Source organism: Chiloscyllium plagiosum, unplaced genomic scaffold (assembly GCF_037043375.1).
Source record: "Chiloscyllium plagiosum isolate Xiang-an unplaced genomic scaffold, Cpla_swu_hap1 HiC_scaffold_9, whole genome shotgun sequence".
Taxonomy (NCBI): domain Eukaryota; kingdom Metazoa; phylum Chordata; class Chondrichthyes; order Orectolobiformes; family Hemiscylliidae; genus Chiloscyllium; species Chiloscyllium plagiosum.
In genome coordinates, this window is record NW_028270147.1 from 109322206 (window position 1) to 109394294 (window position 72089).

Genomic DNA, 72089 nt, shown 5'->3' on the forward strand with positions numbered 1-72089 from the left:
CTCAAATCCTACTCTTGTCTCTCTCTCTCTCTCACTCACAACCCAACCCTTCTATCCTGATTCCCTTCACTCTTAGTCTCACACTCTCTTTCTCTTTCTCTGTCTGTTTCTCTCTTTCTCTTTCTCCATCCCTCTCAGTAACATCTTATTTCTCTCTCTCTATCCCTCAACCTCACCATCTCTACCTCCCTCTACCTCTCACTCACTCGCTTCACACATCTCACACTGTCCCAGACACTCCTCATTCTCTATCTCTCACCCTCTCACACACACTCTCTCCCTCTATCTCTCTCACTGACTCTCTTCTCTCTCTTTTCCACAGTCTGCCAGGTGGCAATATTTAAATGCAGGGTGAATCCCCCTCTGCTTTGCCTCATGAGTGGATGTTAACAATTGACCCCCAGATGCATGTCTTCTCCTGGAGTAAGGCTCCATTTCCCACACTGAGCAGGCTTTAGCCTCTCTCAGGAAGATGGACAGATTCTTGTCAAATGAAGGGCAGTTCTGTGCTGTTGGTCTATTCTCACTGGGGACTGGTTTGGACACAAACCTCATTCCATGAAGGCCCAGCAGAGAGAGGAGATCCTCAGGCCATCAGTGTGAGCTGGAGGGACAGGACAGGCTCTGACCAACTGATCCATCCTGTCCATGCACAACATGTTCCAATCCTTTCCCCTGTCCTTCCCCTTCCATGATCAGTCTCCAGGTCACGGTGTTTCACTGGGATGAGAGCTGGACAATTACATAGTTACAACAGAATGGAACTCAGCCCCATACCCACATGGTGTCCATGACCCACTGGACTCTCCAAAAGGGACCAGTAAACATGGAACTCCTTCTACTGGATAGTCTGCTAATAAATATGGACCACCCTGCAATAGACACTATTAAACATGGGCATCCTTCCCACTGGACCCTCCAATAGAAGCCAGCAAACTGGGACTTCCTTCCCAATGGACAGTCCAATGGAGACCAGTAAACATGGACATCCATACCATTGGATCATCCAATTGGTACCAGTAAACATGGGCCTCCTTTCCACTGGACTGTCCAATATAGACCAGTAAACATGAGCCTTCTTCCTACTGGATGTTCGAACAGATAGCAGGAACCATGGGCCTCCTTCCCCCTGTACCTTCCAATAGAGACCACTAGATATGTGTCTCATTCCCGCTGGAAGCTCCAACTGAGATCAATAAACATGGGCCTTCTTTCCATTAGACTTTCCAGTATCTCAGCATTAAAGCCCAAATAGGCCTCTGATTTCCATTCCCACAACATTGTCCACCTCTGCATTACATCAGCCCCTTGACCACAGAAACCTTCATTCCTGTTTGTCCCACTGCATGATTCCTATGTCCTCTCCCAGCTTCCCCCATCCATACTCCATAAATCCCAACTGTCTGAAATGGAGTGATCCCTTTTGTGTCTCACACCAAGGAGGGGATGGACAGATTTTTAGTTAGTAATGGGTTAAAGGATGATGGAGAGTGGGCAGGAAAGTGGAGTTGAGGCTGAGATGGGATCAGCCATGATTGTATTAAATGGTGGAGCGGGCTCGAGGGGCTGAATTGCCTGCTCCTGCTCCTAGTTCTTATGTTCATCCACCCCCTCTCAATTACTGCAACTTTGTGAATCATCTTGGAATGTTTTGGACAGTGAAGGTGCTTTGTGATTTCAAGTTCTGTGTGGATTTTATGTGGGGACAGAATTGTGCGGGGGGGTGGGGGTGTGGAGGGGGTGATAGCTCCAGCAAGTGAATATCCCGCTGAGAGGCTCCAGCTTTCCATATACAGAGTGGGGAAGTGGGGGAGGTCAGAATATACTGTCAGGGTCCAAGGCACTCTCCCCCAGCAATGTGGTTAGCTCTGAACTGCCCTCTGAACTAGCCAAGCAAGGCATTCAGTTGTATCAATCGTGATGACGCCTCGACAAAGAAATAAGATGGGACAGACAGATCTAAACATCAAAAAGATAATGACAGAAATAGCCCTGTCTACCCTGCTCCATCCTCCTTACTGACATCTGGGGGCTAGTGCCAAATTCAGGAGAGCTGTCTCACAGACTAGTCAAGCAACAGCCTGACACAGTCACACTCACAGAATCATACCGTACAGACAATGTCCCAGACACCGCCATCACTGCCCCTGAATGTGTCCTGTCCCACCAGAAGGGCAGACCCAGCAGAGCTGGCAATACAGTGGTGTACAGCCAGGAGGGAGTTACCTTGGGAGTCCTCTCCGCTGACTCCAGACCCCATCGAGTCTCATGACACCAGGTTAAACATGGGTGAGGAAACCTCCTGTTGATCATCACATACCACCCTCCCTCGGCTGATGAATCACTCTCTCTTCCATGTTGAACAGCACCTGGGTGAAAGCACTGAGGGTGGTGACAGCACAGAATGTACTCTGGGTGGGGGATTTCAATGCCCACCACTGAGAGTGGTTCGGCAGCAGTAGCATTACTGATCGAGCTGGTCGGGTCCTAAAGGACAAAGCTGGAGGACTGGGCCTGCAACAAGAACGAAAAATCTACTTGCCCTCATCCTCACCAATCTTGCGGCTGTAGTTGCATCTGTCCTGTATGTGTAAGATTGACCATCATAGAGTCCTTGTGGAAACAAAGTCTGACCACCACATTGAGAATACCCTCCATTGTGCTGTGTGGTACTATCACTGTGCTAAATAGGACAGACTTTGAACAGATAGAGCAACTCAAGGCAATCTCAGAAGTGGTGATGATTGCCAATGATTCCATAATGTTCAGCATCATTCACAACTCCTCAAAAACTGAAGCAGTCCATGATCAGATGCACCAACATCTGGACAATATCCAGGTTTAGTCTGAAAAATGACATTTCACATTGGTTCCATGCAAGTGCCAGGCCAATAAGAGACAATCCAACCATCACCCCTTGACAGTGAATGGTATTATTATCACTGAATCCCCACTGTCAACATCCAGAAACTCAATTGGCTTACCACGGAAACACAGTGGTTACAAGAGCAGGCTCGAGGCTAGCATTACTGCATTTAGTAACTCACCTCCTGATTCCCCCAAAGCCTGTCGATCATCAACAAGGCACAAGTCAGAATTGTGATAGAATACCCCCCATTTTCTGGATGGGTGCAGTTCCAACAACATTCATAGAGTGATGGTGTCACAGAATCACAGACCCTACAGCCAAACTTGTCCATGCCGACCAAGTTTCCAAACCTGAACGAGTCCCATTTGCCAGTGTTTGGCCCATATCTCTCGAACCTTTCCTATCCACGTCAGTCATATCCTATGTCTCCCTTATCCACTCAAAAAGCTTGATACTGTTCAGAACAAAGCAGCCTGCTTGATTGCCATCACACCCACAAAGCAGCCATCTTACCACCATTGACACTTAGTCGCAGCAGTGTGTATTATCTATAAGATACACTGCAGAGATTCACCAAAGATCCTCATACAACACCTTCCAAATCCAAAAATAGAAATTGTACGAAAAGCTCAAGTATGAAGGGTCACGTGACCCAAAGCGTTAACTCTGATTTCTCTTCACAGATGCTGCCAGATCTGCTGAGCTTTCCAGCAATTTCTGTTTTTGTCTCTGATTTACAGCAGCTGCAGTTCTTTTGGTACCTTCCAAACACATGAACAGCTCCAGTTAGAAGGACAAGAGCAGCAGATATATGGGAACAGCATGTCTGCAAATTCATCTCCAAGGCACATAACATCCTGACTTGGAAATATATCACTGTTCCATTACTGTAAGTGGGTCAAAATCCTGGAATTGCCTTCCTAAGGACATTGTGGGTCAACATACCGTATGTGATCTATAGCGGTTCAAGAAGGCAGCACCTTCTCAAGGGCAACTAGGGACGGGTAGCAAATGCTGACCCAGCCAGTGACGCCCACATCCAATGAGTGAATATATAAAAACAAATGAAGTGTCCCTCAGGAGGGGAGAGGGAATGTTCAAGGTCCTGAACTCCATTCCCCAGCCCAGGCAGCTTGTCTACCAATGAATGAATGAGATGACAGATTACGGACAGCCTCATGCTGTGGACCCAGGTCTGTAAGAGGGAATTAGAGATCAAGCTGAAAAGGAAAGATTTGCTGGGTTAGGGGGAGAAAGATGGAGAGTGAGACTAACTGGGTCACTCACAGGCACAATGGGCTGAATGGCCATCCCCCTGTGCTGTCAGATTCCAGGGAGTTCAGACAGTTCACAGTTTTCTCCCGTCTCAGTAACAAACATCCAGCTGCTCCGAACTCCTTCTTTCACATCCTCTCTTGGTGAAGTTTCAACCTTGGGCTCTGACAGTCTTTGCAGTTATTTTTTACACTGGGGCTTTCTGCTGTGGTCAGAATCTCTAATAATAAGTGTCCAATCAGTGACAATCACAGCAGCTAAGAGCAGTCAGGACTGAGGAGCCAGGCTCACAGGGAAACACATTGGGAAGATCAAAGCCATCCTTTTCAGCTCCCGGTACAAACTCCATCCCTCTCCCCGAGCACTGTCTGCTGCTCAACCAGACTCTTTACAACCTTGGCTTCATTTCTGAGAATGATCTGAGCCTTATATCCCCCATATCACAAAGATCAGCCACTGAAAATCTCAGCCATGTCTTTTGGACTCCAAACATGATCATTCCAATGTTGTCCTGAACCGTATCATAGCCAGTGGCCTTCATAAACTTCAGCTCATCCCAAACTGTGCTGCTTGTATCTGAACTCACACCAAGTCCCATTCTCCCATCCCACACCGTGCTCGCTGACCGACATTTGCTCCTGGTCCAGCAACATCTGATTTTAAAATTCTCATCCTTGTTCTCAACCTCCTCCCTGTCCTCCACCCTCCCTGTCCTCCACCCTCCCTCCCCTCAGTCAGTGTGGTCAGCAACCTTAGATATATGGCTTTCTATGCATTCATCTAAGTTATTGAGAAATATTATAAAAAGCTGAGATCCCAGCACAGATCCCTGGGAATACCATTATCACATATTGCTCATTGGAGGAGACATACATCCCCAATTGGTCCCACGTCCCTATTTCTCACTATAACCCAGCAAATGTTTTTTCTCCAGCTCAATCTCCAGTTCCCTATTGAAGACCTGAGTTCACAGCATGAGCCTGCCCCGAACTTGGTCTCCAATTTGGCATCTTATTCAATCATTGGGAGACAAGCTGCCTAGGCTTGGGGCATAGAACAGCGAACATAGAATATAGAACATAGTACATAGAACAGTACAGTACAGTAGAGGCCCTTCAGCCCTCGATGTTGTGCCAACATTTTATCCCACTCTAAGATCAAACTAACCTTCATATCCTACATTTTACTATCATCCATGTGCCTATACAACAGTCACTTAAATGTCCCAAATCTATCTGATTCTACTACCACTCTGGCAGTGCATTCCATGCACCCACCACACTCTGTGTAAAGAACCTACCTCTGACGTCTCCCCTCAACCTTCCTTCAATCACCTTAAAATTATGCCCCCTTGTGATAGCCATTTCTGCCCTGGGAAAAGTCTCTGGTATCCACTCTATCTATGCCTGTCATCATCTTGTTTACCTCTATCAAGTTCCCTCTCATCCTTTTTCACTTCCATGAGAAAAACCCTAACATTTCTTCATAAGACATGCTCTCCAGTCCAGGCAGCATCCTGGTAAATCTCCACTGCACCCTCTCTAAAGTTTCCACATTCTTCCTATAGTGAGGCAACCAGAACTGAACACAATATTCCTAGTGTGGTTTAACCAAGGCTTTGCCGCTCTTGAACGCAATTCCCCCCACCATATACCTTCTTAACAACTCGATCAACTTGTGCGGCAACTTTAAGGGATCTCTGGATGTGGACCCCAAGATCCCTCTGTTCCTCCACACTGCCAAGAATCCTGCCTTTAACCTTGTCATCTGCATTCAAATTCAATCTTCCAAAATGAATCACTTCACACTTTTCCAGTTTGAACTCCATCTGTCACTTCTCAGCCCAACCCTGCATCCTGTCAATGTCCAATCTTCATAAAGTTGTTTTGTCACACCCTCAAAAAATTGAATAAGGCTTGTGAGACATTACCTGCCGCTCACAAAGCCATGCTGAGTATGTCTAATCAAGCTTTGCTTTTACAAACCTCAGAATCTTCTCCAATAATTTGCCCACCACTGATGAAAGACTGACTGGTCTGTAATTCTCAGGGTTATCCCAAATCCCTTTCTTGAACAAGGGAATAACATTTGCCACACTCCAATCATCTGGTACTACTCCAGTGGACAGGATGCAAACATCATCACCAAAGGCACAGCAATCTCTTCCTTTACTTCCCGTAGTAACGTTGGGTATATCCAGTCTGGGCCAGGGGACTTATCTAGTTTCATGCTTTTCAAAATTATCAGCACATCCTCCTTTTTAACATCTGTTTGAGTGTATCAGCCTGCATCACACTGTCCTCACAAATGACAAGGTCCCTCTCACTAGTGACTATTGAAACAAAGTATTCATTAAGGACTTACTGTACAACACGGCACAAGCTCCCTCCACTATCCCTGATCGGCCCTACCCTCACTCTAACCATCAAGTTTTTCCTCACATAAGTATAGAATGCCTGAGGGTTTTCCTTAATCTTACCCACCAAGGCTTTCTCATGCCTGCCCTGCATGACAGTTATGGAGCTGTGGATGGACTCACTTTAGAGCATCCATGATGCGGAGGAGAGTGTGGATAGCACGTTTAGTGAATGGGTCACACCAGAGATTAGGATTGCTTCGGTAAAAAGGGAATGGGTGACCAAAAGGCAGAGAAAGAGCAGAAAGGCAGTGCAGGTGTCCTCTGCGGTCATCTCCCTCCCATAGAGATATACTGTTTTGGACACTGTTGGGGGAGATGGCTCACCAGGGGAAAGCAGCAGGAGCCAGGTTCATGGCACCATGGCTGTCTGTGCTGTACAGAAGGGTGGGAAAAAGAGTGGAAGGGGAATAGTCATTGGGGATTCAATTGTAAGGGGAGTATACAGTTGGTTCTGTGGTGGAGAACGAGACTCCCAAATGGTATGTTGCCTCCCAGATGCATGGGTCAGAGACATTTCAGATCGGTTATAGGACATTCTGAAGGGAGAGGTTGAACACCCAACTGTCGTGATGCACATCGGCACCAATGATATCGGTAATAAACGGGCTGAGATCCAACAAGCAGAATTTAGGGAGTTAGGAGTCAAGTTAAAAAGTACAACCTCAGAGGTAGTAATCTCAGGATTGCTACCAGTGCCACGTGCTAGTCAGAGTAGAAATGAAAAAATAAGCTGGAATACTGAGTGGCTTGAGAGATGGTGCAGTCGGGAGGGTTTCAGATTTTTGGGACATTGGAACCAGTTCTGGGGGAAGTGGGACTATTACAAATAAGACAGTCTCCACCTGAGTAAGGCTGGAACCAATGTCCTTGGGGGTGCTTTTGTTACCGCTGTTGGGGAGGGTTTAAACTAATATGACCGGGGGATGGGAACAAAATAAGGAGGTTAGTGGACAGTTAGGAGGTAGTAACTAAAGCCTGTAAGAAACGAGATAATGAAGTCAGCATGACTACGGGGAAGAGTAGGTAGGGAGCAGATGATGAAAACAAAGGGACAGGTGGTCTTAGGTGCATTTGTTTTAATGCAGTAAGTAAGGCAGAGAAAATTAGGGCTTGGATTAGTACCTGGCAGTATAATGATTAGATACAGTGCAGAAGCAGGCCCTCTGGCCCAGCAAGTCCACACCAACTCTCCAAAGAGTACCTCACCCAGACCCATTCCCCTACTCTGTATTTACTCCTGACTAATACAGTGAGTAATTTAGCATGGTCAATTCACCTAACCTGCACATCTTTGGATTGTGGGCGGTAACCAGAGCACCCGGAGGAAACCCATGCAGACACGGGGAGAATGTGCAAACTCCACATGGACAGTCACCCAAGGTTGGAATCGAACCCGGGTCCCTGGCACTGTGAGGCAGCAGTGCTAACCAGTGAGACACTGGGCCACCCCAGCTATGATGTTATTGCTATTACTGAGACTTGGTTGAGGTAAGGGCAAGACTGGCAACTAAATATCCAGAGGATACAGATACTTCAAGTGGGATAGAAAGGGAGGCAAAAGGGGTGGAGGAGTTGTGTTACTGGTCAGAGAGGATATCACAGTTGTGCTGAAGGAGGGCACTATGGAGGACTCGAGCAGTGAGGCAATATGGGCAGAGCTCAGAAACAGGAAGGGAGTGGGAACAATGTTGAGGCTGAACTATATGCCTCCCAACAGTGAGCGTGAGATAGAGGTACAAATATGTGAACGCATCACGGAAAGATGTAGGATCAAGAAGGTGGTGGTGATGGGAGATTTTAATTTTCCCAACATTGACTGGGATTCACTTAGTGTTCGGGATTTAGATGGAGCAGAATTTGTAGGGAGTATCCAGGAGGATTTTATAGAGCAGTATGTAAATAGTCCAACTCAGGAAGGGGCCATACTGGACTTGGTGTTGGGGAATGAGCCCGGCCAGGTGGTTGAAGTTTCAGTCAGGGATTTCTTTGGAAACAGTGATCACAATTCTATAAGTTTTAGAATACTCACAAGAGTGGTCCTAAAGGAAGAGGGCTAAACTAGGGTAAGGTCAACTATAGCAAAATTCAGCAGGAGCTGGGGAATGTGGATGAGGAGCAGCTGTTTGAGGGTAAATCCACATTTGATATATGGGAGGCTTTTAAAGAAAGGTTGATTCGAGTGCAGGACAGACATGTCCCTGTAAAAATGAGGGATTGAAATCAAGATTAGGGAACCCTGGATGACAGGTGAAATTGTGAGACTAGCTAAGAGGAAAAAGGATGCATACATAAGATCTAGGTGGCTGATAACAGACAAAGCTTTGGAAGAATATCGGGAAAGTAGGACCAATCTGAAATGAGGAATTAAAAGGGCCGAAAGGGGTCATGAAATCTCATTAACAAACAGGGTTAAGGAAAATCCCAAAACCTTTTATTCATATATAAGGAGCAAGAGGGTGACTAGAGAAAGGGTTGGCCCACTCAAGGACAAAGGAGGAAAATTATGTGTGTAGTCAGAGAAAATGGCTGAGATTCTCAATGATTCCTGAAGAAGGGCTAATGCCCGAAACGTCGATTCTACTGTTCCCTAGATGCTGCCTGACCTGCTGCGCTTTTCCAGCAACACATTTCCATCTCTTTATTCTCAATGAGTACTTTGTTTCAGTATTCACCAAGGAGAGGGACATAACAGATGTTGAGGTGAGGGATGCATGTTTGATTACTCCAGGTCAAGTCGCCATAAGGAGGGGAGAAGTGTTGGGTATTCTAAAAGGCATTAAGGTGAACAACATTTGAAGGATATGGATGGGATCTATCCCAGGTTACTGAGGGAAGCAACAGAGGAAATAGCTGGGGCCTTAACAGATATCTTTGTCACAATCTTGAACATGGGTGAGGTCCCAGAGGACTGGAGAATTGCTGATGTTGTCCCCTTGTTTAAGAAGCATAGCAAGAATAATCCAGGTAATTCTAGACTGGAGACCCTGACGTCAGTGGTAGGGAAGTTGCTGGAGAAGATACTGAGGGATAGGATCTATTTATATTTGGAAGGAAATGGGCTTATCAGTGATAGGCAGCAAGGCTTTGTTCAGGGAATGTTATGTCTTACTAAGCTAATAGAATTCTTTGAAGAAATGACAAAGTTGATTGATAAGGGAAGGGCTGTCATTGTCATATACATGGATTTCAGTAAGGTGTTTGATCAGGTTCCCCACGGTAACCGGATGAAGAAAGTGAAGTTGCATGAGGTCCAGGGTGTACTAGCTAGATGGATAGAGAACAGGCTGGGCAACAGGTGACAGAGAGTAGTAGTGGAAATGAGTTTCTCAAAATGGAGAACTGTGACTAGTGGTGTTCCACAGGGATCCGTGCACAAACCACTCTTGTTTGTGATATACATCAATTATCTGGAGGAAGGTATAGGTGGACTGATTAACGAGTCTGCAGATGACACGAAGATTGGTGGAGGAGCAGATAGTGAAGGGGACTGTCAGAGAATACAGCAGAATATAGATAGATTGGAGAGTTGGGCAGAGAAACGGACACATGGAGTTCAATCCAGACAAATGTGAGCTGATGAATCTTGGAAGATCCAATTCTAGAGTGAACTATACAGTGAATAGAAAGCCCTGGGGAAAAGTAATGTGCAGAGAGATCTGGGTGTTTAGGTCCATTGTACCCTGATGGTGGCAACGCAGGTCAATAGAGTGGTCAAGAAGGCATATGGCATGCTTTCCTTCATTGGACGAGGTACTGCGTGCAAGAGTTTGCAGGTCATATTACAATTGTATCGGAGTTTGGCTTGGCCACATTTGGAATACTATGTACAGTTCTGGTTGCCACATTACCAGAAGGTTGTGGATGCTTTGGAGAGGGTGCAGAGGAGGTTCACCAAGATTGCCTGGTAGGGAGGGCGCTAGGTATGAAGAGAGGTTGAGTAGATTAGGATTATTTTCATTAGAATGTTGAAGATTGAGGGGGGCCCTACAAAATCATGAGAGGTGTAAACAGGGTGGATAGCAAGAAGCTCTTTCCCAGAGTGGAGGACTCAATTACTAGGAGTCATGAGTTCAAGGTGAGAGGGGAAAGGTTTAAGGGAGATATGCGTGGAAAGTTCTTTACGCAGAGGGTGGTTGGTGACTGGAATGTGTTGCCAGTGGAGGTGGTAGAGGCCAGCATGATAGCATCATTAAAGATGTATCTAGACAGATGCATGAATGGGCAGGGAGTACAGGGATACAGGTCCTTGGAAAATAGGTGACAGGTTTAGATAGAGGATCTGGATCGGTGCAGGCTTAGAGGGCCGAAGGGCCTGTTCCTGTGCTTTTCTTTGTTCTTTGTTCTTTGAACTGAGGAAGCTTAAAGGAACAGAGTGATCTTGGGGTGCTTGTCCACTGATTCCTGAATGTGACAAGACAGGTTAACAGAGCAGTATAAAGGCACAGGGGACACTTGCCTTGGTCATTTCAGGTATTGGGTTATAAAAGCAGGAGGATATGCTGCAGTTAAGCAGAACTTTGGTTAGGCCACAGCTGGAATACTGTGTGCAGTTCAGGTCATCACCCTGTAGGAAGGATGTGATTGCACTGGATGGAGTACAGAGGAGAATCACCAGGGTGTTGCTTGGGATGGAATTTCTCAGTGATGAAGAGAAATTGGATCAGCTCGGGTTGTTTTCTTCACAGCAGAGAAGGTGGAGGGGGGGACCTGATCGAGGTGTATAAGGTTATGAGGGGAATGGAAAGAGTGGAGAGAAAGCAGCTGTTTTCCTTCTTGGGAGGGTCAATAACAAGTTGGCTCACATTCAATGTGAAAGATAGGAGGCTTCAATATGTTTTGAGGAAAATGTTTTTCACCCAGAAGGTGGTGTGGGTCTGGAAGGCACAGTCTGGGAACAGGGACTAAGTTGGATGATCAGCCATGATCATATTGAATGGCAGAGCCCACTCGAAGGGCTGAATGGCCTCCTCCTGCTCCTAGTTCCTTTGTTTCTATGTTTGAGAGACTGTTCATAAACATGGAAACATATGGAATTATAGAGTCATAGAGTCATCGAGTCCTACAGCACAGAGACAGGCCCTTTGGCCCAAACTGGACCGTGCTGACCAAAATATCCATCCACACTAACCCCATTTCCCTACACTTGGCCCATATCCTTCAATGGTTTTCCTCTCTATGTATTTATCCAAATGCCTTTTAAATGTGTTAATGTACCCACCTCATCACTTCCACTGGCAGCTCATTCCATATGCGCGCCACCCTCTGTGTAAAAATCTTGTCCCTCAGGTTCTCTTTTATTCTTTCCCCTCCAACCTTAAACTGATCCCCTCTCGTCCTCGATTCCCCAACCCTGGAAAAAAGACTGAGTGCATTCACCCTGTCCATGTCTCTCATGACCTTATACACTTCTAAAAGATCCACCATCAGTCTCACACGCTTTAAGAAAAACCTCCTAATTTGTCCAACCTCTCCTGAAAACTCAGATCGTTGAGTCCGGGCAACATTCTTGTAAATATTTTCTGTACTCTTTCTGGTTTAATAAGATCCTTCCTATAACAAGGTGACCAAAACTGAACACAATACTCCAAGTGCGACCTCACCGATGTCCTGTACAACTGAAACATAGCTTCCCAACTTCTGGATGCAGTACCCTGAGTGATGAAGGCCAGGACACCAAAAGCCTTCTTCACTGCCCTGTCTAACTGTGACTCAACTTTCAGAGAAACATGTACCTGAACTACAAGATCCCTTTGTTCCACTACAGTCCTTAAGACCCTACCATTCACCATGAAACTTCTCCCTTGATTTGACTTTCTAAAATGCAAGAGCTCACACTTATCTACATTAACCTCAATTTGTCATTTCTCTTCCCACTTCCCCAGATGATCAAGGTCCTGCTGCAATATTTCATACCCTCCATGATACTGCCTCTTGTAATGTCATCTACAAACTTACTAATCATGCCTTGCAGATTTTCATCTAAATCATTGATATAGATAACAAACAGTAATGGGCCCAGCACTGAACCCTGAGGCACTCCACGAGTCTCAGGCCTCCAGTCTGGCAAGCATCCTTCCACTATTACCCGCTGCTTCATACCATCAAGCCAATTAGAGAAAAGTATTTGTCTTTGTTCAGGCATTAGTTTGGAGGTAGGAGACAGAGAAGAGGATGATGTGTGTGCTCTCCAATGAACAAGATGTGAATAGTGTTGTCCCCAGTGATCTGGGCTGGGACCTCAGCTTTTCATGATATTTCTCAATGACTTGGATGAAGGAATAGAGAGCCAATTATCCAAGATTGTTGATCACACTGACTGAGGCAGCTTGGAGGAGATTACAGACCTATGGAGGGTGGAAGACAGGGACGGATTTTTGAACAAGGATGAGAATTTGAAAATCAAGGTGTTGTTGGTTCAGGAGCCAATGTAGGCTTTGGGATGCAGGGGGTTGGGGGAATGGGCCTTGGTACAAGTTTGGATATGGGCAGCAGAATTTGAGATGAGCTGAAGGTTACAGAGGGCGGTTGCTGTGAAGTGTGCGAATACAGCATTGGAATTGTCATGTTTGGAGTCCCATAGACATGGCTGTGATTTTCAGTGGCTGATCTTTGCGATATGGAGGATATGGGGCTCAGATCATTCTCAAAGATGAGACCCAGTTTGTAAAGGGTCTGGTTGAGCAGCAGACAGTGCTCAGAGAGAGGGATGGAGTTTGGACAAAGATCTGAAGAGGATGGCTTTGATCTTCCCAATATGTTTCACAGTGAACCTGGCTCCTCAGTCCTGACTGCTCTTAGCTGCTGTGATTGTCACTGATTGGACACTTATTATCAGAGATTTTGACCACAGCAGAAAGCCCCAGTGTAAAAAATAACTGCAAAGACTGTCAGATTGCAAGGTTGAAACTTCACTAGGAAAGGAAGTGAAAGAAGGAGTTCGGAGCAGCTGGACATTTGTGACTGAGACGGGAGAAAACTGTGAACTCTCTGCATTCCCTGGAATCTGACAGCACAGGAGGCTGGTTCTGGGACTTAATTTTTGCAGAAACAGCACAGTGATGGAAAAAGTGTCAGTCACTCTCTCACAAACACACACGCCTGCACTCGGAGATCAGAAATAGAATCCAGCAGCAGCTCTGTCTCCAAGCTGTGAAACCTGTACAGAATTGTTCCCTCATTCAGTTTTTAACTGGCAGGATAGACCAAGCAGGGGAGGCAACTCAGTGGTGTGTACAGTCAGAAGGGAGTTGCCCTGGAAGGCCTCACCATTTACTATGGAACCCATGAAGCCTCATGACAGCAGGTCAAACATGGGGAAGGAAATTACCACACAGCACTGGCCTCCCCTCCAACCTCAACTGAGCAGTCAGTCCTCCTCCATGTTGAACAGCACATATAGGGAGCACTGAGGGTGGGAAGGATGCAGGATATACCCAGAGTGAGGGACTTCAAAGCCCACCATTAAAAGCTGCTCAGAAGCATCACTACTGAGCAAGCGGATCAAGTTCCACCTGATTCAGCTGCTAGACTGGACCTGGGTCAGGTGGTGAGGGAACCAACAAGAGGGAAAAACATACTCACTGTCACCCTCACCAATCTGTCTGCTGCTGGTGTATCAGTCCATGACAGTATCAGTAAGGGTGACCACCGCACAGTCCGTGTGGAGACAAAATCCCATCTTCACATTGAGATTACCTTACATTTTGTTCGGTAAGAGATACAGGATGTCAGGAAGAACTTTGTTTTTAGCAGCAATTGGTAATGATTTGGAAATCAGTGCCCATTCAGGTGAGGCAGGTGAAGACACTCAGTGATTGCAATGGCAGATTGGATGGGCACTTGATGGAAATAAACCTGCAAAGCTCTGGGGGTCGAGTAGGGGAGGAGGTGGGACTGACTGGATTGCTCCATGAAATGACAGCATTTCCCTGACAGGCTGAATGTTCTCCCCCTGTGCTGGAAATAGGTCTCACTCAATGAAGGGTTCTTAATTAGAGAGTTTGAATGCTGTAAATACTGGACAAATTGTTTCTCCAGGCAGGAGGGTCAGTAACCAAAGGGCACACATTTCAGAAAGGGTCTGAAGGACAAGAGAGAAGGTAGGAACATTTTTATCCAGCGAGTTCATGGTGACTGTCTGCAAGGTGAGTGGAAGTGGATTCAACAGCAACTTTCAAAAGGGCATTTGGAGAAATATCTGAAAAGGAAACAATTGCAGGGTTATACAGGAAGGGCTGGGTAAATGGGACACATTGGACGATTTTGACTAATAGTCACAATAGGCCCAGTGACCTCTGTGCTGTATAAGAGCTTATACACACTTAGTCTCACCTTTACACAAAGACTGGGAGAAACAGACAACCCAGTTTACAGAAAAGTGTTTTCTCAAGCAAAATGTACACAGAGTCCAAATGTGGCCTTGCCAATGCCTTGTACAGCTGTAACATGATGTCCCAGCTCCTGTACTCCCTGCTTTGACCAGTGAAGGTGAGCGTGCCAAATACCCTCTTCACCACCCTGTCTATCTGTGACACCACTTTCAAGGAACTATGTACCTGTACCCCTCGGTCTCTCTGTTCAACAACACTCCCCATGGCTCTACCATTAATTGTGTAATTCCTGCCCTAGTTTGTCTTACCAAAATGTAACTCCTTCCATTTATCAAAATTAAACTCCATCTGGATTTGTTGACCCACTGGCCCAGTTGATGAAGATGACATTGCACTCTTGGATAACCTTCTTCCCTGTCCACGATGCCAACAATTTTAATGTCAGCCACAAACTTACTGACCATTCCTGCTATTTTCTCATCCACATTGTTCATATAAATGATGAACAACAGTGGATCCAGGATTGATTCTTGTGGCAGATGGCTGGTCACTGGCCTCCAGTCTGAAGAACAACCCTCTCTCACCAGCCTCTGCCTCCTACCATTAGGCCAATTTTCTATCCAATTGGCGAGCTCTCCCCAGAGCCTATGTGATATAATCTTACTAAACAGTCTACCATGGGGAACATTGTCTAAGGCCTTGCTACAGCCCACATAGACAGTGTGTACTGCTCTACCTTACCCATCTTCTTGATTACGTCTTCAAAAACTCAGCCATCTACTCATCTCCATTGAAATGTCCAGTGAAAAGGAGGCCCATGATTACTGGCCTGTCTTGGGAGGATCCAGTCAGAAGGAGGTCCACATTTACTGGCCTGTCTTGGAGGATCCAGTCAGAAGGAGGTCCATGTTTACTGGTCTCTCTTGGAGGATCCAGTCAGAAGGAGGCCCATGTTTACTGGTCTCTCTTGGAGGATCCAGTCAGAAGGAGGCCCATGTTTACTGGTCTCTCTTGGAGGATCCAGTCAGAAGGAGGCCCATGTTTACTGGTCTCTCTTGGAGGATCCATTCAGAATGAGGTCCATGTTTACTGGTCTCTCTTGGAGAATCCATTCAGAAGGAGGTCCATGTTTACTGGTCGTCTTTATAGAGTCCAGTAGGAAGTAGGCCAATGTTTACTGGTCTCTGCTGGAGGTTCCAGCAGGAAGGAGGCCCATGTTTACTGGTCTCTATTGGGGACTTCAGTGAGAAGGACATCCTCATGAACTGAATTCCATGTTTACTGGACTCTGTTGGATGTGCCAGTGCATCATGGACACCATGGTGGGTTCAGTTCCTTTCTGTTGTAATTGATGCTCTGACCCTCATCCCATTGAAACACCCTGACTCAGAGACTGATCATAGAAGGGGAAGGAAAGGCGAAAGGATTGGAACATGTTGTCAATGGACAGGATGGGTCAGTGGGTCAGAGCCTGTCCTGTCCCTCCAGCTCACACTGATAACCTGAGGATCTCCTCTCTCTGCTGGGCCTTCATGGAATGAGGTTTGTGTCCAAACCAGTCCCCAGTGAGAATAGGTCAACAGCACAGAACTGTCCTTCATTTGACAAGAATCTGTCAAGAATCTCCCCCCACCCCCACCCCCCCACTTCCCCGGCCCATTTATAATGACTCTATCATGTTTGCAGGTCTCTGTAAATTCCTTGCATTTGTATTCCTCCACATCCTTCCCACTGGGTGGTGACTTATTGACTGCACTGCGGATTCTATGGTCATAGAGTCATAGAGTCATAGAGATGTATAGCACGGAAACAGACCCTTCAGTCCAACTCGTCCATGCTGACCAGATATCCCAACCTAATCTAGTCCCACCTGCCAGCACCTGGCCCAAATCCCTCCAAACCTTTCCTATTCATATACCCATCCAAATGCCTTTTAAATGTTGCAGTTGTACCAGCCTCCACCACTTCCTCTGGCAGCTCATTCCATACATGTACCACCTTCTGTGTGAAAACGTTGCCCCTTAGGTCTCTTTTATATCTTTCCCCTCTCACTCTAAACCTATGTCCTCTAGTTCTGGACTCCCTGACACCAGGGAAAAGACTTTGTCTATTTATCATATCTATGCCCCTCATAATTTTATAAACCTCGAGAAGGTCACCCCTCAGCCTCCGATTCTCCAGGGAAAATGGCCCCAGCCTGTTTAGCCTCTCCCTGTAGCACAAATCCTCCAACCCTGGCAACATCCTTGTAAATCTTTTCTGAACCCTTTCAAGTTTCACAACATCTTTCCGATAGGAAGGAGACCAAAATTGCACGCAATATTCCAACAGTGGCCTAAACAATTACCTGTACAGCCACAACATGACCTCCCAACTCCTGTACTCAATACTCTGACCGATAAAGGAAAGCATATCTAACACTTTCTTCACTATCCTATCTACCTGCGACTCCACTTTCAAGGACCTATGACCCTGCACTCCAAGGTCTCTTTGTTCAGCAACACTCCCTAAGACCTTCCCATAAAGTGTATAAGTCCTGCTAAGATTTGCTTTCCCAAAATGCGAGGTTATCTGAATTAAACTCCATCTGCTACTTCTCAGCCCCTTGACCCATTTGATCAAGATCCCATTGTACTCTGAGATAACCTTCTTCGCTGTTCACTACACCTCCAATTTTGGTGTCATCTGCAAACTTTCTAACCATACCTCTTATGTTCGTATCCAAATCATTTATGTAAATGACAAAAAGTAGTGGACCCAGCATCGATCCTTGTGGCACTCCACTGGTCACAGGCCTCTAGTCTGAAAAACAACCCTCCACCACCACCCTCTGTCTTCTAGCTTTGAGCCAGTTCTGCATCCAAATGGCTAGTTCTCCCTGTACTCTGTGAGATCTAACCTTGCTCACCAGTCTCCCACGGGGAACCTTGTTGAATGCCTTACTGAAGTCCATATAGATCACATTTACCACTCTGCCCTCATCAATCCTCTTTGTTACTTTGTGAGACATGATGTCTCACACACAAAGACATGTTGACTATCCCTAATCAGTCTTGCCTTTCCAAATACATGTACATCCTGTCCCTCAGGGTTCCCTCCAACAACTTTCCCACCACTGGCGTCAGTCTCACTGGTCTATAGTTCCCTGGCTTGTCCTTATCACCTTACTTAAACAGTGGCACCACGTTAGCCAACCTGCGGTCTTCCGGCACCTCACCTGTGACTATCAATGGTACAAATATCTCAGTAAGAGATCCAGCAATCACTTCTCTAGCTTCCCACAGAGCTCTCAGGTACACCTGATCAGGTCCTGGGGATTTATCCGCCTTTATGCATTTCAAGACATCCAGCACTTCCTCCTCTGTAATATGGACATTTTTCAGGGTGTCGCCATCTATTTCCCTACATCCTATACCTTCCATATCCTTTTCCATAGGAAATATTGATGCAAAATACTTATTTAGTATCTCCTCCCTTTTCTGGTGTTCCTTGGTGTTCCTCTCTGATATTCCCGCCTGGCTCCCACAGTCCTGCCAAGTTAGTTTAAACCCTCTCCAACAGCACTAGTAAACCACCTCACAAGAATCTAAGGCCTTCCTTCCTGGACCCTCTTTCCAGCTCCACAGTCACCTGTGTTAACCTCCTGTTCCTATTTTCACTTGCACTGGGGCACTGGGAGTAATCCAGAGATTCCTACTTTGGAGCTCCTGTTGCTAATTCCCTCCTGAACCCACTAAATTCTGACTGCAGGACCATATCCCTTTTCTCCCTCTGTCTCTGGGACCGATGTGGACCACGACTACTGACTGTTCCTCCTCTCCCCTCAGGGTGCTCTGCAGCTGCTCAGTGACATCCTTGACCCTGGCACCAGGGAGACAACACATCATCCTGGATTCCCATCTGCAGCTACAGAAACACCTATCGATTGCCCTCACTCTCAAATCTCCTCTTACTATCGCTCTTCCAGTCTTCCTTGTGCCCCCCGGTATAGCTGAGCCCCCCGTGGTGCCATGGATTTAGCCCAGATGAACCATCATTCTCATCAAGATTCCAAACTGAATCCTGGTTGGCGAGTGGGATGCACTCTGGGATACCTGTACTAGCTGCCTGGTCCTTTTGGACTGTCTGCTGCTCCCCATTCCCTCCCTCCCTGCATACTCTGAAGCTGCAGAGTGACCACATCTAGAAATATACTCTCCACGGAGCTCTCAGCCTCAAGGACACTCCACACTGACACCAGCTGCTGCTCAAGCTCCGAAACCAGGAACCCCAACTACTGTCACTGACCACACATCCTGTACTTCATGGTATTCCAGGAGCTGGGAAGCATTCTGAAGTTCCCACATGGAAGCACACTCTCTCCACTCTTTGGTCATCTCTTGGCAAAGTTCTGATGACAAACAGCTCCAGCAGGGCTCACAATCCAGTGGGGTTCAGTCTTCCAAGGTTTTGGGGAAACTCTCCAGAAGACTTTAAGAAACAGGAGCAGAAATCAGCCATTCAGCCCATTGAATCTGCTCTGCCATTTGATCTTGGCAGATATGCTTCTCACCCCCATTCTCCTGCCTACTCCACAGGAACGTTCAATCCCCTTAACAATCACAAACCTATCTATCTCTGTCTTAAACACACTCAGTGACTTGGCCTCCACTGCCCTCTGTAACAATGAGTTCCACAGATTCCCCACCTTCTGGCTGAAGAACTTCCTCCTCATCTCAGCTCTAAAGGGCCTTCATTCTGAGGCTGTGCCCTGGTTACCGAGTCTCTCGGTTTTTGGAAACATCTTCTCTGCATCCACTCTATCCAGGCCTGTCAGTATTCTTCAAATTTCAATAAGGTCCATCCTCATCCTTCTAAATTCCATTGAGTACAGACCCAAAGTCCTCAACCGTGCCTCATATGACAAGCTCTTCAACCCCAGGATCATTCTTGTAAACCCCTCCAATGCCAGCACATCATTTCTTAGAATATGCGTCCCAAATCTACTCACAATACTCCAAATGCAGTCTGACCAGAGCCTTATACAGCTTCAGCAGTACATCTCTGCTCTTGTATTCTAGCTCTATTGAAACGAAAGCTATCTTTTTATTTGCCTTCCCAAGCACAAGCTGGACCTGCCTGTTAACCTGAAGAGAAAGCTGAACGAGGTTTGTGCTTTAGATTCCCAAAGGTTTTCCTCATTTAGAAAACAGTCTTTGCATCTCTTCTTCCTACCAAAGTGCATAACCACACACTCGAACACATTGTATTCTATCTACCACTTCTTTGCACCCTCTCTGAGCCTATTCAGGACCTTTTGCAGCCTTCCCACTTCCTCAACACTACCTGTCCCTCCACCTATCTCATGCCATCTGCCAACTTAGCAACAATGTCTTCACTTCCTTCATCCAGGTTGTTAATGTATAATGTGAATAGTTATGGTCCCAACATTGACCCCTACAGGACTCTACCAGTCACCAGCTGCAATTGTTCCTCACTCACTGCTTTATGCCAACGTGCCAGTCCTCAGTCCACACCAGGAACTTTCCCCCAACACTATGGCCCTTACCTTATGTCAAAGGCCTTCTGGAAATCCAAATAGATTACTTCTTCGGACACTCCTTTGTCTGACTGGTTCATTGTCTCCTCAAAGAATACGAACAGATTTGCCAGGCATGACCTCCCCTTGATGAAGCCATGTTGACTCAGCCCTATTTTCCCATTTCACTTCAAGTCCTCTGCAATTTCATCCTTAAATTGAAGTCTAAAACCTTACCAACAACTGAATCCAGGCTAACTGGCCTACAATTTCTCATCTTCTCCCTCTTTCCCTTCTTAAACAGGGGTGTTTATCAGCCATTTTCCAGTTCCTTGCCCCCATCAAATCCCTCCCCATCCCACCTTCATGCCTCTAATCCACAGATTCCTGAAAGATCATCACCAATGCCTCCACAATCTCCTCAGCGGTCTCCTTCAGAACACACGCATGTAGTTCATCCAGTCTGGGTGAGTTATCCACATTCAGACCTTCCAGCTTCCCTAGTACCTCCTCCTTAGTGATGGCAACTACACTCACCCCTGACAGTCTTGAAGTATTGGTATGCTGCTGATGTTTTCCATTGTGTAGACTGATGCATTGATTTAATTCCTCTGTTGTTGCTTCACTTCCTATTATTCTTTCTCCAGCCTCATTTTCCAGTGATCCAATGTCTATTTTTGCCTCCCTCTTCCTTTTTATATATCTAAAGAAACTCTTGCAATCTTCTTTTGTATTAATGGCTAGCTTACCCCCACATTTCACCTTCTCTACCATTAATGCTTTTCTCATTATCCTCTCCAAGCTTTGAAATATTTCCTAATCCTCTGGCTTCCCACGAATTCTTCATCACATTGTGTGATTTTTCTTTTGCTTTTATGCTGTCCTTGACCTCCCTCATCAGCCATGGTTGTCTTGTCCTCCCCTTAGTATGTTTCTTCTTTTTTGGGATCACTTCCTACTCTGCTTCCTGAATTACCCCCAGAAACTCTGCTGTTTGCTGCCTAAACCATCTTACCTACTCGGCTCCCCTTCCAATCAACTCTGGTCAGCTCCTTCCTCATATATTTGGAGTTAACTTTACTCATTCTCCCTCTCAAACTACAGTGGGAAATCTATCGTATTATGGTCACGTATCCATAGGGATACTTTCACCTTAGCTCACTAATCAAGTTTGCCTCATTACACATCACTGGATCCTGAACTGCCTGTTCCATAATGGCTCAACCACAAACTGCTCCAAAAATCATCTCATAGAGATTCCATGAAATCCTTTTCTTGAGACGTGCTACCCAGTCCACCTATCCATTGAAGTCTGCCATAACGTCCTGATTGATTACCTTCCCCACACCCTGATTACTGCTCAGAGACCTGAACATAACTTGCATCAAATTCTTTATTTTTTGTGGTTCCTCGACTCTACCCTCACAAATTCTACCCTTTCTGACTCTATGTCCCTACTTGCTATTGATTTAATTTCATTTCTGACTAACAATGCGACTCTTCTCCCTCTGTCCATCTGTCAGTCCTTTTGATAGGACATGTATTCTTGGATATTTAGTTCCCAGCCCGGATCCCCTTACAGCCATGTCTCTGTGATACCCACAACATTGTACCTGCCAGTTTCAATCTGCACTACAAGCTCATTGTGTATACTGTGTGCATTAAAGTACAACTCCCTCAGTCCTGCATTGACTGCCCTCCTTCACATCATTGTCCCCTTATCTGCTGTGCTTTACGTTCAATATCTGATCCTTTCCACACTCTCTATCCCATTATGTCCCTTCCATCTCTTCCTTTTATTTTCTGGTAACAATCAATCCCATCACAAACCAACAATTCTACCTTCTCCTTTACCTTCCATTTTCTCATTTTCCATCCAGCTGAACCAAATTACTTTGTCTTTGGGTTAAGTTCAGGGCAGTAGTTATCCTTGAACCAACATCAATAAGAGTGATCCTTGATCTCATTGTTTCCAGTGGGATCTTGCTGTGTAGAAACTGGCTGCCACATTCCTGACATTGCAGCAGTGACAGGTTTTCAAACAAAGCTGTCTGTAAATGTCTTTGGGAGAGTCTCAGGTGTTAATGGCTTGATTGAATTTCAGTTGGAGTTATGGAAACATACAGCACAGAAACAGACCCTTCAATCCAACCTGTCCATGCTGACCAGATATCCTAAATTAATCTAGCCCCATTTACCAGCATTTGGTCCATATCCCTCTAAACTCTTCCTATTCATATACCCATTCAGATGCCTTTTAAATGCTGTAATTCTACCAGCCTCCACCACTTCCTCTGGCAGCTCATTCCATACATGTACCACCCTCCGCATGAAACGGTTGCCCCTTAGGTCCCTTTCAAATCTTTCCCCTGTCACCTTCACCTATGCCTTCTAGTTTTCAACTGCCCCACACAGGAGAAAAGATCTTCTCTATTCACCCTATCTATGCCCCTCATGATTTTATGAACCACAATATGGTCACCCCTCAGCCTCCAAAGTTGCAGGAAAAATAGCCTCAGCCTATTCAGCCTCTCCAGATAGCTCAAACCCTCCAGCCCTGGCAACATTGTTGTAAATCTTTTCTGAACCATTTTAAGATTCACAACATTTTTCCTATAGCAGGGAGACCAGAATTGCACACAGTATTCCAAAAGTGCCCTAAACAATGTCCTATACAGCCGCAACAGCTTCCAACTGCAATACGCAATTCACTGACCAACAAAGGAAACATACCAAATGGCTTCTTTACAACATCCCCCCCCAACCAACCTGCAACTCCACTTTCAAGGAACTATTCCTTTTTTTTTGGATGAACTGTGAGTCTTTCAGTTATGAAAGATGCAATTCCATGGCACTATTGGATGAAAAGCAGGAAGTTCCCCCTGGTGTCCCTGGTCAATATTTATCCCCCAGTCAAAATCAATAAAAAATCTATTTTCCTGCTAATTATCAGAATGTGTTTGGGATCTTGCTGTGCACAGCCTGCTGGAAAGAGCCATTGGGGCATCCTGAGTTGGTGACAGGTGCTACACAAATGCAAGTCTTTCTTTATGTTTGGAGTCCCCTGATCCTGACCCTCACCCATTATCTGCACACTCTCACCTTCCAGGGATCATGGAGTTATTTGGAGGAGTGACCTTGGCTGACCCTGGGACACTGAGACTCTTTGTAGCCTCACCCTTGACCTCAGCCCATTGGTGTGCAGCAAGGTTTGAAATGTAATCTGGAACCTTCCACATGGACATACAATGTGACTCTTTCCTGAAGTGTGTGGATCCATGTCTGCTCCAATGTTATCGGATAAAGTTCTTCTGATCTGTGGGTGATCGGAGTTTCGTTAATGATGTATCGAGCTCCATCCCACTTTCCAGCTCTTGCTCCATAGCTCTGGAGGTTTCAATGTTTCAAGTGAATATCCAAGTGTTTTTTCAATGTGATGAGGGTTTCTGCCTCTCCCATCCTTTCAGACAGATAGTCTCAGATCCCAACAGCCTCTGGGTGAAAACAAACATCCACAACTCCCCTCTAATCCTGCCCCCAAATCATTTCAATCTCTCTCCATGGTTATTGCCCTCTCTGCTGATGGAAATCAGTCCTCCCTATCTACTCTATCCAGGCCCCTCATCATTTTACACATCTCAATCAATCTCGCCTCAGCCTCCTCTGTTCCAAAGAAAACAGTCCCAGCCAAACCAATCATTTCTCAAACTCCCCATTCCTGACAAAATCCTCCTCTGTCCCTGTCTCAAGTGGGATCACATCCTTCCTGTAATGTGGTGACCAGAAGCGTACACTGTTCTCTCACTGTGCTCTAACTGGGATTTCATACAGTTCCAGAATAAACAAACTCCTTGATTTCACTCTCAAACAAAAATGAGATGAGGGAGGTGATGGTCTAATGGTGTTATTGCTGAGCTGTTAATCCACAGATCCAGATTAATGTTCTGGGGACCAGGGTTAGAATCCTGCCACAGCAGATGGTGGAATTTGAATTCAATAAAAGAAATCTGCAATTAAGAGTTTAATGATGACCATGAAACAATTGTTGATTGTCAGGAAAAAGCCATCTGATTCCTTAATGTCCTTTAGGGAAGGAAACTGCCATCCTTACCATGTGACTCCAGACCCACGGCAATGTGGTTGACTTTAAACTGCCGTCTGGGTGACTAGGGATGGGCAATAAATGCTGCCGATCCAGCAATGCCCTCATTCCATCAGGGGAAAAAAAAATGTACCCCATGTGTCTTCTTAACCACCTAACTGACCCGCAATCGTTAATCACCATGACCACATCTTCCACTTCCAGCTTCAAACTGATGAGAGACATTCCTTCATTATCTGAGCAATAGGGAGAAACATCAAAAATCGCAGCAGGAATAGGCCATTCAGCCTCTAAAGCCTGCACCACCATTTAATATGATCATGGCTGATCATCCAACACAGTCCCTGTTCCTGCTTTCTCCCCACATTCTTTAATCCTAAGAACCAAATCTAATTCCTTCTTGAACACATACCACATCTAATTCCCTCATGCTGGAAAAATGGATGAGAATTTTTGGGTTGTTGTGTTTAGACACAATGGTCTGATGGGCCTTTTGGGTCTCGCTGACTCTATGACTGTATTATTATATATTATGAATAACTAGGTACCAAGGACTGATCCCTGTGGTACGACAACTGGTAACTACCTGCCATTCAGAAACAGACTTGTTGTTTCTGTCCTGCCTGCCAACCAGTTCCCAATCCATGTCAGTACATGACCCCCAATCCTCTTGTTCGTTGGGATTACCCTGATTCACTTGGACATACTTCATCCTGTCAGCTCTTTGCTTTACTCAGATCCTGTTTAATTTCATCCATGCATCCTCGATCCTCCTCTCAGCTTTCTGCAGGTTTGAACTCCAGATAACCAACATCACCTTCCCTGTGTGGTCTTCCCTACTCTGGCTGCCTTTTGACATCCCAGGCTGAGAGTCTAGATTTGGGTGTCCCACCCTTACTCCTTGTGGGAACAGATTCTGAACGATCTCTATCTAATCCTGCGAGGGCTTCCACTGCCCTGATACTGATTTCCCATCATGTCGCTGGTGCCAGTCCACTTTTGCTAAATCACCACACAGTTTATTAAAATAGTTCATTCGCCAATGTAAACTTTTACACTTGCTCCATGGTTCTCCATTTCCATCCCTCCTCTCAATCTCACTGAGTTCTGATCACTGGTACTGAAATGCTCCCCCATTGATAGCCCTTCCAGCTGCCCACATTCATTCCATAAACGATGGTCCAAAACTGTCCCTTCTCTTTCACCATCACCTTCTCAGGGGCAATTAGGGATAGGCAATAAATGCTGGCCCTGCTAGTGACACTCAAATCCCAAGAAGCAATGTGAACAATGTCTGTTCTTTTGGGGTCTGGTTTATTCTGTATTGACTAAAATGTTCAATAAGATTGATTTGCCAGTGAATATGCTGAGAGTCAAAATCCATTTGTTTGGCAGGGATTAAAATTGCTTCTCTTGTCTTTCAGGCCGTGAGAACTCTCAGCCAAAGCTCACCCTGCTGACCCCCTTCCGGGACCAGGTCAATGCCAAGGGCACTGCCACCCTGGTGTGCCTTGCCAATCACTTCTATCCCGATGAGCTGGAGGTGCAGTGGAAGAAGGACGGTGCAGTCATTTCGGACGGGGTTCAGACCAGCAACTACCTGCGAGCTTCGGACAGCACCTACAGTGTCAGCAGCCTGCTGACCCTCTCTGGGTCTGACTGGGAGTCCAACGCTCGCTTCTCCTGTGCCCTCACCCACGGGAACCTCCCCTCTCCCTTCAGCAAGAGCATCAGGAGATCAGAATGTGTGTAGAGGGTTTGAGACAGTCCACAGAGGAGACACAACTTTAAAATAGAACAGGGCTGAGCTGGCAGGACAAAGGTCATTGTCAGCACTGAATTTCAAGTCTCTTCCATCTCAGGACTGCTCGGGGCAAATTCTGAGGTTCAGTAGTGAAAACAGGTTGTTGCAATAGTATAGAGAGACCTTTATGCTGTGTCAAACAGTATGCTGTCCCTGTTCTGGGAGTATGTGATAGGGATAGGGTTGACTTGTGATACCAAGTCAAACCTCTCAAAGATGCTCACAGCAGAGAGCGGCGCGAGCTGGGCGGAAGTGAGGTTGGAGTGCAGAGCTGGTTGGGAAGGTAAGTGACTGATATATAAAGAACTTACCTCGACGCCAACGGTCTTCTCACAGCAGAGAGCGGCGCGAGCTGGGCAGAAGTGAGGTTGGAGCGCAGAGCTGGTCGGGAAGGTAAGTGATTGATATTTGAGTGGAATGTTCCTCCTGCAGGATATTCGAGGTAGGGGTGACCACCGATACTCCTGCCGAATTCATCTGCAGGAAATGCAGTCAGATCCTGCTCCTCTCAGAACGAGTTAGGGAACTGGAACTGGAGTTGGATGAACTGAGGATTATTCGAGAGGCTGAGAGGGTGATAGATAGAAGCTACAGGGACATAGCTACGCCAGAGAACAGAGGTAGCTGGGTAACAGTTAGAGGTGGGAAGGGGAGGAAGCAGGCAGTGCAGGGATCCCCCGTGGTCGTTCCCCTAAACAATAAGTATACCGCTTTGGATACTGTTGGGGTAGCAGGGGTAAGCTTCAGTGACCGGGTCTGTGGCGCGAGGTCTGGCTCTGAGACTCAGAAGGGAAAGGGGGAGAGGAGGAGAGCACTAGTTATAGGAGACTCTCTAGTTAGAGGGACAGACAGGCGGTTCTGTGGACATGGGCGAGACTCTCGGATGGTTTGTTGCCTCCCGGGTGCCAGGGTCCGAGACATCTCGGACCGTGTCTTCAGAATCCTTAAGGGGGAGGGTGTGCAACCAGAAGTCGTGGTGCACGTTGGCACCAACGACATAGGTAGGAAGAGGGGTGGGAAGGTCATTCAAGAGCTCAGGGAGCTAGGCTGGAAGCTAAAAGCTAGGACAGACAGAGTCGTCATCTCTGGGTTGTTGCCGGTGCCACATGACAGTGAGGCAAGGAATAGGGAGAGAGTGCAGTTGAACACATGGCTGCAAGGATGGTGTAGGAGGGAGGGCTTCAGGTATTTGGACAATTGGACTGCATTCTGGGGAAGGTGGGACCCGTACAAGCAAGACGGGTTGCACCTGAACCAGAAGGGCACCAATATCCTGGGGGGTAGGTTTGCTAGCACTCTTCAGGGGGGTTTAAACTAATTTGGCAGGGGGATGGGATCTGGACTTGTAGTCCAGCAAGTAGGTTAGCTGTTTGTCAGGATGTCCAAGAATGTAGGGAGTCTGTGAAGAAGGTAGCACAGACAGGGAATACTTGCGGACACAGAGATGGGTTCAAGTGCGTATACTTCAACGCAAGGAGTATCAGAAATAAGGTGGGTGAACTTAAGGCGTGGATCGGTACCTGGGACGACGATGTTGTGGCCATCACGGAAACGTGGATAGATGTGGGACAGGAATGGTTGTTGGAGGTTCCTGGTTACAGATGTTTCAGTAAGATTAGGGAGGGTGGTAAAAAAGGAGGGGGGGTGGCGTTGCTAATTAGAAATGGTATAACGGCTGCAGAAAGGCAGTTCGAGGGGGATCTGCCTTTGGAGGTAGTATGGGCTGAAGTCAGAAATAGGAAAGGTGCAGTCACCTTGTTGGGTGTTTACTATAGGCCCCCAATAGCAGCAGAGATGTGGAGAAACAGATTGGGAAACAGATTTTGGAAAGGTGCAGAAGCCACAGGGTAGTAGTCATGGGCGATTTCAACTTCCCAAATATTAGATTAGATTACTTACAGTGTGGAAACAGGCCCTTCGGCCCAACAAGTCCACACCGCCCCGCCGAAGCGCAACCCACCCATACCCCTACATTTACCCCATACAATTTAGCATGGCCAATTCACCTGACCTGCACATCTTTGGACTGTGGGAGGAAACCGGAGCACCCGGAGGAAACCCACGCAGACACGGGGAGAACGTGCAAACTCCACACAGTCAGTCGCCTGAGGCGGGAATTGAACCCGGGTCTCTAGCGCTGTGAGGCAGCAGTGCTAACCACTGTGCCACCGTGCCGCCCACAATTGATTGGAAGCTCTTTAGATCAAGTAGATTGGATGGGGCGGTGTTTGCGCAGTGTGTCCAGGAAGCTTTTCTAACTCAGTATGTAGATTTTCCGACCAGAGGGGAGGCCATATTGGATTTGGTACTCGGTAATGAACCGGGACAAGTGATGGGCTTGTTTGTGGGTGAACATTTTGGTGATGGTGACCACAATTCTGTGACTTTCACCTTGGTTATGGAGAGAGATAGGTGCGTGCAACAGGTTAGGTTTTACAATTGGGGGAAGGGTAATTACGATGCTGTAAGACAGGATCTGAGGAGCATAAGTTGGGAGCATAGGCTGTCAGGGAAGGATGTCGTGGAAATGTGGAACATTTTCAAGGAACAGATACGACGTGTCCTTGATATGTATGTACCTGTCAGGCAGGAAAGAAATGGTCGTGTGAGGGAACCTTGGTTGACGAGGGAGGTTGAATGTCTTGTAAAGAGGAAGAAGGAGGCTTACATCAGGTTGAGGAAACAGGGTTCAGACAGAGCAGTGGAGGGATACAGGATAGCCAGAAGGGACCTGAAGAAAGGGATTAGGAGAGCTAAGAGAGGGCATGAAAAATCTTTGGCGGATAGGATCAAGGATAACCCAAAGGTATTTTATGCGTATGTGAGAAACATGAGAATGACAAGAACGAGGGTAGGTCCGATCAAGGACAGTAGTGGGAGACTGTGTATTGAGTCGGAAGAGATAGGAGAGGTCTTGAATGAGTACTTTTCTTCAGTGTTTATGAACGAGAGGGACCGTATTGTTGAAGAGGAGAGTGTGAAACGGACTGGTAAGCTAGAGGAGATACTTGTTAGGAAGGAAGATGTGTTGGACATTTTGAACAACTTGAGGATAGACAAGTCGCCCGGGCCTGACGGGATATATCCTAGGATTATGTGGGAAGCAAGAGAGGAAATTGCAGTACCGTTGGCAATGATCTTTTCGTCTTCACTGTCAACGGGGGTGGTACCAGGGGACTGGAGAGTGACGAATGTTGTGCCCCTGTTCAAAAAAGGGAATAGGGATAACCCCGGGAATTACAGGCCAGTTACTCTTACTTCGGTGGTAGGCAAAGTAATGGAAAGGGTACTGAGGGATAGGATTTATGAGTATCTGGAAAGACACTGCTTGATTAGGGACAGCCAGCACGGATTTGTGAAGGTTGGGTCTTGCCTTACAAGTCTTATTGAATTCTTTGAGGAGCTGACCAAGCATGTGGATGAGGGCAGAGCAGTGGATGTAGTATTTACTGTGGATTTTAGTAAGGCATTTGATAAGGTTCCCCATGGTAGGCTTATGCGGAAAGTCAGGAGGCATGAGATAGAGGGAAATTTGGCCAATTGGATAGAAAACTGGCTAACTGGTCGAAGTCAGAGAGTGGTGGTGGATGGCAAATATTCAGCCTGGAGCCCAGTTACAAGTGGAGTTCCGCAGGGATCAGTTCTGCTGTTTGTAATTTTTATTAATGACTTGGATGAGGGAGTCGAAGGGTGGGTCAGTAAATTTGCAGATGATACGAAGATTGGTGGATTTGTGGATAGTGAGGAGGGCTGTTGTCGGCTGCAAAGAGACTTAGATATGATGCAGAGCTGGACTGAGGAGTGGCAGATGGAGTTCAACCCTACCAAGTGTGAGGTTGTCCATTTTGGAAAGACAAATAAGAATGCGGAATACAGAGTTAACGGTAGGGTCCTTAGTGAGGTGGAGGAACAGAGGGATCTTGGGGTCTATGTTCATATATCTTTGAAAGTTGCCACTCAGGTGGATAGAGCTTGTAAGAAGGCCTATGGTGTATTTGCGTTCATTAGCAGAGGGATTGAATTCAAGAGTCATGAAGTGATGTTGCAACTCTACAGGATTTTGGTTAGGCCACATTTGGAGTACTGTGTGCAGTTCTGGTCGCCTCACTTTAGGAAAGATGTGGAAGCTTTGGAGAGGGTGCAGAGAAGATTTACCAGGATGTTGCCTGGAATGGAGAATAGGTCGTACGAGGATAGGTTGAGAGTGCTGGGCCTTATCTCGTTGGAACGGCGAAGGATGAGGGGTGACTTGATAGAGGTTTATAAGATGATCAGAGGAATAGATAGAGTAGACAGTCAGAAACTTTTTCCCCGGGTGCAACAGAGTGTTACAAGGGGACATAAATTTAAGGTGAAGGGTGGAAGGTATAGGAGAGATGTCAAGGGTGGGTTCTTTACCCAGAGAGTGGTGGGTGCATGGAATGCGCTGCCTGTGGGAGTAGTAGAGTCAGAATCTTTGGTGACCTTTAAGCGGCAATTGGATAGGTACATGGATGGGTGCTTAAGCTAGGACAAATGTCCGGCACAACATCGTGGGCCGAAGGGCCTGTTCTGTGCTGTATTGTTCTATGTTCTATGCTGAAGACTGTCAGCTGTACAAAAACAATGTGAACCTCAGAAGTCTCTGCTTCAGTAAACCAGATCACCTTCCTGCTCAGTCATCAGTTCCAATTTAAGGTCTTGTCACTGTTTAAAGGGACAGGATTCTAACATTATTGAGAAAATCTCCTCAAGTGTTTTCCTCAAGATCCATTGTGGCTGTGAATTTGTGCAGCTTCCTGTGTCTGAGCTGTTAATTGCAGTCTGTTTTCAGTCAATGTCAATCTGGAAAAGGGAACAAAGATAAAGAATATTGGGTCTCTGTCCCTGTGTGCTTTGGACTTATTTTCTCCCCAGCCCCCATGTTGTGTGTGTACAGGTGTGAGACACAGTGAAAGACACAAAGTGCACGAATATTTATTCAGTTTCCACCACCAGGAAGAAAGGAAACACACGAGTGGCCAGTGACAAGCAGTGCCCTTCACATCAAAGGGCAATGCTGTCTGTGTACTTTGGATATATTATATTATTAAACAAATTACAAAAACAGTTTACAACAAAGTTACATTTACAGCTGCATACAAGAGACAGCAATTTTACAAGGGAGAGGAGCAGCAAAGCCAGGCCCCAAACCCTACCATTAAAACAGTTTACAGGGACATGAGGACAAACCTCAAATCCCAGTTTCACAAAGATATAAAGAGACAACAGCAATGACAGTACTGTTACATACAAAAGTGCAGACAATACAGACCCTGCAAGATCCCATCCCTCCCACCTTCCGACCACTCTAAGGCAGCCCGCCCCTACCCACCTTCCGGTTCTCGGTCCACCCCATACCCCTTCCAGTTCTCGGTCTACCCTGACACGCCTTTCGCTGTGTACTTTGGAAATGGATAACTGCCCTTAGCTGATTGGCTGCATTTCAGCAAGTCATTGTCACAATGAGCTATTGGCCTGTCAATCAATGACACATCAGTTGTAGATGATACTGACAGTCTTTCACCAATCACTTTCAAATGATCCCTTTGATCCGGAATCTGTGGAGGTTAAATGATTCCAAACAGAACAGAAACTGAAAGCTGTTGTGACTCAATAATTACAATCTGAGGCATTCCCTCGTCACTTTGTGGTCCAAACCCAGCTGGTGGGATTGCACTGTGCACTCTCTGCTGCATGCTGGGTAGCACCTGAAAATGATGTTCGGCCTTTCACAGACACTGCAGGCTGTGTGTCTGTCTAAGTGTGAGTGTATTACTTAATGCTGCCTGCTGATGTCTCTCTGAGGTTTGAGTTTGAGTTTGAGTGTGTGTGTTATTCAGAGAGACACCTGCAGGCAGCACTGACAAACACACTCACATTCGGAGAGACATTTGCAGGTAGCACTAAGTAACACTCCCATATTTGGAGAGACACCTTCAGACAACACTGAGTAAAATGCTCACACGCAGAGAGATACCTACAGGCAGTACTGAGTAACACACCCACATTCAGAGAGACAACTACAGGCAACACTGAGTGACATACTCACACTGAGACACCAACAGGCAGCATGGAGTGTGAGCATGATACTCAGTGACTCAGTGCTACCTGTGTATGTTACTTAGTGCAGCCTGTCAGTATCTCTCTGAGGTATTTGTCTCATAACAATGCAGAGAGAATGGGCTTTGTGCTGGGGATTGAAGATTAGGCTTTAAGCTTCTCAAATCATGAACGAACAACAATTCAGCTGATCCAGTCTGAGATGGCACCTCATTGAGATGGACATAGTTAAAAATTACACAACACCAGGTTAGATTCAAACAGGTTTATTTGGAAGTACAAGCTTTCAGAGCCCTCCTCCTTCATCAGGTAGCTACTGGGGCAGGATCATAGGACATAGAATTGATAATAAATTGAGATAACAGCTGAGAAAGGTGAATGCTGAGAGTGTATTCTCAGTAAAGGAGGCATTTCAGAGGCAGTGTGCACTGTGCTCCCTAATGTGCTCCCCAATTACAAGGGGACTTTCTGGAGCCAGGGTCATGGTCGCAGTGATTGCCTGCTCAGCCAATGCTGGTGAACCATAGTCATATTTTAGTGGTCAATTAGCCCTAAACGAGGTGCAGCAATATTACCTTACAGGGAGGGGAGCTGTCTGAGTGAGTGAGGTTGAATTTTTGCAGCCCCAAGAGGGGTTACAGTGGATTAATGAAGATATCAACTTCTCTCCCCCTGCCTCAGCTGTGGTGACCCTCAGGTTAAACCTACTACCATTCGTCTCTGTCTCGAATGGGCAAGTGGGACTATGCTTCTCTGGGATGATGACCACGTTCCTGGGTGATGGAGGGAAGGTCAACCTCTCCCAAAGGCAGCACAAGCTGGATCGAAGGGACATCAAGAGTAAGCATGGGGAGATTGAGGGTGACAGAAGGAGGGGGTTGGTCGGCAGGTTGTTATTCAGAGTCAGGTACCAGAGTATCAGTTCTTCTGACACTCCCCTTTTTATTTCTTTTTTTTCTTCCCTTTTTTTTTCTTTTGCCTTTATCACACTATCTTGTGAACCACTCTATGGAGAGAGCTGCATTCCACAGCAGTGTCAGGCTCAGAGGTGAGGATACTACTGGGATAGGAAAAGGCCGAGTGGTATCATTGCTGGACTGTAAACCTGAAGAACCAAGTAAAGTTCTGGGGACCTGTGTTTGAATCCCACCTGCAGGTGGAGGAATTTTAATTCACTATCAATCTGGAAATCAGATGACCATGAAGCCATTGGTGATTGTCAGAAACAAAAATCATCTGGTTCACTACTGTCCTTGAGGGAAGGAGGACTGCTGTCCTTACCTGGTCTGGCCTACACGTATCACCAGACCCAAGGAGTAACCCACCCAGAACCATTCCCCTCCCCTATACTTCCCCTGACTAATGTGCCTAACTGAACACTATGGGCAATTTTAGTGTGGCCAATCCACATACCCTGAATATGTTTGGATTGTGGGAGGAAACCAGAGCACCCAGAGGTACCCCACACAGACATGAGGAGAATGTGCAAACCCCACAGTCAGTCACGTGAGACTGGAATCAAACCCAGGTCGCTGGTGCTGTCAAGTAGCAGTGCTAACCACCGAGCCACCAACTCACCCACAGCAAAAACCCAAAGAGTTGAGCTTTTGTTAACCTCCTTGAGCCTGACATGATATAAGCAATAAACATGAACCCTCTGTCAAGGAAGGTACTGAAGGGTGGAAAGCTTACAACTTTTAAATATCATAACATTCACAGATTTGGGACAAGTGCAGGAAATTGGGATTACAGTGCCTTTAGTGATAGTTATGCCGGTGCCGACTCAATGGGCCATAGGGCCTTCTCTGTGCTGAATCAATCTATGCACCCTGCTGAGAGGGCAGTGCAGGTTAATGGTGACCAGGTTAGTCAGTTCCAAGATGGCAGACACATGATCAAGGGTCAGAGGAAATGGCTCAAGCTTCAGTGCTTGGAAGGAGGTTCAAGGCTAATGGAGACAAGGTCAATGGAGACTGAGCGAGGGCACAAGGTGCTGGATGGCATCTCCAGGGGTTGTAGTGAGGCATGTGGGGACAAGAGGGGAGCGTGTAGGGAGGGGGTGCAGTTTCAGTTGAAATGCGACCTTTACCAGCAGCAGCAGCATGACCTTCAGCACCAGGGGGTGTCCCTGACTGTGTCAGGCTCACTGGCTGCTCTCTGTGTGATTCCGCACTGCCACTGATCTGGTCAAACACAATAATATACTGGTCAATCTAACATCTCTTTTGAGGGTTTCATTGAAATTTATAATTAACAGCAGATAGAATGAAGATTAGATTACTTATGATGTGGAAACAGGCCCTTTGGCCCAACAAGTCCACACCGACCTTCTGAAGACCAACCCACCCAGCCCATTCCCCTAACACTATGGGCAATTTACCATGGCCAATTCACCTAACCAGCACATTTTTGGACTGTGGGAGGAAACCCACACAGACATGGGGAGAATGTGCAAACTCCACATAGAAAGTTACCTGAGGTGGGAATTGAACCCAGGTCTCTGGCACTTTGAGGCAGCAGCACTAACCACTGTGCCACTGTGCTACCGTGCCGCACCTTCTCAGATAGAGAATTGGAAATTGTCCACATAGATTTGTGATGGGTAAGTTCTAACTAACAAACCAAATGCATTAACTAAAATAGTTGATAGGAAGTCTAATCTTAGCAACTTTCAGAAATACTCAATAATTTTCCACAAAACAATCTGCTGACCAAAGTTAAAATCCATGGGATTGAAGATGAATGCTTGACTTGGTTAGGAGACTGGTGACAGATGACAGGGAAAAAAAAACACATTTTGAATGGTGTTCCACAAGGATTCTGTGATGAGGCCTTAACAGGATACAAATGCTGCAGGAAGGATAGAAAGGGAGGCAAGAGAGGAGGAGGGGGAGTGGCATATTTGATAAGGGATAGCATTACAGCTGTACTGAGGGAGGATATTCTTGGAAATACATCCAGGGAAGTTATTTGGGTGGAACTGAGAAATAAGAAAGGGATTATGACTTTTTTCGGATTGTATTGCAAACAATACCCTCTGATAGTCAAAGGGTAATTGAGAATCAAATTTGTAAGGAGATTTCAGCTATCTGTAAGAATAATAGGATGGTTATGGTAGGGGATTTTAACTTTCCAACATAGACTGGGACTGCCATCATGTTAAGGGTTTAGATGGAGAGGAAGTTGTTAAGTGTGTACAAGAAAACTTTCTGATTCAGTACGTGGATGTACCCAGTAGAGAAGGTGAAAACCTTGACGTACTCTTGGGAAAGAAGGCAGGGCAGGTGACTGAGGTGTCAATGGGGGAGCATTTTGGGCCAGCAACCATAATTCTATTAGTTTTAAAATAGTGATGGAAAAGTATTGACTAGATCTAAAAGATGAAGTTCTAAACTGCAGAAAGGCCAATTTTGATGGTATTAGGCAAGAACTTTCAAAAGCTGATTGGATACAGATGTTCGCAGGTAAAGGAACGACTGGAAAATGGGAAGCCTTCAGAAATGAGATAACGAGAATCCAGAGAAATCATATTCCTATGAGGGTGAAAGGAAAGGCTGGTAGGTATAGGAAATGCTGGATGACTAAAGATATTGAGTATTTGATTAAGGAAAAGAAGGAAGCATATGTCAGGTATAGACAGGATAGATCGAGGGAATCATGAGAAGAGTATAAAGGCAGTAGGAATATACTTAAGAGGGAAATCGGGAGGGTAAAAAAGGGACATGAGATAGCTTTGGCAAATAGAATTAAGGAGAATCCAAAGAAATTTTACAAATACATCAAGGACAAAAAGGTAACTAGGGAGAGAATAGGGCCCTTCAAAGATCAGCAAGGCAGCCTTTGTGTGGAGCTGCAGGAGATGGGGGAGAAACTATTTTGCATCAGTATTTACTGTGGAAAAGGATATGGAAGGTATAGAATGTAGGGAAATAAATGGTGACATCTTGTGAAATGTCCATATTACAGAGGAGGAAGTGCTGGATGTCTTGAAACTCATAAAGGTGAATAGATCCCCGGGACCTGATCAGGTGTACTCTCGAACTTTGTGGGAAGCTAAGGAAGTAATTACTGGGCCTCTTGCTGAGATATTTGTATCATCGATAGTCACAGGTGAGGTGCTGGAAGACTGGAGACTAGCGACTGGCTAACGTGGTGCCACTTTTTAAGAAAGCTGGTAAGGATAAACCAGGGAACTATAGACCAGTGAGCCTGACGTCGATGGTGGACAAGTTGTTGGAGGAAATCCTGAGGGACAGGAGGTATCTGTATTTGGAAAGGCAAGGACTGATTAGCGATAGTCAACATGGCTTTGTGCGTGGGAAATCATGTCTCACAAACACGATTTAGTTTTTTGAAGAAGTAACAAAGAGGATTGATGAGGGCAGAGTGGTAGATGTGACCTATATGGACTTCAGTAAGGCATTCAACAAGGTTCCCCATGGGAGACTGGTTAGCAAAGTTAGATTTCACATGACAACTAGCCATTTGGATACAGAACTGGCTCAAAGCTAGAAGACAGAGGGTGGTGGTGAAGGGATGCTTTTCAGAGTGGAAGTCTGTGACCAGTGGAGTGTCATAAGGATCAGTGCTGGGTCCACTTTCGTAATTTATATAAATGATTTGGATATGAGCATAAGAGGTACAGTTAGTAAGTTTGCAGACGACACCAAAATTGGAGGTGTGGTGGACAACGAAGAAGGTTACCTCAGATTACAACAGGATCTTGATCAGATGGGCCAATGGGCTGAGAAGTGGCAGATGGAGTTTAATTCAGATAAATGCGAGATGCTGCATTTTGGGAAAGCAAATCTTAGCAGGACTTATACACTTAATGGTAAGGCCCTAGGGAATGTTGCTGAACAAAAAGACCTTGGAGGGCAGGTCCATAGCTCCTTGAAAGTAGAGTCGCAGGGAGAAAGGAAAGAGAAGGTGTTTGGTATGCTTTCATTTATCGGTCAGAGTATTGAGTCCTGGAATTGGGAAACTTGAAAGGGTTCAGAAAAGATTTACAAGAATGTTGCCAGGGTTGGAGGATTTGCGCTATAGGGAGAGGCTGAGCAGGCTGGGGCTGTTTTCTCTGGAGCATCGGAGCCTGAGAGGAGGCCTTATAGATGTTTACAAAATTATGAGGGGCATGGATAGGATAAATAGAATTCCTACGGTGTGGAAGAAGGCCAACAAGTCCAAGCAGCATTCCACCCAGAACCACACCCCTCTCCTATTGCTGTAACCCTACACTTCCCATGGCCAGTTCACCTAACCTGCACATCCTTGGACTGAGAATGGAGACTAGCGCACCTGGAGGAAACCCACTCAGACATGGGGAGAACATGCAAACTCCACAAAGAAAATCACCTCAGGGTGGAATCGAAGCCAGCTCCCTGGTGCTGTAAGACAGTGGTGCTAGTCACTGTGCCACCCATTCCTCCTCTTTGATCTAAATGCCTAATCCCTTATTCCCAGACTGCGACTCTGCTTTAGAATCCCCAGGTAGGGGGGACAAAGTTAAAAATCACACAACACCAGGTTATAGTCCAACAGGTTTAATTGGAAGCACGAGCTTTTGGAGCGCTGCTCCTTCACCAACCTTCACCTGAGGAAGGAGCGGCACTCCGAAAGCTAGTGCTTCCAATTAAACCTGTTGGACTATAACCTGGTGTTGTGTGGTTTGTAAATTTGTACACCCCAGTCCAACCCCGGCATCTCCAAACCCAGGTAGGGGCACATCCTTCCAAACTCTACCCTGTCAGGGCCCTGGAGAATTTAAAATGTTTCAGTGAAATCTCCTCCCAACCTTCTAAATTCCAGGGAATCTTGATCCAGTCCCCTCCCTCGATCATTAGACAATCCTCTCAACCCATCACATGAACTGTTGCTGTGTTTGATCATCTCAGTAAACGTTTCAAGGAGGGAAGGAGAGAGAAAGACTCTTTCTGCTTTGAATTGATACTAAACATTGAAAAAGCAGGAAAATATTCTCACCAAGTATTGTTCACATACTCGGAGGTCACTGGTGTGGTGTCCTTATGTTCTTTATTCTTGCCTTTTCTCTTGTTCATGTCATTTAGGAGAACAGAGTCAACCGAGAAGGAAATGAACAGCAGAGTTTGTTTTCTCTGTCAATTAAATTCACCTTGTTTGCTCCTCTGAGCATCTGAAAGAAGGGGCAAGGCTCCGAAAGATTGTATTTTCTAATAAACCTGTTGGACTATAACCTGGTGTCGTATGATTTTTGACCTTGTCCCCTGATCACATTCAGGTTATTCCCACAAGCACTGCATGTTCTTGCTTCTCCAGGTCAGCAGATGGCGATGTTGACTATGGCTTTCACAATGGTCTCCATCAGAGAGGACCCACAAATCAGGGACAGCGACCAGAGATTACAGGCCCTGCTCTTGCTCCTCAGTCCCAGACCCGAGCACAATGGGCCCCCTGGAGTCCCGAGCCCTGTGCATAATGCAAATGGTGTGACTGATCCTGCTGATTGTTCCCAACCTCACCAGGTCTCCACAGTCACTGAGATTATTTAAATACAGCCTTTGCATATTAGGGACCCTGATTGATGGGATACAGACTGAAATGGGATAATAATACAGTATTGGGGGTTTACAGATGCAGATTGTTAAGTGGAAATCTGATCTTGTGGCTCTAACAGAGATCCGGGATTGGGGATACCTGGATACAAGGTGTCCAGTAAAGATAGGAACGAGGGAAAACTGTGGGAAGTGGTTTGATTGATCTGGTGCCAGACAGTACTGACCAACCTTAGGCCCTGAGATATGATGGAGATGAAGGGTGAACTGTGCCAGCGTTTAACTCACTTTTACCAGAGTAAAACAGGGATTACCCATTTCACAAGAGAGTAAATGGAACTGACAAACCAGGCGGATGTGAAACACCCAGCCCGTCCCTGAGAGAGGGAGGGACAAGAACAATGACATTCTCAGACAGAAAGGATGCTAAAAATGGTATCACCCCGAGAGTGAAGGGTGGGGTGAGGATAGTGACAGCAACATCCCCCAGAGAGTGGGGAAAGTAACACTGACACATTTAAAACAAGCGAGAATTCAACCAGACACCCACTCCGTCACATGGTGTTGAAGATGCACTGTCCTCATCAAAACACATTTGCAAACCTCTTCATACCACGTCAGGGGAGAGAAACATTGAAAACTGTATTATCACGAGTGAGAGATGGTGCATTTAAATCTTGGATCATGATGGTAAATGTTCCGAGCCGTAAACAACACTGGTGTATTGACGTCATTATCTTATTAAATAACATTAAAACCTCAGCCAAACATTTTCCTGCAGACAGTGTATTTAAAATATCAAGAGGCTTTCCACATTGTTGGTTTGATCAGTGACGTAGCAAGGAAGCAGCAGCTGCCCCATGAACTCCAACAAAAGAATGGGAACAGGCTCTTCATACGGAGCTGGCTCCCGAGAATCCAATTCAACAGCAGGGACCAAAGAACAAGGAACAATACAGCACAGGAACAGGCCCTTCGGCCCTCCAAGCCTGTGCTGGCACATTTTTGCCCTTCCATACTGAAACTGTCTTCACCTACAGGATTCATATCCCTCTATTCCCTTCCTATTCATACATTAGTGCAAGTATTTCTTGAATACTTCTATTGTGTCTGCTTCCACCCCCTCCTCTGGCAGTGTGTTCCAGGTACTCAACTCCCTTTGTGTGAAATACTTCCCTCACACATCTCTTTTAAATTCCCCTGCCCCTTGAACCTCTGTCCCTGAGTAAGTGACGCATACACCCTGAACAAATCCTCATATTTTCCATGCTACCAATGCCGTTCACAACTCTGTAATCTTCTATCAGGACACACCTCATTTTCCCGTATTCCAATGAAAAAAAAACAGTCTATCCAACTTTTCTTCAGCACTACAATCCCCCATACCAGACAATACCCTGGTAAACATTTTCTGCACCATCTTCAAAATACCCACATCCTTCTGGTAGTGTGCTGACCGGAACTGCATGCAATTTTCCAAGTGTGGCCTAACTAATGTTCGATAAAACTACAGAATAACTTGTCAATCCTTATACTCAGTGTCCCTTCCAATGAAGGCAAGCAGGCCATCAGCCTTTTTTACTGCCTTATCTCCCTGTGCTGCCACCTGTGATCTGTGAACATGCACACCCAGATTTCTCTGCATATCAATACTCCAGAGGATTCTGCCATCCACGGTATAATTCCCACCTGTACATCACCTTTCAAAATGCATCACCTCACATTTGTCTGGATTAAGCTACATCTGCCATTTTTCTGTCCAAGCAGCCAACTGATCGATATACTGTAGTATCCTGTGACAAACCTTCCCATTCTCCACAACTCTACCAATCTTTGTATTAACTGTAAACTTACTAATTAGACCAGCTATGCCCTCCTCCAATTCATCTATGTAGACCACCATTGAACCCTGTGGAACATCATGAGTCTCCACCCTCTATTCTGAAAACTATCCTTCCATCACTGCCCTCTGTCTCCTGTGACTAAGCCAGTTCTGTATCCAGTGCTGGGAACATTTTAGACAAGACACCTTGTTGCCAGCTCATTACTGCAACTTGACCCAGTTCATTCAGAAAGAGAAAAAGGACAATGTGCAGATTGTTGAACATCCCCTGCACCTGGGCCTGAGGCAGGGGCCCAAGTTCCAACACATTGGCCTTACTTCACACCAATCTTCACACAGTGCAGGGTCATGATCTCAGGCCATCAATTCCTCTGGGACCGGGACAGAGTGAGAGTGTAGGGGGAATGTCCAAGAGTCAAAAAGGCTGAAAGCAAGATGGAGAGAGTGTGTTGGAAAGTGTTCAATGGAGGAAACATGCTTTGTGATACCAAACATGCTTTGTGATACCCAATACTGACATAGTCCACGTGTATCATAGAATGAAAAAAGCACAATCTGGAGATAATCAAAAATCACACCAAAATACTCCGTTTGGATATATCATAGCATGCAGGGCATTTTCATTGTGATGCGATAAGTATCCTGGTCCGAAAGCTGTTCTCTCTTTTTCTCTCTCTCTCTCCCCACGATTCTCCAGATGGAGCCAGTTAGATCCTCTCAAAGCCCCAGTTTATTTGTACTGTTCAGTAATGTGGGGATGTCGATGGTGGACTGGGGTACATCTGATGAAGGAGCAGCGTTTCGGAAGCTTGTGATTTAAAATGAACCTGTTGGCTAGAACCTGCTTTTGTGTGACTTCTGACTTTGTATTTTTCAGGCAGAGAGACACAAATGCCTTCTAGTAACTATAGAGTACTTGCACAGCAGCTGAGGATTATGGGTAATGACTCTTTCCATTAGCCATGAATAAACCCACATTCATTCCAGTCGATTCCAGTGGGAATGATCTATCAGTTGCTTCCCAGATATTACATGGCTCACCACTGCCATCTCCAGGACAATTAGGGAAGGGCAACAAATAACCGACACGTCAACGCCCACCCCATCCCAGGAGAAATCAAAATAAATGGCATACAATTCAAATGATCAAACTGGTGAGGCGTGAATTCATCTCTTTGAAAGACTGCAGCCTCGGCCAGAAACAGAGCCATGACATGGGTGACCCTGGTTTGTCAGACTGAAAGGTGGAGTGTCCTTTGGATTATCACTGGGATCAGCAAAAAATGAATTACACTCAAAGATCTAACAAACGGCTATCAAAGCGTGCCCCCAAACTGCAGAGAACAGCACTTGAGGCTTCGCGTCCCCATCTCCATCCTTGCTTGTTGCCATTCCCCTCTGTCCTGCAGAGGGCGGTGGTGATCCATGAGTTTCTCGAAGAGGATCTGACAGAGGGACAAGGTTCATGTCCTCAGCCTGAGCACAACTGCCTGACCTGCTGTGCTTTTCCAGCCCCACACTTCTCGACTCCAAGCACAACTATCCCTCAGGAGAACGAACTGTGACACAAGAGGAAATGTGGGAGTGTTGGGAAGGCACTGGCAGCCTGGTCAGCCTGCAGAGGGGCAGAAACAGATTTGATGAATGAACTGATATCCTCCCGAGCTGAGATGCAGACTCAGGCTTTCAGAGCCACACAGTTTACATTGTTATTGACCATGGCTCCATGGGCAATGCTCCTGCCTCATCATCAAAATGGTCATCGGATTGAAAGCCACCTCAGAAATGAGAGCACAGAATCCAGACTGAGACCGAGGTGCACTGCTGAAAGTTGCACAGTCTCTGGCTCCATCATTTGACGCTCCACCACCACCACACCACGACCACCCCCACCCCCACCTCTGGGGGCTCGACAAGATCCCATTCTGAAGAGATTCCCTCGGATATCCTGCTCACTATTGAACGAGTGCCAACAGAACAGATTTGTCTCGTCATTCATTTCCTGCCTGCAGGACCTCACCATCTTGTCCGGGAACATGTCTGCTCTGTGCTCACAGCTTTGAATATTCTGAGATGATGAAAAAAAACTGCACCAACAAGAGTTCTTTCCTCATTATCATGTAAAAGGGAGGAGTTAATATTTGGGGTTCAGTGATGTTTTATCAAAAAAGCAGCAACATTTTATTTTATTTCATTTTAGGTTGTTTTATATTATTTTATTTAAATTTTGTTTATCAAATTTTAGCCCGCTTGTTTGGCACCACTTCCACACATATCCATTCCCTCCACACCAACATTCAGTAACATTTGTGTGTACTATCTACAAGATGCATTGCAGAAATTCACCAAAGGTCCTGAGACAACACCTTCTAAACCCATGATTACTTGAATCAAGAAGGACAAGGGCAGCATCACCCCAGCAAGTTCCTCTCCAAGCCATTCACCAATTTGACTTGGAAACATCGTCACTGGGTCAGAATCCTGGAATTCCCTTCCTAAGGACATTATGAGTCTACCTCCAGCACATAGACTGCAGCGGTTGAAGAAGGCAGCTCAGCACCATCTTGTCCAGGACAATTAAAGATGGACAGTAAAAACGCTGGGAAAACTAAGAGTAGGCGTGATTCGGGACCAGAAAGTGAGACTGTGATGTCTCAGTTATTCCTGGACATTGATGTGATCACATCTCAAATACCGTATTGTGTGTAGTTTTGGTCTCCTTATTGAAGGAAGAATATAAATTGGAGGTGTTTCAGAGGGGTTTTACCCGATTGATCCCTGGAATGAGGGGCTGTGAGATGAGGAAGGATTGGAAAGGCTGGCCTTGTTCTCACAGGAGTTTGGAAGAGTGAGGGGTTTTCCTGTCCCACTGTATCCTCCAAATCCCTATCTGCCTCCCTCGTGTGTCGTACCCTCCTGCCCCTTACAACACATGGAATTGAACTGTGCAGTCCTGAGGCCTATAACTTCCTTCTGGAACTAAGTCTCCAGGTATCTCCGGCACTCCCTGATATATCACTGCTTTTTCAATTCAGCCTTCATTCCAAACTCCCTGAATTGGAGTTCCTATTGTTTTATACAGTCACTGCAGATGTATTTACCCTGAATCATTTCAATGCAATAAAGAAATGTTGATCTTACTTTCCTTCATTGGTCCAGTAATTGTCTTCAGTCTCTGTTTTGAAGTTTCAGTACTTGCATTTATTAACCTTCCCTGATGGACATGTCCTGAAGCAGTCTGTTTATACAGTCTCTCTAACTAAACAATTCCCAGATTCCTATTTTCTTGTTTACCATTTTGTTTCATTCAAACCAAGTGCATGTGCAGGCTCCCAGCAGCTGAAGTGACAGTTCCAAATCACTTTGGAAAAGCAAAGGTGGACTCGTTCCCTGAGTTCACCAAACTCCCACACTGACCAAACCTCCCAGCATTCCCCTCTGTGCTGGCTGCACTCAGTGCGAGCTGCAGTATACAAGCTGCCCTGTATTTATATTGCTTCTGATTTATATCACTCCATTCTGAAGTGCTGTTGTTCAGGATCTGGGTTAAGCTCACTCATTTCTCAATCGAAAGCTTCCTTCTTTCAGCCTGAAAGAGACTTTACATTTGCAACCAGCAAATGGGACTTCAATGTTGGAATCTGTTTTCAGGATTGATGGGCTCGATGGTTTGATTCCATGAAATAACCTCGTCTAATCTCTTCAGAGGTTGACGTTTCAGGTGTAACCCTTCTTCAGGAAGTGGGGGGGGGGGGGGGGGGGGGGGGGGGGGGGTGTAGGTGTCAGGGGAGTTGCAGATAAAGGGGTGGGTGGGAGCGAGGTGGTGAGGTGGAGATAGGTTGAGAAGGATAGAGAGTATGACCTGATTGGTCGATGGGAGAGATGAATCCAGAATTATCCCTCCCTTCGACAACCATGTCCTACCCTCGTCCTGTCTCCACCTATCCCCACCTAACCACCCTGCCCCGGGCACTCCCTTTATCTGCAGCTCCCCCAACACCCATCCATCCCACTTCCTGAAGAAGGTTTACACCCAAAACGTTGACTTCTCTTCCTCCTGATGCTGCCTGGGCTTGCTGTGTTCTCCCAGCCTCCTGTTTGTCAACCTTGGATTCCAGCATTTGCAGTTTGTCTCTAATCTCTTCAGGGGCCAGGATGAGTGTGAGGAGATTGGGTTTTGATGGAACTACCCACAGACTGAAGTCAAAAAAAGCAAAGTAAGGAAGGCAAGTGGATCAAATTCGAGAGAGCAAATTGTGAGCAAAAAGTAATTGTTACCAGTTTAGCAATTGCAAAGGAGAGAGTGACAACATTGAATTGTTTCTGGTGTCATTCTCTGTGCCCTAACATTTCACAGAGCCAGTTCCACATCCTTCCATTGGCTTGTCATTGAGAGGCAATATTTCCCTTCCCACAGCCCTTTTTAAAATGCCCTGTCCCAGGGAATCACTGAGGCAGAGAATACTTCACCTTTTCTGGGAAAGATAGAGAAATATAGGGTGTCAAGGAGCAGTTTCTCTACCTTCAGGGTCTGACAGAAGGATGGGTGTAGTGTGTGGATTCTGGAGACAGACAACTGAGATATTCCTCACTCCCATCAACACGACTTTATTCTAACAACAGTTTCTATTCTTCATTATAAAGTACCAGTTTCAGACTAGACATTTCACACCCAACCCCCATTTCCTCACACTGGAATCAAGAACCAAACTTGCCCCATCTCAGGATTGCCCTCTGAATGTGGTGTCAGTGTGTTAATGCTGTGTTTGAATGAAAGAGCCATGGTGGAATCTGGGACTGAATCCAAGGGGTTTCTGAGCCACCAGCAGTCTCCCCGCTGTGTGAGGGTCTGTTTGGATAAGATTTCAGCCCCATTGGTTCCCACTGATACTAAAGCTCTAGAGTGAGATTACTGGAGTCATATGTGGACTAAGGAGCACAACAATCAGGTCAATGATCTGCTCTGGAATCCACCCTGAGCCCTGGATGACTGTCACTGAGATGGCCCCAGGGGCTACAGAATATGACAGCAGAAAGTGGAACCAGTTTATCATTGACTGCCTTCCCCAGCCGTGACTCCCAGACTCCCCAGATTTAACATTCTCAATCTGACTCCAGGGACACACGGGACCAATGCATCGCACTTTAAGAGTGAAGAAAACCCAAGTCTAATTTAAGTAATATTTATTTCCCAAAACCTGTGAAATTGTTATTCTGAGTAACAAGATGCTGCCGATCATATTCATCAATGCAGGGTTCCCAGTAGCTCTGGCCATTTCCAAAGCACACACGAGACAGAGACTGAATCTTCTTGATCTTTATTCCCTTTTCCAGATTTACATTGACAGAAAAAAGACTGCAATTAACAGCCCAGACAGAGGAAGCTGTTCAAAATCACAGCCACAATGGAGCTTGAGGAAAACACTTGTGGAGATTTTCTCAATAACCTGAGAATCCTGTCCCTTTAAGTAGTGACAGAAGCTTAAATTCAAACTGACGGCTGAGCAGGAAGGAGATCTGGTTTACTGAAGCAGAAATTTCAGAGGTTCACATTGTTTTGTACAGCTGACAGTTTTCAGCATCTTCGAGAGGTTTTACTTGGCATCACAAGTCATCACTGTCCCCATAAAACGATCCCAGGACAGGTTCGGCACGGGGTTTGATACAGAGTAAAGCTTCCTTTTGATGATCCCAATGACCTGCCTTAACCCTTGAACCTCAGAAATGTCACTGAGCCAATCCCAAGAAGGAAGAGAGTTGAAATTCAGTGCTGACAATGACCTTTGTCCTGCCAGCTCAGCCCTGTTCTATTTAAAGTTGTGTCTCCTCTGTGGACTTGTCTCAAACCCTCTACACACATTCTGATCTCCTGATGCTCTTGCTGAGGGGAGAGGGGAGGGTCACGTGGGTGAGGGCACAGGAGAACCGAGCGTTGGACTCCCAGTCAGACCCAGAGAGGGTCAGCAGACTGCTGACACTGTAGGTGCTGTCCGAAGCTCGCAGGTAGTTGCTGGTCTGAACCCCGTCCGAAATGACTGCACCGTCCTTCTTCCACTGCACCTCCAGCTCATCAGGATAGAAGTGATTGGCAAGGCACACCAGGGTGGCAGTGCCCTTGGCATTGACCTGCTCCGGGGAGGGTGGCAGCAGGGTCAGCTTGGGCTGAGAGTTCTCACGGCCTGAAAGACAAGACAAACAATTTTAATCCCTGCCATTCAAAGGGATTTCAACTCTGAACATTCACTGGCAAAACAATCCATTTGAACATTTGTATTCAATACCTAACAAACCCCATAAAAGGACAGGGCCTTTTAAAATTGCTCTTGGGATGTGAGTGTCACTGACAGGGCGAGCATTTATTGCCCATCCCTAATTGCCCCTGAGAGGGTGATGGTGAAAAAGAAGGGGCAGTTTTGGATCATTCTTTCCGAAATGAATGTGGGCAGCTAGAAGGGCTCTCAATGGGGGAGCATTTCAGTGACAGTGATCAGAACTCAGTGAGATTGAGAGTCGGGATGGAAATGGAGAACCATGGGGCAAGTGTAAAAGTTTTCATTTGGGAACAAACCATTTTACTAAACTGGGCAGGGATTGGGTAAAAGTGGCTGAAAGACAAAATGCAGGGGTGAATTTTACCATGACCTGAGGAAAGCAAAGAGCTAACAGGATGAAATGTGTCCAAATGAAGTCAGGGAAATCCCAGTGATGTTTTATAATCACAGAAAGAACAAGAGAATGAAGGAATGTATGAGGCCCATTCGAGAGCAGGAAGGGAACTTGTGTGCAGTGGTGGAAGATGGAGCAATGGTTCCTCGTGAAAACGTTTGGTCTGTTTTCACAAAAGAGAGGGACAAAGCAGTAACTGTAGTTCAGGAGGAGAACTGTGCAATATTGGAACAGCATCTTTCACATCTGAAAGACTCCCAGTTCATCCAATGAAAAGAAAGATTCATGCTGTCCTAAAGATATTTGCAGACAGTGTGGGACTTGTTTGAAATGTGGTCACTGTTGTAATGTAGGAAATGTGGAAGCCAGATTGTACACAGCAAGATCCCACAAGCAACAGTGAACCATGAACATTTTTGAGTGATGTTTGTTCAGGAATAAGTATCAGCCTGAATACGATTCAAAGAGAAAGTAACTAGAACAGTTCGATAGAAAATGAGAAAATGAAAGTTAAAGGAGAAAATAGGATTACTGGTTAGTGATGGGATTGATTGTTACCAGAAAATAAAAGGAAAGGGACAGAGTATTGTGAATGTCATATTGTACTGAGGAAACTTAAAAGTGCAGGGAAGAACAATATAGAACAAGCTTAAAGGTTTTGTCTCTTAACACATGAACCATTCGGAATAATGTAGACAAAGTGGTACCACACAAACCAAGGGAAATCAAGTTTGTGAGGAGTTTAAACTAACTAAAGAAGGTAGGAGCTCAGGAGAAGTTATTAAAGTATCCAGACCAAGTAATAGGATCGAGATTATGGAAAGGATCAAGAATCGAACTTGAGGCACCACAGGGTGGAATGGTGAGCACTGCTGTCTCACAGCTCCGGAGACACAGACTCAATTCCAACTGACTGTCTGTGTGGGATTGACACATTCTCCCCGTGTCTACTTGGGTTTCCTCCCATTGTCACAAAGAAGTGTAGGTTAGGAGGATTATCCATGGGAATTGTAGGGTGGGTGGGATGCTTTTTGGAGGGTCAATCTGGGCTGAATGGCCTGCTTCCACACTGTAGGGATTCTGTGATTTCTAAAGGAGATAACTATGAGAAGGAGGCAGTCAGTGTATGACTGAGGGTGTTGTACTTCGATGCATCGAGTATATGAAACAAGGTAAATGAGCCTGTAGTGCAGGGATGTGGCTGCAAGGGGATCAGGGCTGGGAACTAAATATCCAAGGATGTACATCCTATTGAAAGGAAATGTGAGGGGATAGTGGGTCAAGTGTGAAGGAGAAACTGAATGTAATCCTTGTTAGTCAGGAAATGGTTTTGGGGAGACTGATGGTATCAAAACTTAATATGTCCCCAGGAGCCAGCAAGTCATCAGAGTATTTAAGAAAGTGGGTGTAGAAATAGTGGACACATTGCTGATCATTTCCAACATTCTGTCGACTCTGAGAGTTCCAATGGACTGGACAGTACCCAATGTAACCCCACGTTTTAATAAAAGGAGGGAGAGTGAAAATGAGGAATTATACATGAGGAAAACACTGGAGTCAGTTATTAAAGATACAGTAACCGAGCATTTGGAAAGCAGTGACAGGATCGGTCCAAGTCAGCATGGATTTACTAAAAGGAAATCAGGCCTGACACATCTTCTGGAAGGTTTTGAGGATGTGATCAGTGGAGAATGGACAAGGCTAAATCAGTGGACAACAAAAATTGATGAAAAAGTTCAGCAGGTCTGGCAGCATCTGTGGACAGCAATCGAAGTTAACATTTCAGATTGAGTGACCCTCCCTCAGGACCCAGTGGATGTTGTGTTCTGGACTTTCAAAAGGCTTTTGACAAGGTCCCATACAAGAGATTAGTGAGCAAAATTAAACCTCATGGTATTGGAGGTAATGTATTGACATGGAGAGAGAACCTGTTGGCAGATAGAAAGCAGAGAGTTGGAATAAATGGGTCCCTTTCAGAGTGGCAGGCAGTGATGAGTGGGGTACCGGAGGGTTCAGTGCTGGGACCCCAGCTGTTCACAATATACATAAATGATATGGACAAAGGAATTGAATGCAATCCCTCCAAATTTGCAGATGAGACTCAGCTGGGTGGCAATGTGTGCTGTGAGGAGGATGCTAAGAGGCTGCAGAGTGACTTGGACAGGCTGGCTGAGTGGACAAATACTTGGCAAATGCAATATAATTTGGGTAAGTGTGAGATTATCCACTTTGGTGGTAAAACAGGAAGTCAGATTATTAGTGAATGGTGAAAGTTTAGGAAAAGGTGAAGTGCAATGTGAGTTGGGTGTCATGGTGGAACAGTAACTGAAAGGGGGCATGCAGGTGCAGCAGGCAGTGAGGAAAGCTAATGACATGCTGGCCTTCACAGTGAGAGGATTTGTGTATTGGAGAAAGGATGTCTTGCGGAATTAAGGCCTCAGCTTGAGTATTGTGTGCAGGTTTGGTCTCCTAGTCTGAGGAAGGACATTCTTGCTATTGAGGGAGTCCAGCAAAGGTTCACTGGAAGGGAAGGGACGGCTGGACTGACATATGAGGAAAGACTACATCAACTGGGCTTGTCCTCACTGGGATTTAGAAGAATGAGAGGAATCTCACAGAAACATATAAAATCCTGATGGGATTTGACAGGCTTGATGCTGGAAGAATGTTCTTGATATTAGGAAATTCCAAAACTGGGGGTCACAGTCGAAGATTAAGGGTTAAGTTATTCCGATGTTGTGAACCCGTGGAATCAAGGGATATGGGGGTGGAGTGGGAATAAGATAATGAGATTGGGTAATCAGCCATGATCATATTGAATGGTGATGCAGACTCAAATGGCTGAGTGGCCGATTCCTGCAGCCATTTTCTATGTTTCTATGTTTCTAATGAGAGGTACATGTGAAGGGGGTGGGAGTAGGGTGAGGGAGGAGCAGGTTTACCCTGTCAGGAAGAACTGAAATTACATCGACAGCAAGAGGAAATATGGATTTGGAAAGCATAGAATCTGTGTGAGTCAACTTCAGGACCCACAAAATAGCAAAGGACCTGATGGGAATTATGTACAAGTCTCCTCTCAGTAGTCAGGATGTGGGGCAGAAAATAAATCAGGAGATAGAAAACGCATGTAAGAAAGGGATTATTACAATAATCATGGGGACTGCAATATGCAGGTGGACTGGGAAAGTCAGGTTGGGAATGGATCTCAAGGAAAGGAATTCATGGAATGTCTGCGAGATGCTTTTTTTTTTGTAACAGCTTGTGGTAGAGCCACTAGGAAACAGGTAATTCCGGATTCAGTGATGTGTAATGAGGCAGCTCTGATTGGGGAGCTGAAGGTGAATGAACCCTGAGGGGGCAGTGACCATAATGTGATAGAATTCACCCTGCAGTTCGAGAGGGAAAAGCTAGGAATTATATGCAATAATATCAATGAGCAAGTTAGACCAAGGAGAACCAAAGGAGATCTGTTTGGGTTTCCAGAAGGCCTTTGACAAGTTGCCACACAGGAGGTTGCTAAACAACATAAGAGCCCATGGGGTTTGGACAGAGAGTGGAAATAAATGGGTCTTTTGCAGGATGGCAGCTGGTGCCTTGTGCAGTTCAGCAGGGGGCAGTGTTGGGACCTCAGCTATTCATGTAACAATTAATTATATATTAACGATCTGGGAAAAGGAACTGAGGGCATTGTTCCTAAATTTGCTGATGACACAAAGATGAGGGGAGGGACAGGGAGAGTTGAGGAAGCAGGGAGGCTGCAGAAGGACTTGGAAAGACTCAGAGAATGGGCAAAGAAGTGACAGATGGAATACAAAGTGGGAAAGTATGAGGTTATGCCCTTGGGTTGGAAGAATAGAGATTCAAACTGTTTTCTAAATCGGGAAATTTGGAATTCTGAAATATAAAGGGGCTTAGGAGTCCTCTTACAGATTTCACTTAAGGTTAATATGTAGGTTCAGTTGGCAATTAGGAAGACAAATGCAATGTTAGCATTCATTTCAACTGAGTTAGAATATAAGAGCAGGTATGTCCTGCTGAGGCTGTATGAGACTCTGGCCAATCTGCATTTGGAATATTGTGAACAGTTTTGGGACCTGTATCTAAGGAGGGATGTGCATGCATTGGGGGAGATCCAGAGGAGGTTTATCAGAATGACCCTGCATTGGGGGAGATCAGAGGAGGTTTATGAGAATGACCCTGGGGGTGACAGCGTGGTCTGTTGAGGAGAGATTGAGGACTGTGGATGTGTACTTGATAGAGTTCTTAAGGATATGCGGAGATCACATTGAAACTTACAGAATACTGAGAGGCCTGGATAGAGTGGGCGGGGATGAGATGTTTCCACCAGTAAGAGAAACATGGACCAGAGGACACAGCCACAGAATTTAGGGATAATCCATTAGGACTGAGATGAGGAGGAATTTCTTCTGCCGGACGATGGTCAATCTGTGGAACTCATGCTGTGGAGGTGAAGGTATTGAGTGTGTTTCGGATGGACATTGATAGGTTCCTGATTGGGAAGGCGATCAAATATAATGGGAAGAAGGCAGGAGAATGGTCGTGAGAAACACATCAGCCATGCCCAAACGGCACAGCAGACTTGATGGGGTGAATGGCCTAATTCTGCTCTGTTATCATATTGTCTTTTGAACAGACTCTGCCAAACCCTGGAACACTGAAAGGCCTGGATTTGAGCCCAGCTGGAGCTGTTTGTCATCAGAACTTTATCAAGGGATAACCAGGGAGTGGTGAGAGTGTGCACCCTGTTCCATGTGGGAACTTCAGGATGCTTCCCATCTCCTGGAATATCATGAATACAGGAAGTGTGGTCAGTGACAGCAGTTGGAGCTCTGGGTTTCGGAGCTTGAGCAGCAGCTGGTGTCAGTGTGGAGCATCTCTGAGGCAGAGAGCTCCGTGGAGAGCACGTTTCTAGATGTGGTCATTCTGCAGCTTCAGAGTATGCAGGGAGAGAGGGAATGGGGGAGCAGCAGACAGTCCAACAGGTCCAGGCCGCGAGTATAGGAATCCCCTGAGTGCATCCCACTGTCCAACCAGGATTCAGTTTGGAATCCTGATGAGAATGATGGTTCATCTGGGGAGTGCAGCCAGAGCCAAGTCCCTGGCACCATGGGGGGCTCAGCTGTACAGGGGGGCACAAGGAAGACTGGAAGAGCGATAGTGAGAGGAGATTTGAGAGTGAGGGCAATCGATAGGTGTTTCTGCAGCTGCAGATGGGAATCCAGGATGGTGTGTTGTCTCCCTGGTGCCAGGGTCAAAGATGTCACTGAGCAGCTGCAGAGCACCCTGAGGGGAGAGGGGGAACAGGCAGCAGTCGTGGTCCCAGTGACAGAGGGAGAAAAGGGATGTGGTCCTGCAGTCAGAACTTAAGGAGCTCTGGAGGCAATTATCAACAGGAGCTCAAAATTGTGAATCTCTGGACTACTCCCAGTGACCAATGCAAGTGAGGACAGGAACAGAAGGATAAGGCAGGGTGTATCTGAGGCTGAAAAGGTGGTCCAGGAGGGAGCGTTTGAGATTCTTGGGACATTGGGAATGACTTTGTGGGAGATGTGACCTCTATAGACCAGATGGGTTGCTCCTGAACAGAGCAGGAACTGAGCTCCTTGTGGGGTGATTTGCTGGTGCTGTTGGAGAGGGTTTAAATGAACATGGAAGGGGGGTTGTGGGAACCAGGAGGAAATATCAGGGAGGAACACCAAGGAAAACAGAATCATGCAAGAGATAGATACTCTAAAGTAAGGAATAGTAACTTATTTGGCTGGGTCACAGTGAGGGAGAGAGTAATAATTTCTAAATTCAACTGACTGTGTGCATTTATGGGCCTGCGTGGAGTATGGGGAATAAGATTGGGGAGTTACAGATGCATATTACCAAGTGGAAATCTGGTGTTGTTGCTCTTACAGATGAGGCTCAAATGAGGACAGGACTGGGTGTTAAATATTCCTGGATACAAGGTGTTCAATAAAGATAGGAAAAGGGGAAGAAGGTGTGGGATTGTTTAAGATCGGTGCAGAGCTGGAGAAAGAGGATGTCCCAGAGGGGTCAAGGGCAGAATGGATTTGGTTTGAGATAAGGAACAAAAAAGGTGCAATCAGGTTGTTCAGTGCAGTCTGTTGGTCACCAACTAGAGGGAAGGATGTCGAGGAAGAAATCTGCAAGAAATTCACAGCACACATTTGGGTAACTTTAATTATCAGAATATAGAATGAAATCGGAGCAGTGTGAAGGGCAGAGAGGGGCCAGAGTTGTGAGAGTGTGCTCGGGTGAATTTTCTCCAGCCGTGTGTTCCCATTCCAATCAGAAAGGAAGCTCTGCCAGACCTGGATCTTAGGAATGAGGAGGCCCATGTAGATCAAGTATCAGTGGGAGGACATTTAGGGAATTGTATCACAAGGTTTAGGGAGACAGTGGAAAAGGACAAAGGACAATCCAGAGTAAAGTCATGACCATGGATCATATCCCATGGATCACCTCCAAATGTCTCACTCTTAGAATTTTCATATTTTATTTTGAAACAGAATATGAATGAGTTACCAATCTAATATTTTGCTGCAGTATTTATGGTTGAGAAGGACATCGAAGTGAAGGAAATTCGAGAAATAAATGTTGATGTCTTGAGAAGAGTCCATATTACAGAAGAAGAGGTGCAGTAATCTGTTCTTTACACTCATAAAGGTAGATAAATCCCCAGGACATGATCAGCTCCATCCCAGTACTTTGTGGGAAGCTTGGGAAGAGACTTTGACACCCTTGGTGAGATGTTTGTATCATCAACAGCCACGGGTGGTGTGCTGGAAGACTGGACTATGGCTAATTTTGTGCTGATATTTAGGAAGGTCTGCAAGGAATACCCTGGGAATTATAGACCGGTGAGTCTGATAGTGGTAAGTTGTTGGAGGGGATTTTGACAGACAGGATCGAAATGCATTTGGAAAGACAAGGATTGATTAAGGATAGTCCACAAGGCTTTGTCAGTGGGAAAACATGTCTCACAAATTTGATTGAGTTTTTTGAAGACATGACCAAGTTGATAACTGAAGGCAGAGTGGTAGACATTGTCTACATGGACTTTAGCAAGACTTTTGACAAGGTACTGCATGGACAACTGGTTAGTAAGTTAGATCAAATTGGATCCAGGGAAGCTAACTGATACAAAGTTGGCTTAACGGTTGGAGACAGAGAGTGGTGGTAGATAATGGTTGTTCAGACTGGAAGCCTGTGACTAGCGATGTGGCAAAAGGATTGGTTCTGGGTTCATCATTGTTCATCATTTATAGAAACAAATTGAATGAGAATATAGTGGGCATGGTTTGTGAGTTTGCAGATGACACTAACATTGGTAGTTTCATGGACAGAGAAGAAGGCTATTTGAGAGTACATTTACATTACACATTGAGATAATAGCGAGGTGTTGCATTTTGGTATAAAAACCAGGCCAGGGCTAACACAGTTAATTGTGGGGCCATGGGGAGTGTTGTCAAACAGGGAGACCAAGGGGTGGAGGCACATAGAGGATTGAAACTGGTGTCACATGGAGACAGGCTGGTGAAGAAAGCATTTGGTACAATTGCTTCTATCGGTCAGAGCATTACGTGTGGGAGTTGTTACGATTCTCCAAGGTATTGGTCAGGCCCATTCCCAGTCACCCTGCTATTGGAAGGATGTCATTAAATTGGAAAGGGTGTAAAAAGGATGACAAGGATGTCACCGAGACTGGAGGGTTTGAGTTATAAGGAGAGGCTGGTTAGGCCTGGGCTATTTCCCTTGGAAGGTCAGAGATTGCTGGGTGACATTTTAGAGGTTTATAAATGATAATGGGCATAGATAAGATGGCTAGCTCAGGTTTATTCCCCAGAGTAAGGGAGTCCAAAACTAAACAGCAGAGGTTTAAAGCAAGAGGGAAAAGATTCAAAAGGGACCTGAGGTGCATCTCGTTCACATAGAGGGTGGTGCGTGTATTGAATGAGCTGCCAGAGGAAGTCGTAGAGGTGAGTATGATAACAACATTTAAAAGACATTTGAACAGGTACATGGACAGGAACGGTATGGGGGAAATTAGCTAAATGCAAGCAAATGGGACTACGGGAATAGATAAGGGGAATAATTCATGAAGGATGTGAATATTTTGGAGATGGGGTAAAAAATTTCCCATAGAAGGTTCAGGGATGAGGAATGTCAGTTGTGAACAAACTTTGGAGAAGTTTGGACTGTCTTCCTTGGAGAAGTGAAGGCTGAGAGGAAATTTGTTTGAGGAATTCAAAATCAGGAGGTGTCTGGCCAGAGGAAATAGGGAAAAACTGTTCCCACTCATGAAAGTATTGAGAAGGAGAGGGCACAGATTTAAAGTAATTAGTGAGAGAATCAAAGGTGAGATGAGGAAAAACATTCTCAGCCAGCGAGTGGTTAAGGTGTGGAATGCACTGCCTGAGAGTGTGGTGGAGGCAGCTTCAATTGAAACATTCCAAAGGGAATGAGACTGTTATTCGAAATGGAACAATATGCAGGGTGACAGGAGAAGGCAGGAGAATGACACTCAGTGAATTGCTCATTCGGAGAGCCGGCCCAGACAGGATGGGCAGAACGGCCTCTGTGTGCACTGTAACAACTCTGTGATTGTGTGATTGAGCAGAGTTAAAGCTGGGGGAGGTGGGAGCTCGGTGTCTCACTGTGCTGCTGCTGCTGCTGCTGCTGCTGCTGCTGAGGTCAGTGAGATCAGAGACTGGGACAGGGAGCCAGAGCTCACATCAAACTCTGCCCATGTCCGACACACTGAGACTGGCAGGAGGCTATTCACTGATTTCACTCCATGCTGCAGGAATGGGACCACAGGCTGCAAATGGACAGAGCTCCTCCACACGGTGAGTGAAACTAATTGACTTATATCTTGCTGCTTAAAGGGACACCCTGTTAGACACAGTGCTCCTTCATCAACTATTTCATTCACTGCAGCTTCTCACTAATATCTTCAACAATTCAGCATTTGTGTTTTAGAAAGTATGTTTCAGTATTGACAGGGTTAATAACAGAGGATTGAGGTTTACTTACTCAGTCGGAGCTTGGTTCCTTTCCCGAACGTAAGCCACAGTGAGAGCTCCCAGTGCAGAGGGTGAACAAAAATCTCTGCTCTTTGCTTCCCTTTCTAACTCACTCTCACACTCTCCCTCTCACTCTCTTTCTCTCTCCCTCATTCATGTGTCTTTCTGTCTCTGTCTCTCTGGGTTGTGTCCAGCTGGGCTCGGGCGGTTTGTCAAATGTATTTTTCAATGTTAAGTTTTGCAGCTGTTCTTCACGTGTGGCGATGGAGTGTAAGAGGGGAACTTGAGGCCTTCAGTAAATGGTGGACACCACAGAGACTGGAGTGTGTAATGGACAGTGACAATCCAGCATGGGTTAGTTTGTTCATTTACATTTATATGTAATTGGATGTGTCAGGACAGGCAGTGGGACTGTGCCTATTGAGGTTTTTGTATGGCTCTGTAACACTGTGTAGGGGGAGCTGCTCTTCTGCATACAGTAATAGTCAGCGACATCCTCATTCTGAACGTTGTTGATTGTCAGGGTGAAACTGGTCCCTGAGCCCTTGCCGGTGAATCGATCGGAGACTCCTGTGAATCGATTTGTTGCAGCATAGATCAGGAGAGAGGGTTTCTGACCTTCTCGCTGCTGGTACCAAGCAAGGTTGCTGCTAATGCTTTGACTGGCCGTACAGGTGATGGTTGCAGTCTGGCCCAGTCCCACTGACAGCACCGGGGGAGACTGAGTCATGGTGATGTCCCCACTGATACCTGAGGGGTCAGAGAGAAACACAGTGAAGTCAGAACTGTCACAGAAAGAGCCTGTCAAATGAGAGATTGTTGGAGACACTGAGCATTCCTCTGGTTTCAGCATTTTCCCTTCAATCACAAGTCAGTGGAATTGGAGTGAAATGGAGAGCAGCTAAAGATTCAAGGTGGAAGAAGAGAGATTTGTACCTGTGACACAGAATGCCAGGGGCCAGATCAGCTGGATGTGTGAAATCATGGTGTGTGCTCCTGTCCCTGTGTCTGGTTCCTGATAAACTCTCCCTTCACTGGGCTCTGCTTTATAAAGCTGCAGTCTGTGAGAGTCTGACTGGGTGTTCCTCAGTATGTAAATGGCATCAGGCAGAGAGAGCCACGTCAGCCCCTCACACTTCCTTTTCTCTCTCTCTCTCTTTCTCACTGTCTCAGAGAGTCATTGATGTGAACAGCACTGAATGAGGCCATTTGGCCCATTGTATCTGTGCTGGTAAACAAAGATCTGATGACACTAATCCCATCCTCCAGCTCTTGGCCTATTACCCTGGAGCCTACAGCAACACAAGGGAATATCTAAACGAGAGTTTGTGACTCAACCAGCCTTTCAGGCAGTGAGTTCCAGACTCTCACCACCCTCTGGGTGAAAACATTTCTCCTCAATTCCCCTCTCGCTCTCCAACTTGACTGGGCCTGGACTTACTCGAGTTCAGAAGGATGAGAGGGAATCTGATTGAAACATATAAAATTCTAACAGGGCTGGGCAGGGAGGAGGTTTCCCCTGGTTGGCGAGTCTGGAACCAGGGGACCCAGTCTCAGGGGGATACAGGATAGACCATTTAGGACTGAGATGAGGAAACATTTCTTCACTCAGATGGTGGTCAACCTGTAGAATTCTCTACCACTGAATATATTCAAGAAAAAGAGAGAGATAATTGTTTTGCATTTTAACAGCATGAAGGGAATGGGGAGAAAGCAGGAATATGGTTTGAGAGACAGGGTCAGCCATGATCATACTGAATGACAGAGCAGACTCAAAGGGCGAAATGGCCTGCTCCAGCTCCGAGTTTCTGTGTGTCCATGTCTATGTTACCTTCAATCTCTGTCCCTGGTTACTGAGTCCTTTACTCATGTAAAAAGTGCCTTCCTACCCACACTATCACTGCCCCAAATAATCTTATACCCCTCGATCAGGTCCCTTCTCAGCCTTCACTGCTCCAAGGAAAACAACCCCAACCTTTCTAATCTTATCTCAAAGCTCACATTCAGGCAGCATTCTGGGAAATCTCCCCGTACCCTCTCAAGTACAATCACATCCTTCCCAGAATGTGGTGACCAGGACCTGACCTCTTCTCTCTCTCTCTCTCTTTCTCTATCTCTCTCTCTCTCTCTATCTCCCTTTCTGACTCACACCTTACACTTCTTTCTCTCTACCTCTATCTCTCTCTCCCCAACTGTTAATCTCTTTCATATTCTCTTTCTGACTCAAAGCCACTCCCTCCAACTCATTCCCAGTTCCTCACTTCGTCTCATAATCTCTATTTCTGCATCTTTCTCTGTCTCCGTCACTCACTCCATCTCTCGCTATAATTGAAAGCATCCAAATGTTATCTGCCCCTCTCTATTCCTCCCTCTCTTTCTCTCCCACACTCTCTGCATCCCAATCTACAGTCTCTCTCCCTCCCTCTCTGGCATTCTGTCTCTAACCATACTCATATCTCTCTCTCTCTCTCTCACACACACACACACACACACACACAACCCTACCCTCTCTCTCTTGATTCCCTTCACTCTTGGTATCACACCCATTCTATCTCTTTCTCTCTCTCCATGCCTCTCAGTCACATCTTGTTTCTCTCTCTATCTCTCAACCTCACCATTTCTACCACCCTCTACCTCTCTCTTGGTCCCCTCACATATCTCACACTGTCTTAGATGCTCCTCCCTCTATCCCCGATCTCTCTCTCTTGCACACACGCGCACACATACACACACACACACACACACACACACACAGAAACTCCCTCTCTCTCTCTGTCTCGCTTCTCTCTCTTTCTGACAGTGTCCTGGGTGGTGACAGTTGAATGCAGGATAAATCTCCCTCTGCTCTGCACCACTAATGCACATGAACCTTTGACCCCAGAAGGATGTATTTTCCTGGAGTAACTCCCCATTTCCCACATTGACCAGGGTTTGGCCTTGCTCAGGAAGATGGACAGATTCTTGTCAAAAGAAAGGCAATTCTGTGCTGTTGGCCTATTCTCACTGGGGACTGGTTTGGACACAAACCTCATTCCATGAAGGCCCAGCAGAGAGAGGATATCCTCAGGCCATCAGTGTGAGCTGGAGGGACAGGACAGACTCTGACCCACTGACCCATCCTGTACATTCACAACATGTTCCAATCCCTTTCCCTTTCCTTCCACTTCCATGATGAGTCTCTGAGTCAGGCTGTTTCACTGGGATGAGGGTTGGACTATCACACAGTTACAACAGAAAGGAACTGACCCCTCACCCAATAGCGACCAGTAAACATGGGCTCCTTCCTGCTGGAACCTCCAACAGAGACCAGTAAACATGGATCTCCTTCTAACTGGATCCTCCAAGAGAGACCAGTAAACATGGGCCTCCTATTCACTGGAGTTTCCGATGGAGACGAGTAGATGACTGAGTTTTTTAAGAAGTAATCACGGAGATAGATAAAGGTGGAGCAGTACACTCTGTCCACATGGACTTTAGCAAGGCCTTAGACAAGGTTCCCCTGGTAGACTGTTTAGTAAGATTATATCACAGAGGATCCAGGGAGAGTTCGCCAATTGGATAGAAAATTGGCTTAATGGTAGGAGGCAGAGGCTGGTGAGAGAGGGTTGTTATTCAGACTGGAGGCCAGTGACCAGCCATCTGCCAGAAGAATCAATCCTGGATCCACTGTTGTTCATCATTTATATGAACAATTTGGATGAGAAAATAGCAGGAACGGTCAGGAAGTTTGTGGCTGACATTAAAATTGTTGGCCAGGGACAGGGGAGAAGGTTATCCAAGAGTGCAATGTCATCTTGATCAACTGGGCCAGTGGGTCAACAAATCCAGATGGAGTTTAATTTCGATAAATGGAAGGAGTTGCATTTTGGTAAGACAAACCAGGGCAGGAATTACACAATTAATGGTAGAGCCATGGGGAGTGTTGTTGAACAGAGAGACTGAGGGGTACAGGTACATAGTTCCTTGAAAGTGGTGTCACAGATAGACAGGATGGTGAAGAGGGTATTTGGCATGCTCACCTTCACTGGTCAAAGCAGGGAGTACAGGAGCTGGGACATCATGTTACAGCTGTACAAGGCATTGGGAAGGCCACATTTGGACATTATGTACATTTCTGCTCACCCTGCTATAGGAAGGAAGTTATTACACTGGTTTGGATAAAATAAAGATTAATTGGAAGGTTTGAATCATAAGGCAAGGATGGATAGGCTGAGATGTTTTCCAGGGAATGCAGGAGATTGAGGGGTGACCTTAATAATCATGAGGTTTATAGAATCATGAGGGTCATAGATAAGGTGAATAGCCAAAGTCTTTTCCCCAGTGCAGGGGAGTCCAGTACCAGAAGGAATAGGTTTAAGTCAAGAGAGGAAAGAATTTGATGGAGCCTGAGAGACAACCTTTTCACACAGAGGATGGTGTGTATGTGCAATGAGCTGCCAGAGGAAGTGGTAGAGGGGAGTACAATTACTACATTTCAAGGACGTTTTTACAGGAACATGGATAGGAAGGATTTAGAGAGGATTGGGCCAAACACAGGCAAATGGAACTCGTTCAGTTTTGGAAACTTGGTCAGTATGGATGAGTAGAGCTGAAGGGCCTGATGCCATGCTGTAAACCTCTATGACTCTATGATGATGTATACATTGGCCACTTTCCCATAGGACCAGTCAACATGGGCCTCCTTCCCATTGGATTGTCCAGTATCTGAGCTGCAAAACCGACATTGTGTCCACCACATATGTCTCTTATTTCAATCTCAATCACATTGTCTGTCTCTGCACAGAAACCCTAATTTCTGCTTGTCCCACCTCCTAACTCTATGATTCCAATGTCCTCTCCCAGTTTCCTGAACCACATTCCATAAATGCCAGCTTGTCCAGTATGTAGTGGTCTCTTCCCTGTCTTACCATGTGTTGTTCTAGAATGACCCATGACCTCACTGCCAGCCAATTCCTTCCATGGCCTCCCTCCTCCCTCACTCTGTGTCTTGCTGCAGACTCACATTCCCTCCCTCCCCCTTCCTTCTTCTGTCTCTGGTGTCCTGCCCATTGCTGCTTCCTCCATCCCACCATTGACAGCAGAGCCTTCAGACCCCTACTGCGTGCTCTCTGACCTCCTGCCCTTCATCCCTCCCCCTCTCGATGGCTGTGCTATTGAATAAACTGTTCACTTCCACCACTTTAGTTTCACTGTAGCTTTGCCATTGATTTGCTGACTTATTCTGGGACATCTAGTCTGGTCTGTTCCCTGAGTTGGTTTAAGAGTGTTTTGCTTGAGAAAACACTCTTCTGTAAACTGGGTTGTCTGTTTCTCCCAGTCTTTGTGTAAAGGTGAGACTAAGTGTGTGTAAGCTCTTATACAACACAGCCAGAAGTCACTGGGCCGATTGTGACAGTCAAATGAGTCCAATGAGTCCCATTTACCCAGCCCTTCCTGTATAACCCTGCAATTGTTTCCTTTTCAGCTATTTCTCCAAATGCCCTTTTGAAAGTTGCTGTTGAATCCACTTCCACTCACCTTGCAGACAGTCATCATGAATCGCTGGATAAAAATGTTCCTGTCTTCTCTCTTGTTCTTCAGACTCTTTCTGAAATGTGTGCCCTCTGGTTACTGACCCTCCTGCCTGGAGAAACAATTTGCCCTGTATTTACTGCATCCAAACTCTCTAATTGTGAACCCTTCATTGAATGAGACCTATTTCCAGCACAGGGGGAGAACATTCAGCCTGTCAGGTAAATGCTGTCATTTCATGGAGCAATCCAGTCAGTCCCACCCCCTCCCCTGCTCGACCCCCAGAGCTTTGCAGGTTTATTTCCATCAAGTGCCCATCCAATCTGCCATTGCAATCACTGAGTGTCTTCACCTGCCTCACCTGAATGGGCACTAATTTCCACGTCATTACCAATTGCTGCTAAAAACAAAGTTCTTCCTGACATCCTGTATCTCTTACTGAACAAAATGTAAGGTATTCTCCATGTGAAGATGGGACTTTGTCTCCGCACAGACCGCGCAGTGGTCACTCATACTGATACTGTCATGGACAGATACACCAGCAGCAGGCAGATTGGTGAGGGTGATAGTGAGTATGTTTTTCCCTCTTGTTGGTTCCTTCACCACGTGCCCCAGGTCCAGTCTAGCAGCTGAATCTAGACCAATTTGCTCAGTAGTGATGCTTCTGAGCTGCTCTTAATGGTGGGCTTTGAAGTCCCTTACTCAGGGTATATCCTGCATCCTTCCCACCCTCAGTGCTCCCTCCAAGTGTTGTTCAACATGGAGGAGGACTGACTGCTCAGTTGAGGTTGGAGGGAGGCGGTGCTATGTGGTAATCAGCAGGAGGTTTCCTTCCCCATGTTTGACCTGCTGTCATGAGTTTTCATGGGTTCCATAGTTTCTGGTGAGGACTCCCAGGGCAACTCCCTTCCAACTGTACACACCACTGTGTTGCCTCCCCTGCTTGGTCTATCCTGACAGTTAAAAACTGAATGAGGGAACAATTCTATGCAGGTTTCACAGCTTGGAGTCAGAGCTGCTGCTGGATTGTGTTTCTGATCTCCGAGTGCAGGCGTGTGTGTTTGTGAGAGAGTGACTGACACTTTTTCCATCATTGTGCTGTTTCTGCAAAACAAATCCCAGAACCAGTCTCCTGTGCTATCAGATTCCAGGGAGTGCAGATTGTAGACAGTTTTCTCCCGTCTCAGTAACAAACGTCCAGCTGCTCCGAGCTCCTTCTTTCACTTCCTCTCTTGGTGAAGTTTCAACCTTGCGCTCTGACAGTCTTTGCAGTTATTTTTTACACTGGGGCTTTCTGCTGTGGTCAGAATCTCTAATAATAAGTGTCCAATCAGTGACAATCACAGCAGCTAAGAGCAGTCAGGACTGAGGAGCCAGGCTCACTGTGAAACACGTTGGGAAGATCAAAGCCATCCTCTTCAGCTCCTGGCACAAACTCCATCCCTCTCCCTGAGCACTGTCTGCTGCTCAATCAGACTCGTTATATACTTGGCCACATCTATGTAAATGATCTGAGCTCCATATCACAAAGATCAGCCATTGGAAATCTCAGCCATGTCTCGGACTCCAAACATGACCATTCCAATGCTGTACTTGCACTCATCACAGTCACAGCCCTCCATAATCTTGAGCTCATTCCAAATTCTGCTGCCCATATCCCAACTTGCACCAAGTCAAATTCCACCAACCCCCTGCACCCCATGTTTACATTGGCTCCTGGCCCAGAAATTTTCACTTTTCAAATTTTTATCCTTGTTCTCAAATCCCTCCCTGTCCTCCACCTTCCCTATCTCTGTGACCTCCTCCAAGCCGCCTCACTCAGTGTGGTTAGCAATCTTGGATATATGGCTCTCTAATCCTTTATGCACATCATTGAGAAACATTGTGCATAGCTGAGCACCATTTCCTGGGGACACCACTATTCACATCTTACTCATCAGAGGACACACACATTATCCATCCTCTCTGACTCCTTCCTCCAAACTAATTCCTGACATAAGACAAATACTTTTCACTAATTGGTTTGATGGGAGAAAGCTGAGGTTAATGGTGGAAAGATGCTTGTCAGACTGGACGCCTGTGTCTAGTGGAGTGCCTGAGGGCGAGGTGCTGGGCCCATTACTGTTGGTTATGTGTATCAATGATTTGGATGAGAATCTGTAAGGCATGATTAGCAAGTTTGCAGAAGACATTACAAAAGGTGGTATCATGGAGATTATCAGATATTGTTTGGAGTATCATGGAGATTATCCAGTATTACAGCTGTGGAAAGGACGATGGATGAAGACTCGCCATCTGAGGTAGTTTGGGCTGAGGTTAGGAATAGGAAAGGTGAGCTCACCCTGTTAGGAGTTTTTTACAGGCCTCCTAATAGTCCTAGAAATGTAGAAGAAAGGATTGCGAGGATGATTCAAGAGAAGAGTGAAAGTAATAGGGTGGTTGTTATGGGGGACTTTAACTTTCCTGATATTAATTGGGAAAGCTATAGCTCAAGTTCGTTAGATGGGTCAGGAGGGTTTCCTGACACAATATGTAGATAGGCCAACAAGAGGTGAGGCCATACTGGATTTGGTTCTGGGTAATGAACCAGGCCAGGTGTTAGAATTAGAGGTAGGTGAGCACTTTGGGGACAGTGACCACAATTCGGTGACCTTTACTCTAGTGATGGAGAGGGATAAGTGTGCACTACAGGGAAAGAGTTATAGATGGGGGCAGGGAAATTATGATGCTGTGAGGCATGACTTAGGATGTGTGGCCTGGAAAAGTAAGCTTCAAGGCAAGGGTGTAATTGATATGTGGAGCTTGTTCAAGGAGCAACTATTGAGTGTCCTTGATAAGTATGTGCCCGTCAGGCAGGGAGGAAAGCGTCGTGTGAGGGAGCCGTGGTTTAATAAGGAATTGGAATCCCTTGTTAAATAGAAGAGGGCGGCCTATGTAAAGATGAGGCGTGAAGGTTCAATTGGGGCAATTGAGAGTTATAAGGTAGCCAGGAAGGACCTGAAGAGAGAGCTAAGAGCAGCAAGGAGGGGACATGAAAGGTCCTTAGTTGGTAGGATTAGGGAAAACCCTAAGGCTTTCTATAGGTATGTCAGGAATAAAAGAATGACTAGGGTAGGAATAGGTCCAGTCAAGGATAGTATTGGGAAGTTGCGTGTGGAGGCTGAAGAGATTGGTGAGACACTGAATGAATACTTTTCGTCAGTATTCAATCAGGAACAGGACATTGTTGTCAATGTGAGTACTGAGTCACAATTAAGTAGAATGGATGGCTTTGAGGTATGTAGAGAAGAGGTGTTGGAAATTCTGGAAAGGGTGAAAATAGATAAGTCCCCTGAGCATGATGGCATTTATCCTAGGATTCTCTGGGAAGCAAGGGAGGAGATTGCAGAGCCATTGGCCTTGATTTTTATGTCCTCGTTGTCTACAGGAGTAGTGCCAGAAGATTGGAGGCTAGCAAATGTGGTTCCCTTGTTCAAGAAGGGGAGTAGGGATAACCCTAGTAACTATAGGCCGGTGAGTCTCACTTCTGTTGTGGGCAAAATCTTAGAGAGAATTGTAAGGGATAGGATTTATGAACATCTGAATAGGAATAATGTGATCAAGGATAGTCAGCATGGTTTTGTGAAGGGCAGGTCGTGCCTCACAAACCTTATTGAATTCTTTGAGAAGGTGACTAAGGAGGTGGACGAGGGGAAAGCAGTAGATGTGGTGTATATGGATTTTAGTAAGGCGTTTGATAAGGTTCCCCATGGTAGACTACTGCAAAAAATACGGAGGTATGGCATTGAAGGTGAGTTGGAGGTTTGGATTAGGGGTTGGCTGGCTGGAAGAAGACAGAGGGTAGTAGTTGATGGCAAAGGTTCATCTTGGAGTGCCGTCACTAGCGGTGTTCCGCAAGGATCTGTTTTGGGACCATTGCTGTTTGTCATTTTTATAAATGACCTGGAGGAGGGGTTAGAAGGTTGGGTGAGCAAGTTTGCGGATGCTACGAAAGTCGGAGGAGTTGTAGACAGTGAGGAAGGATGTGGCAGGTTACAGCGGGATATAGATAAGCTGCAGAACTGGGCAGAAAGGTGGCAAATGGAGTTCAATGTAGCTAAGTGTGAGGTGATTCACTTTGGTAAGAGTAATAAAAAGATGGGGTACTGGGCTAACGGTCGGATACTTGGTAGTGTGGATGAGCAGAGGGATCTTGGTGTCCATGTACACAAATCTTTGAAAGTTGCCACCCAGGTAAATAGTGCGGTGAAGAAGGCATATGGCGTACTGGCTTTTATTGGTAGAGGAATTGAGTTCCGGAGTACTGAGGTCATGTTGCAGTTGTATAAGACTCTGGTGCGGCCACATCTGGAGTATTGTGTGCAGTTTTGGTCGCCATACTATAGGAAGGATGTGGAGGCACTGGAACGGGTGCAGAGGAGGTTTACCAGGATGTTGCCTGGTATGGTAGAAAGATCGTATGAGGAAAGGCTGAGGCACTTGGGGTTGTTTTCATTGGAGAAAAGAAGGTTTAGGGGTGACTTGATAGAGGTGTATAAGATGATTAGGGGTTTAGATAGGGTCGACAGTGAGAATCTTTTTCCTCGTATGGAGTCAGCTATTACAAGGGGGCATAGCTTTAAATTAAGGGGTAGTAGGTATAGGACAGATGTTAGGGGTAGGTTCTTTACTCAGCGAGTCGTGAGTTCATGGAATGCCCTGCCAGTATCAGTGGTGGACTCTCCCTCATTATGGGCATTTAAGAGGGCATTGGATAGGCATATGGAGGATAGTGGGCTAGTGTAGGTTAGGTGGGCTTGGATCGGCGCAACATCGAGGGCCGAAGGGCCTGTACTGCGCTGTATTCTTCTATGTTCTATGTTCTATTGCGACAGGATCTTGATCAGCTGGGGATGTGGGAAGAGAAATGAAAATTAAATTTATGTAGATTAATGTGAGGTCTTGAATTTTAGAAAATTAAATCAAGGTTGGGGTTTCATTGTGTAGTGGAACAGTGGGATCTTGCAGTTCAGGTACACGGTTCTCTGAAAGTTGAGTCACAATGAGACAGGGCAGTGAAGAAGGCTTTTGGTGCTCTGGCCATTATCAGTCGGGGTACTGGGTACAGGAATTGAGAAGTTATGTTGCAGTTGTACAGGACATTGGTGAGGCCGAACTTGGACTATTATGTTCAGTTTTGGTCACCTTGTTATAAGAAGGATATTATTCAACTGGAAAAAGTGCAGAAGAAATTTACAAGGATGTTGTCAAGTTTCAATGTCTGAGTTTTTGGGAGAGGTTGGACAAGCTAGGACATTTTTCTAAGAGTGTAGGAGACTGAAGGGGAATCCTTTAGAAGTGTATAAGACCATGAGAGACATGGATAGGGTGAATGCACCCAGTCTTTTTCCCACGGTTGGGAATTGAGAGTGATAGGGCAACAGTTTAAGGTCAGAGGGGAAAGAGAAAAAGGGAACCTGAGTGGCTACATTTTTACACAGAGGGTGGTACACATATGGAGTGAGCTGCTAGTCGAAGTGATTGAGGCGGGTGCATTAACAACATTTAAAAGGCATTTGGACAAATACATAGGTAAACTTTTGAAGGATATGGACCAAGTGAAGGGAAATAGGGTTAATGTGGATGGACATTTTGGTCAGCACGGTCCAGTTTGGGCCAAAGGGCCTGTCTCTGTGCTGTAGGACTCGATGACTCTATGACTCTATAATTCCATATGTTTCCAAGTTTATGAACAGTCTCTCAAACATAGAAACAAAGGAACTAGGAGCAGGAGGAGGCCATTCAGCCCTTCGAGTGGGTTCTGCCATTCAATATGACCATGGCTGATCATCCAACTTAGTCCCCTGTTCCCACTTTCTCCCCATAACCTTTAGTCCCTTTAGTCCTAAGAACAATACCTATCTCCTTCATGAAACTATTTAAGTTTTTGGTCTCAACTGCTTTCTGTGACAGAATATTCCACTAGCTTCCCAGGCTCTGGCTAAAGAAATGTCTCCTCATCTCAGTCTGAAATGGCCTTTTCCTTTTCTGTAAACTGTAATTCCTGGTTCTGAATTCCCCAGTCATCAGGAACATCCTTCCCGTGTTTTTCCGGTCTTGTCCTGTTAGGACTTTACAGGTTTCAATGTGATTCCTCTCAATCTTCTAACCTCCAGTGATTATAGTCCTAACCAATCCAGTTTCTCCTCAGATCTAAGTGCTGTCATCCCCGGAATCAGTCTGGTAAACCTTCACTGCCCTCCCTCCACAGCCAGAACATCCTTCCACAGATAAAGAGACCAAATCTGCACACAATACAATCATAAAATCGCACAGTATAGAAGAGGCCCTTCAGCCCATTAATTGTGTACCAGCCAAACTACACTAATCCTACACCAGTCCAACTTTCCAACATGAGGCCCATAGTTTGAATGTTATGACATTTCAACTGCTCATCCAAGTACTTTTTAAATTTTGTGAGGCTTCCCAATTCAACTACACTCCCAGGCTGTGCATTCTAGACCCACACCACCCTCTGGATGAAAAACATCTTGAAACTCCTATCTTTCACATTGAATGGAGCCAACTTGTTATTGACCCTCCCACGAAGGAGAACAGCTGCTTTCTCTCCACCCTGTACATTCCCCTCATAACCTTATACACCTCGATCAGGTCCCCCCCCCACCTTCTCTGCTCTGAAGAAAATAACCCAAGCTAATCCAATTTCTCTTCATCACTGAGAGGTTCCATCCCACACAACATCCTGGTGATTCTCCTCTGTACCCCGTCCAGTGCAATCACATCCTTCCTGCAGTGTGGTGACCTGAACTGCACACAGTACTCCAGCTGTGGCCTAACCAATGTTCTGCTTAACTGCAACATATCCTCCTGCTTTTATAACCAATACCTGAAATGACAAAGGCAAGTGTCCCATATGCCTTCATAACTGCTCTGTTAACCTGTCTTGCCACATTCAGGAATCCGCTGACAAGTACACAAAGATCGCTCTGTTCATCTGAGCTTCCTCAGTCCAAAGAACAAAGAACAAAGAAAATTACAGCATGCCAACAGGCCCTTCAGCCCTCCAAGCCTGCGCCAATCCAGATTCTCTATCGAAACCTGAAACCTATTTCCCAAGGATCTGTATCCCTTTGCTCCCTGCGCATTCATGTATCTGTCCAGGTACATCTTTAATGAGGTTGTCATGCCTAACTATATCATCTCCACTGGCAACATATTCCAGGCACCTACCACCCTCTGCGTAATCAATTTTCCATGCATATCTCCCTTAAATGTTTCCCCTCTCACCTTGAACTCATGACCCCTGGTAATTGAGTCCCGCATCCCGGGGAAAAGCTTCTTGCTATCTACCCTGTCTACACCTCTCACGGTTTTGTCAACCTCAATCTGGCCCCCACTCAACCTTCATCTTTCCAATGAAAATAATCCTAATCTACTAAACCTCTCTTTATAACTAATGCCCTCCATACCTCAATTCTGATGAACCTCCTTTGCATACTCTCCCAAGTATCCACAATCTTCTGATAATGTGGTGACCAGGATTCTACACAGTTTTCCAAATGTGGCTGAACCAAAGTCCGATACAATTTTAACATGACCTGCCAACCCTTGTACTCAGTGCCCTGTCCGATGAAGGAAAGCATGCCATCTACCTTTTTAACCACTCTATTGACTTGCATTGCCACCTTCAGGGAACAATGGACCTGAACACCCAGACCTCTCTGTACATCAATTTTCCCCAGGGCTTTCCATTTACCATAAAGTTCACTCTGGAATTGCATTTTCCAAAATTCATCACCTCACATTTGACCAGATTGAACTCCATCTGTCTGTTTCTCTGCCCAATTCTCCAATCTATCTATATTCTGCTGTATTCTCTGACAAACCCCTCCACTACCTGCTATTTCACCAATCTTAGTATCATCTGCAAACTTCATAATCAGTCAACCTATGCTTTCCTCCAGATCATTTGTGCATGTCACAAATAAGAGTGGTCCCAGCACGGATCCCTGTGGAACACCACTGGTCACAGTTCTCCATTTTGAGCAACTCCCTTCCACTATTACTCTTTGTCTCCTGTTGCCCAGCCTGTTTAAAAATCCATATAGCTCGAACACCCTGGACCCCATGTGACTTCAATTTTTTCATCAGGCTACCATGGGGAACCTGATCAAACACCTTACTGAAGTCCATGTATATGACATCTATAGCCCTTCCCTCATCAATCAGTTTTGTCATTTCTTCAAATAATTTTATTGAGTTGCTGAGACATGACATTACCTGCACAAAATCATACTGCCTATCACTGATTGTCTATTTTCTTCCAAATGTACATTTATCCTATCCCTCAGTATCTTCTCCAGCAGCTTCCCTTACACTGGTGTCAGGCTCACTGGTCTATAATTACCTGGATTATCCTGGCTACCCTTCTTAAACAAGGGGACAACATAAGAAATTCTCCAGTTCTCTGGGACCTCACCCGTGTTCAAGTTTGCGACAACGCCCCAGCAATTTCCTCTCTCATTTCCCTCAGTAAACTGGGATAGCTCCCACCTGGGCCTGGGGACTTGTCCACCTTAATGCCTTTTTGAATACCCAAACATTCTTCCCTCCCTGTGCTGACTTGACCGAGAGTAATCAAACATCAATACCTAACCTCATCAATCATCATTTCCCTCTCCTTGGTGAATACCAACACAAAGTACTCATTAAAAATCTCACCCATTTTCTCTGACTCCACGCCTAACTTTCCTCCTTTGTCCTTGAGTGGGCCAACCCTTTCTCTCGTCACCACCTTGCTCCTTATAGACGAATAAAAGCCTTTGGGATTTTCTTTCACCCTGTTTGGTAATGATATTTCATGACACCTTTTAGTCCTTTTGAGTTTCCATTTCAGATTGGTCCTACTTTCCTGATAGTTTTCCAAAGATTCATCTGTTGTCAGCCACCTAGACCTTATGTATGCATCCTTTTTCCACTTAGCCAGTCTCACAATTTCACATGTTATCCAGGGTTCCCTAATCTTGCCATTTCAATCCCTCATTTTCACAGGAACATGTCTGTCCTGCACTCTCATCAACCTCTTTTTAAAAGCCTCCCACATATCAAATGTGGATTTACCTTCAGACTGCGGCTCCAAACCTACATTCCCCATCGCCTACTGAATTTTGCTATAGTTGGCCTTCCCCCAGTTTAGCCCTCTTCCTTTAGGACCACTCTTGTCTTTGTCCATGAGTTTTCTAAAACTTATGAAATTGTGATCACTGTCCCCAAAGTAATCCCCAACTGAGATTTCAACCACCTGGCTGGGCTCATTCCAGTACAAGGGTCCAGTATGACCCGTTCCTGAGTTGGATTATTTACATATGGCTGTATAAAATTCTCCTGGATGTTCCTTACAAATTCTGCTCCATCTAAACCTCTAACTCCTAATGAATCCCAGTCAATGTTGAGAAAGGTAAAATCTGAAGAAGGGCCTGTGCCCGAAACATCAAATCTCCTGTTCCCTGGATGCTGCCTGACCTGCTGTGCTGTTCCAGCAATAAAGTTTCAACTTTGATCTCCAGCATCTGCAGACCTCACTTTCTCCTCGAAAATCTCCCATCACCACCACCCTGTTGCTCCTACATCTTTCCATTATCTGGTTACAAATTTGTACCTCGATCCCGCGCTCGCTGTTGGGAGGCCTGTAGTACAGCCCCAACATTGTTATCGCATCCTTCCTATTTCTGAGCTCTGCCCATATTGTCTCACTGCTCGAGTCCTCCATAGTGCCCTCCTTCAGTACAGCTGTGATATCCTCTCTGACCAGTAATGCAACTCCTCCATCCCTTTTACCTCCCTCTCTTTATCCGCCTGATGCATCTATATCCTGGGATATTTAGTTGCCAATCTTGCCCTTCCCTCAACCAAGTCTCAGTCATAGCAATAACATCATACTCCCAGATACTAATCCAAGTCCTAAATTCCTCTGCCTTACCTACTACACTTCTTGCATTAAAACAAATGCACCTCAGACCACCTGTTCCTTTGCGTTCCTCATCTGCCCCCTGCCTCTTCTTCGTCTTAATCACACTGACTTC

At 45.8% G+C, this 72089-nt stretch overlaps 1 long non-coding RNA gene across 1 annotated transcript; it reads right to left on the reverse strand.

Annotated features, from left to right (window-relative positions):
* Positions 1 to 46075: 46075 nt before the first annotated feature.
* LOC148149241 (uncharacterized) lies at positions 46076 to 56550 on the reverse strand. Its single transcript, XR_015758077.1, has 2 exons — positions 56507 to 56550; positions 46076 to 46953 (listed from the first exon to the last, which is right to left on the reverse strand). It is a non-coding gene; the product is annotated as an uncharacterized LOC148149241 (long non-coding RNA).
* Positions 56551 to 72089: the final 15539 nt, after the last annotated feature.